The 71,518-nt window shown below is 48.4% G+C and overlaps 1 protein-coding gene across 5 annotated transcripts; it reads left to right on the top strand.

Moving 5' to 3' along the window:
* The first annotated feature begins 38,528 nt into the window (after positions 1–38,528).
* Positions 38,529–71,250, top strand: capt (adenylyl cyclase-associated protein 1). Of its 5 annotated transcripts, none has more exons than XM_077661886.1 (12): positions 38,529–38,596; positions 55,251–55,507; positions 57,828–57,905; positions 57,994–58,047; positions 58,837–58,926; positions 59,033–59,118; positions 60,211–60,316; positions 61,501–61,675; positions 65,193–65,368; positions 65,823–65,946; positions 69,918–70,144; positions 70,673–71,250. In XM_077661886.1, exons 2-12 carry the CDS (start codon positions 55,265–55,267, stop codon positions 70,751–70,753), a joined length of 1,440 nt encoding a protein of 479 aa, XP_077518012.1. In that variant the 5' UTR covers positions 38,529–38,596; positions 55,251–55,264; the 3' UTR covers positions 70,754–71,250. The 5 variants fall into 5 exon arrangements, with proteins under 5 accessions (XP_077518012.1, XP_077518011.1, XP_077518013.1 ...); XM_077661885.1 differs by lacking the exon at positions 38,529–38,596 and adding an exon at positions 39,660–39,684; XM_077661887.1 differs by lacking the exon at positions 38,529–38,596 and adding an exon at positions 44,203–44,341.
* Positions 71,251–71,518: the final 268 nt, after the last annotated feature.

Below are 71,518 nucleotides of genomic sequence, written 5' to 3'. Positions count from 1 at the left end.
CCTGTTAGTATTGCCTTATGGCTGACGTTGTCGAACGCCCCTTTAATGTCTAGCGCCATGATTACGTGCTCTCCTCGTCTCGGGACGTCGGTTAAAACATCGTCTCTAATTTGGAGTAGTACGTCTTGCGTTGATAACTTTGGCAATGTGCCTGCGTTTACGTACGTAAGTATGCATACAGTTATGGTTTACAGACAGCATCGATTTGTGCTCTTTCCTGACCATATCTGTGTACGCCGCGAGCGGTCACGTGGTGGCCGGGAAGTGTGTGGAAAAGCGAGAAACAGCAGAGGCGCGGCGGTTCCGCCTCGCCCGGGCGTCAGCAAATGTGAACGGGCCCTAGTTTTTCCGGTGAGCGAATCCGCTTCGCTCGCCGGATTTTTGGACAAGTGTGAACGCGCCCCCTCCGTCCCGTGGCACTGCCCGCTAATCGTCGTTTTCTACGTAGCATCAATCCGTGCTTCCGCAGTAATTCGAATGTAGCATTCTCTGCGGTTCTGAAGCGACAAGCTTCACTACGCTAGGTAAAGCAGTCGTTGCGTAGGCCGGAGAATGACCTTGAACGACGTTCAGCCTAACCAAGGATAGCCGTGTATGACCATATGGGGCACAGGTATTGCGTCGAAACTTTGACTCCTGACCTTGACCCATGACCTTTAGTTGACCTCTGACCTCCGACATTGAGTGTCCTTTGGGTTGACCTTTGACCTTAAAAACATCCGATGGGGTTACTTGAAGCCACGTGATGGCATTCAATGGGGGTGTCGTAAGACCATGTCATGCCACGTCATAGCCACGTGGTCGTGTGGGTATATATAGAACGGCTGTCGCGAGCGTGTGGAGGAGCTGCCATGGACGAGCCTCAGACGATTAGCAAGCACCATTGGTTTTCGCTGAATTCCAGGGTTAGCCAAGTTAAGCCACTGCCAATTTTTTTTTTTGCTTTCCGTTTGGTTACCTCGATTCAGACGATCCATAAGGGTAAAGCTACACTTGCGACGCAAAAAACTGTACATACCAGCTGACACTTGGCGCGCGGTTGCTGAATGAAAAAAGATCTTCGGATATAGTTTGGTTATTTCACTCATAATATGAAACGAGTTAGCGCTTGGTGTCTCCAGTTCAGCCAATCAATGCGCGAACTACAATTTGGCCTGTATTGCTTTATACGCAATTTGTGGGCAACATCATGGCGTGAAACTCAGTAAAGATTCCGTTTATGCTTTTCTGTGTTTTAATTTCTTCCCGAGAAAGGATATAAACAGAAACTGAGAGGGCAAGACGTCAGAAACAAATATGGATAGCCCTCTAAATATATGGACTCGCCTCAAGAGCCGTTGCGCAAGTCCATCAACCTGGCATCACTTTAATCCAGCAATGGCGCGGCCGCAGCACGATCGCCACTGGCGGCGGGAGTGATGGGGCGACATGTGGAATAGGTTTGCTTACGAAGGGAAAAAAAGCTATCCGGACAGCTTGTCTTATTAAAAAAAAAAACTATGCAGGGAGTGTTATGCGGCCGGCCTCCGCAAGTAAAAATGCTCGTGATGCCGTTGCCTCCCCTCTTTCTCTCTAATTACACACGAAAGTTGGAGCCATGTGAGGACGGACGTATGTCCCTGGCCAATCGAACGTGCTACAGGCTGCCACACTGGAGCCGACTTCATCCCGTTTTATTATGGCCAGGCTTCGGCCTCCAAGTTTTCAGTGCGAATTACTTCACGGGAGGTCAAACCGGCTCACCGAGCTCGTGTAAAGCTTGACATTGAGGGTGACCTTGGCCAAACCATAAACTAAATACTGCCGCGACTGGGATTCGAACCCGCGGCGGCGTGAACAGATCAGCTTCGCTGGCTACTGCACGAGAGCACAATGATATGGGCTCAGCCGATCACGCCTTGTGTTAAACTGCAACACACTCTCGCGCAGTGCATTGCGCGTCTCTATCAGCTAATGCTACTGGAATGAAGATGGTGATCATGCGCAGACGCCAACGACGACGAAGCTCCTGAGGCGGCGGCTGACGCTCGTGCTGGAGAACTGCTCCTTGTGACCCTGCCTCTTCGTCGAGACTTCGTCGCCGGAACTTCCCATGTCCTTCACCTCCACTCTGTTTAACTACGTTAAAACCCTACCACATTTTTTTCCTTCGGCCGTAGGCTTGTCTCACGTCATGCTCGCGAAGTCCACACGCGCAGTCGTCCGGAGCGGTCCGTTCAATACGCTAGCTGGACGCAGCGCCGAGGGAACGCATTTCGCGAACAGATATCTCCCGTCTTCGTTGGGGCTTCACGCCATCGCTAAGGCTAATACTCAGTGGTAACCGTTCTGGTCGCTAGGATGCCATCGATTTCTTAGCGGATTCAACTTCCAACGAAGTACAAAGTCGCGAAAGGGCAAAAGAAATGATGGCACCGTAAATGGTAACTTCTTAAAAAAAATTCCAGGTGGCGCTTGATTTGCATTAGCGATGATAGTGAAGGATAGTGAAGGGAAAGTAGATTTTAAGCGGGTACAAAGTCGCGAAAGGGCAAAAGAAATGATGACACCGTAAATGTTACATTAGTACTTCGTCTCGTACTTCTTAAAAAAATTCCAGGTGGCGCTTGATTTGCATTAGCGATGATAGTGAAGAATAGTGAAGGGAAAGTAGATTTTAAGCAGGTACAAAGTCGCGAAAGGGCAAAAGAAATGATGGCACCGTAAATGTTACATTAGTACTTCGTCTCGTCCTTCTTAAAAATATTCCAGGTGGCGCTTGATTTGCATTAGCGTTGATAGTGAAGGGAAAGTAGATTTTAAGCGGGTACAAAGTCGCGAAAGGGCAAAAGAAATTATGGCACCGTAAATGTTACATTAGTACTTCGTCTCGTACTTCTTAAAAAAATTCCAGGTGGCGCTTGATTTGCATTAGCGATGATAGTGAAGGATAGTCAAGGGAAAGTAGATTTTAAGCGGGTAGAAGTAACCAAGCGAAGGTTATACGATTGGTGGCTAAAAGCAAGACAGGAGTAAAATTTCATAAGACATGGCTAGGTGGCTTGAGTCACCGTCCGATTTAAAGGGTTCAGCCGTATTCATCCATCCACATTCATCCGATTTCACTACCCAACAATATACAATTTGCTAGAATGGTATATTTCGCCCAACTGTATCGTGACACCTCGCTTAGCGTATATTCTGGAAATATTTATCTAAATTATGACTTTCTTCCCTTTGATTTAGATTTGCATCTCACAGACAAGACAGCACTCAAGCGCGCCCATATCCGCGATATTTTTGTTTGTGCATAACATATTTGCAGGGATTCATCTGGGAACGCTGCAAAACATTCTTCATTGAGCATCTACGGCAATTTCTGAAATTTCTTCATCACTACGCTGCGCCCCTTGCACGAAGGATTGCTTGGATCACCAGCAACCCAAAGCATCATCATTTTTTCACTGGATGTCACAGCGTTGGAATATACCTGACCGCTGTCAAGTTTGTCAAAGCCGAATGCAGATATTCTGAAAAGCACATAGACCGCCATGACATGCAGCAGGCATGTAGCCAGAATTTATTTTTTTTCGGGAGGGGCCCAAAGTACATTCTTGTACTCTGGGTGGGGAGGAGGGACCTCGTCCCCCCCCCCCCCCCCCCTTCTCTTGGATACGTGCCTGACGTGCAGCAAGACTTGTTCGCTCAGGTGCTGAGGTTCCATGATTACGACAGAACTTACCTGCCATGCACAAGCCTGCTGAAAACAAACCGGCGCCACTTCGATAGGAATGCGGTGCTTAGTAAATCCCTAAGCGCTTGTTGCGTACTCACCGGTGGGCTCGCGGGACTCGATGGCGTCAGCATTGAGCTTACTACGGAGGTCCATCGGCGGGGCGCCTGGACCGAAGTGCGCCGGCTCATCGGGCTGTGCCGGCAGATGAAGGTTAAACTTGGCAATGCGATGCTAAGTCGTTCTCTTTCAGTTTTATCCGAGCCCTGAAAAAAAATAGTAGCGTGCAATTTTCTTCTTTTGTTGCACGGGATGAGATTAATTTATTCTTCATCTCTGTGACAGCACCAATTCAAAGTTTTCAGTTGTATGCAACCATTGAAAGGAAATAACTGCTCTAAGGCGCACACTTGGCGAGTCCGCGGCTCAGTGGTTAGGGCGCTCGACTACTGATCCGGAGTTCCCGGGTTCTAACCCGACCGCGGCGGCTGCGTTATTATGGAGGAAAAACGCTAAGGCGCCCGTGTGCTGTGCGATGTCAGTGCACGTTAAAGATCCCCAGGTGGTCGAAATTATTCCGGAGCCCTCCACTACGGCACCTCTCTCTTCCTTTCTTCTTTCACTCTCTCCTTTACCCTCCCTTTCGGCGCGGTTCAGGTGTCCAACGATATATGAGACAGATACTGCGCCATTTCCTTTCCCCAAAAAAACCAAATATTTAAATTTTAAAGCTTCAGGAGTCGACATTCCTCTCTAAGGTATTCGCTCATTGTAACAAAATACGGGGATGGATTCAACGTTACACACAAGGTTAGTAAGGTCTGTACTTTGCAGCTTCAGTTTCTGAAAATTAATGATTTATGGTTTAAGGGGAGTTTAACGTCCCAAAGCGACTCAGGCAATGAGGGACGCGTAGTGAAGAAGTCCGGAAATTTCGACCGCCTGGGGTTCTTTAATGTGCACTGCGCAGACATCGCACAGTACACGGGCCTCTAGAATTTCGCCTCGATCTAAGTTCGACCGCAGCGGCCAGGATCGAACCCGCATCTTTCGGGTCAGCAGCCGAGCGCCATAACCACTGAGCCACCGCGGCGGCAAAATTAATAGACAAGAAGTGTTGAACTTCGTTTTGAAAAAGAAAATTGAAAATTGGTTTTGAGTAAAGGAAATATGACGCAGTAACCGTCTCACATGTCTCGGTGGACATCCGAACCGCGCCGTAAGGAAGAGATAAAGGAGGGAGTGAATGAAGGAAGGAACAAAGAGGTGCCGTAGTGGAGGGCTCCGGAATAATTTCGACCACCCATAGGGATCTTTATCGTGCACTGACAACACGCAGCAGGTGGGCGCCTTTTGCATTTCGCCTCCATCGAAATTCGGTCGCCGTGGTTGGGTTCAAACCCGGGTACTCCGGCTCAGCAAACGAGCGCCTTAACCAGTGAGTCACCGCGGCGGGTCAACTTTGTTGTACACATTCCTTATATCGCCGCGGCGGTCGAATTTCGATGGAGGCGGAATGCTAGAGGCCCGTGTACAGTGCGATGTCAGTGCACGTTAAAGAACCCCAGGCGTGATTATTCCGGAGTCCTTCACTACGGCGTCCCTCATAGCCTGAGACGCTTTTGGACGTTAAACCCCATAAACCAAACCAAACATTCCTTATATCGCTCAGTATGTTTTAAATGTTAACGCTAAAATATCAAACCAATACTAGTGAAATTAGGCGCGCAATTGTATTGTGTTTTCATTAACTGGTTCCATGTTTCGTTCATTGTCATTTAGAGGCCACGAAAGCATTGTGGACTATGAGGCACCAGGTAGTGGAGAGCACCGCATCAATTATGGCCACCTGTGGCGCACTGACGAACATCATCTTACTCCACGTGTGGTCTTATACTTCGGATCGATGAAAATTCGGCGTTCAGGTATACCTGTTTAACCTTGCAGCTAGTATTTAGCAGCGGAACGCAATACTTGAGGAGCCACTGCGGCGTTTTTTTTAATCTAGTTTTTCGAAATTGTTCTGCAGCACTCAACACTGTTTCGGCTGTGAATCTATGCCGAGACAGCATGGCATTCTGAGCAGTGCGCCTTGCAAGTCTCGTTTTTGTGGTGTGTATTTCAGCTATTTGTAATTGCTTGAGTCGGTATCGCAAAGCATGGTACTTTACATGTATTTTCCACCAAGAAGTGGTGCGCAGCCGGAGACCGCTTATGATCGTGCTGTGCTCTTTCCAGTCGCTTCCCAAATGGCCATGGAAGTCTGAAAGTGTGGCGTGGTGTTCTCGGTGCATTTAGCTATACCGTCGCGCGGAATATCATTGGCATGTTTGGTGGGAGCACTTCAGCAGGCTAAAAACCCGCCTTTACGTTGGCGTATAACTATTTCCCTGCATTTTCTACATCAATGTCATTTTTTCATAGCTGTCTTTTTCTTGTGATATTAATTACCAGTGTACACAGTACCACCGGGTACCCACTGGTGATCAGAGGTGGGCAACCTCATAAGGTTTCGACCTCATGAGGTCGACATAAACCTCAAAATGACCTCAACCTCACGTCGTGAGGTGAGGCTGAGTGAGGTCGTCATTCAGTGAGGTCGAAATTTTGAGGTAGAGACTTTTTGCAGTTCCCATGTCTTACTCCGACGAGTGCCGCTTCCAGCGCATCACCGCAGTGTTCATGCAATGACGCTTGGTGTTCGGTTTCCCATGTTTGGACAACCGGATGCCACAGTTCCCTCTTAGCTTCCGGTGCGGCGCCGTAACGTCCGTTCAGTCCGAGCCTACAGAAAGACGCATCCCTCTGGTCTTCCCGGAAGGAGTGTTCCTGTCACAGCACGCCATTCTCCCTTATGTCCGTTCAGTCCGAGCCTACAGGAAGACGCACCCCTCTGGTCTTCCCGGAAGGAGTGTTCCTGTCACAGCACGCCATTCTCCCTTAATGTCCGTTCAGTCCGAGCCTACAGGAAGACGCACCCCTCTGGTCTTTCCGGAAGGAGTGTTCCTGTCACAGCACGCCATTCTCCCTTAATGTCCGTTCAGTCCGAGCCTACAGGAAGACGCACCCCTCTGGTCTTCCCGGAAGGAGTGTTCCTGTCACAGCACGCCATTCTCCCTTAATGTCCGTTCAGTCCGAGCCTACAGGAAGACGCACCCCTCTGGTCTTTCCGGAAGGAGTGTTCCTGTCACAGCACGCCATTCTCCCTTAATGTCCGTTCAGTCCGAGCCTACAGGAAGACGCACCCCTCTGGTCTTCCCGGAAGGAGTGTTCCTGTCACAGCACGCCATTCTCCCTTAATGTCCGTTCAGTCCGAGCCTACAGGAAGACGCACCCCTCTGGTCTTTCCGGAAGGAGTGTTCCTGTCACAGCACGCCATTCTCCCTTAATGTCCGTTCAGTCCGAGCCTACAGGAAGGCGCACCCCTCTGGTCTTCCCGGAAGGAGTGTTCCTGTCACAGCACGCCACTCTCCCTCCCCCTTGCCCCGCTGGCGTGCCACCCGGCTGCCTACCGGTCGGCTCAAACTCCCGGGAGCGCGCAAAGCTCGTAACTCACGTTGAACCGCGGTAGCTTTGTTTGATGGCGCAAACAAATAAGTTCGGTCCAACAAGCACACAATAAGTTCGTCGCAGCGCGTATGGCCCAAAGCAGGACTGCTTCGCGTTCATGCTTGTGTCCGGCACTGACGTCATGACTCTTGCCTTGCAGTCGAATAAAGGGGATCCTGTTGTACATTACCAGCTGACTTAACAGAAACTGGAATAGTCGACACAGGCGAGAGAATGTGATTCAGGTGGTTCCTAACAAGGACACCTGCTGATTTGATTGAAAAAGCACGAAGCCAGAAAAACCTGTATAACACCGTCGAAGCTTTTTATCGGTGACTTCCCCTTTCGAATCTCACACTAATTCTGTATATTCTCGTACCGTAATGCAAGCAGATGCAGATATAATTTCGCTTTTTTATGATTCCGGATAAGCTCTCTTTGGTCTCCCGTTGCTTAATTGTTCCTTCTCGGAAATTCGCTTATTGTGCCGAAACCCCGCACAGCATAGCGGTGTCGCAGCGGCGAAAAAAATCAAAGCTATAATGAATGAATGGTGATGTGGCAGCTGATTGCATTTCCTCTTTTTTAATGAAGATGTGTGAACTGAACTGATTACATGCTCGCGCTGTGCTTCTGAGTCGCTGTTTCAAACCTTCTAATACGACGTTTAATGGGGCACGCTGTTGTTAGCTTCTGTTTTCAGTGTGCGTTTTTGTTTGTATGTTTCTAATCATTCTCTTTTTTTTCTTTTCTCATTTGGCATCGGTTAGGTTGGCGGCCTGCCTTGCAGACGACCAGGAACTACACGTTATCTTTCCTTTAACTATTTTGCAGAGACCCATCATTCACCTTAAACGGCTTCGCAGAATGCTCGCGCGCTGCTCGTGGGTAAAAAGCGTCGAGGGTGCTGACGTACCATTGATTAGTTCAGTGTTGAAGGAAAACAAGTGATTGACTTAAAGCAGCTTGTCTCAGACTGGTTGACGAAGTGGTACCCAGTATTCTGTTGAGGCGTATGAGTACTTAAGCGGTTTTTTTTCTCCCCCGCCCCCCCCCCCCCCCCCCGACGTACTGGCGGTAACCGCGTATGGGACACCCCTGCCCGCAGGCCATATACTCTCTGAGGGTTCATCCGAGATTATAAGCTTCTCCTATTGCGTGCACATCAATAGTGTCTGTACACACCTTATTAAATAATAGCAACATCATTTTGGCTTTCCTGTCTCACAGGATTCTCAGAATTGTTTTTAACCAAAAAACTTCTTAATCGCTTTTTGTTTTGTTTTTCGTTTGTTTTCTGAGGTCGAGCAGCCGACCTCGACCTCACTATTTGAGGTTGAGGTGAGGTTGAGTGAGGTCAGCAGTGGCCCCAGGAAAAGTGAGATGAGGGCGTCTAAGGAGACCTCAACCTCAACTGATGAGGTTGAGGTTGAGTGAGGTCGGCAAATTCTTTTTGAGGTTGAGGTGAGGTACAGATTTTTTAGGTCAAATGCCCACCTCTGCTGGTGGTGATACAGTAGGTACATGCTTTCCCCTGGTTGCGTGCTTGGCTTATTAAGGGCGAAGTGCTTCGGAAATGCGTCTTTGACTCCACCTTGAGTAGAAGAAAAATACCTTGTGCCATGGCACTTTTTGGCCACACATGCCCTTGTACCATAAAAATTATTCATCACCATTATCAATTAGTAGTATACACCATCTTGTCTTGATGTGTTACTTTTACAGTGGGGTTATTGTTGAAAAGATGTGAAAAGCGGTGACTAATATATCAGTGTGCGCTGCTGTTGACTGGTGTGTGTGTGTGCGGGGGGGGGGGGGGGGGCTGACGCTGAGTCAGGCATTTATTGCCTGTATGTCTGCCTCCATGGCAACCGTTGTAACATGAATAAAATACCTTTATTGAACAAAACGCGCGCCGAGCGGAAAGTCCGGTTTCCGCCGACCAAGACTTATTAGGCTAATAATATTACACCCGTTGTCTCAACAGCATAGTTACTGGAAAAAACGCAAACTAGGCGCATCAAAAGATACCCCAGGAACTAATGTATGCTTTAGTGGTGTATACGTTTAACTTGAAGCCTCCACGCAGTGGGTCAGGGGTCATGGCGCTCAGCTGTTCACCCGAAAGGCGTGGGTTCGATCCCGGCTGCGGAGGCTGCAGTTCTATGGACGAAAAAATTATAGAGGCCCGTGTGCTGTGCGACGTCAGTGAACGGCCAAGAACCCCAGGTGGCCGAAATCATCCGGAGCCCTTCCCTACAGCGTCCCTCAAACGCCTCAGTAGCTTTGGGACGTTAAAGCCCACACAGCATAGATTGTCTAGCTTGCGCAGTTGCCATTACTCCCGCAGTAATGTTAACGACACTGCCATCGTGAGGGCCTTGTTGGCCACTGCTCACACACCGCAAGCATCGCTCGTCCATACGATAATCTTAACTTCGTCAGAAATGCCAAAAAGCTTAGGTTCCATGCCCTTAAGTTCGGTTGGGCTGATGGCGCCGAGGTCGTCTGCAAGGTGTTGTGCAATCCACGTTGTTGTAGCCATGGCAGTAATGCCGTCAAAAGGCACAGCTGTTCGGTGCACGTATTGTACTGAGTCCTACACATACCCAAGAATTCAGGACAAAAGAGTTTTTGAACGGGATAACGTTTATCAACGCAATTTCTTTTTATATTAATGTAAGGATTTCACTATAAAAAAATCAATATATCCGCAGATCACCCAACAACATCTTGCATTTTTTTCTGTATTAAAGTTTTTGCTATCGTCGAAAGCGTTCCACATTATTTATCTATGGCAGTCTTAACTGGTCGATGCGATCTCTGAAAACACTTTAAAAGAAAAATTTTGCTAAATATTAAAAAAATGGACCATAACCTTCAATACTGCCATAACAGTATCTTACAATTTTTCAATTTTCAAATTTTTTGTCCAAGAAAGTTGGACACGAATGCAAGCAACCACTACGTGAACGGTATAGGCGCTACACTGGTTGTAGGTGATCGGTTTTATCAACTAAGCGAATAAAAAGGCCAATTGCCCTGCCAAGTTCTACATATATTCCCCACTCCTTTCGAATGCATGTGCCCAAAGCCGTTTGGACTGTACGTCTGTTGTGGCCCACAAGATCGACAGGCATCCACATGGCGATGCCCCAGTGCCCATACCGCGTAGTGGCAGCTATATATGTGACCTTATTTACGACCAGGTGGAGGACAACCCCAAAGATGAAGAAGAATGGCGACTAACAACGGTAGACTGGGCCAGTTGCTTACGACTAGTGCAATGTAACGGCAACGCGCATGCGTGCATGTTCGGGGATTGACTATATAGTTGATGCACATTTTTCCAATAAACGCTGTTCTAACTTCAGCACCATGTGTGCCTTCTCTTCCTTGTTTTTTTGTTCGGTAGCGCTGTTTTTAAATAACTCTACATATGCGACGCTTTTCAGCTCACTGGCACTATATATGCATGTCACGCGTTCATTCTTTAGTTGTTACGCTGATATATTTCCCTCGAGTATTGATAGGTTGAGGTTGAGGTGTTGAATGCTACAGGTGGGGTTAGCCTTGCTTTATCTGCCGGCAATTGCTCCACCGCAGCGTCCCTTCTATATTAACAATGCCGCATCTACCCCGCTAAGCGCACAGTCTCTTTTAATAGCACACATTCTCTCCCGCAGTCACCATCTATGCACACAATCAATCCACACAGTTCACATCACAGTCCACTCCAGAAGTCACCATCTATGCACATATTCAGTCACAGTAGAACATAGGCCATTGTAGTGCCACACTCCATACACACATTCACTCACAGTATAAAGTAGTCCACTCCGGAAGACACCATCTACGCACACATTCAATCACAGTAAGCCATAGCCCGTTCCTTCTGTCACCATTTAAAAACAAGATCCGTGTTCTGCAGAAATGTTGAGTATTGATACTCAGTCCTAAGCATGTACAGTCTGCGTCACCATTGTGTACAGCGTTCGAGTGCTGCCCTCCCCTGCATAAAAGCCGATACCTGGTCGTAGCGTACAACTTTTAAAGGCTACGTTTGCACGAAAGTAGAGCCACATGAACCTGCAAGCAAGGTGGGTGCAAGCAATTTGCCAGCAAACCAAGTACTGCTTTCTAATTTCAATTTTGAATGCGTGGTGCAGACTGCTCGAGTGCTCTACACAAGCGTGACGCAGACTGTACATGTACATAAAGTCGTCGTAAAATGTAACGCACCTCGGGAAGCAGCAGTGGAAGTCGCCCCGCTTTCGCTCGCTGACGACGAAAGGCTCTAAAATAGCGCTCAAAAATCCAGTTCTTGGCTCCACAGCTTCACGAATTGCCAGCACTTGTAGTGCTACGTCGAATGGTCCCTGCCCGTAGGTTGTGAATTTTGGCCGCAGTAATGTCGCACCTACGCGTCACAGCTCATCGCAACTGCTCCGCTGTATGCGGCGTCGGTATTCTACGTCGTAACCCAACACTCCAGAATCACCTCACACACTCACCTTGAATGTAAACCTTGACGCCGTGCAGTTAAACGTCCCGGCTGTGCAAGGAGACCATGAAACGAGCGGCTAGGCGGCCTAGAACTCTTCTTCTTCTTCTTCTTCTTCTTCTTCTTCTTCTTCTTCTTCTTCTTCTTCTTCTTCTTCTTCTTCTTCTTCTTCTTCTTCTTCTTCTTCTTCTTCTTCTTCTTCTTCTTCTTCTTCTTCTTCTTCTTCTTCTTTCTCTTCTTTTTCTTCTTCTTATCCTTGAAATTCTTCGTCTTCATTATCGTCTTTATTATCTATTAGCGGCATTAAACGAACACAAAGCTGGACAGACTGCATTATACAGAGTGGCCGAATCTGTCAGACAAAAACAGGGCAAAACGAGCACGCCAAAGTACTGCTAGGTATAAACCATATACTCATCACAATGGAAGAATATTGCAAATCTGCGGAAAACATGAAGGCTGTTGTAAATAATGCTCGAGCGCAAACAAAAACGAAAGCGTGTGAAATAGAGTGTTAAAGTGATTGCTCAGAAGCCGCCAAAAATAGGGCGCGGCGAATTAACCTGATGTTTTTCGAGCTGGATGATTCGACGTGAAACTAAGGCCTATTCAGAAGGAAAAGTGATACCCTTGCCGCACGGGCATTTGCAAAGGCTATACAGTCGAGTGCCACGAGATTCTCAATAGATATCGAACTCGAATGAGTTGCGCCACTGCTACACGGCAAACTCGGTCGCCGTCGAGAGATGCCACCATCTCACACCAAGGTGGTGTGGCGCCACTATCACTATGTCCAGCATTCTTGGACAAAAATTTTGACTGTTGGAATATTGTAAGCTACTGCTATGCATACGGGATACGGACCCCGCACACCGTCACCTATATGGGCCCCTGCTCATCAGGGATTAACAGGAAGCGAGGCAGCAGACGCAGCCGCCCTCGCGCTCTCTCACCGGGCTGTTTTCTCCTCCCCACCTGATCAGGAACCCGATGTTAATCCGGTCTATACGTTCAAAAATATCGCAACCTACTATCAAGACAGCCATCGCCTTTACCCTAGCCCATGTAAAGACCTCAAGAAGGCGGATGAGCGGCTCCTTCTCCGCCTCTTCACCAATACATTGCTGTGCCCGCCAGCCCTAAAACATTTCGACCCCTCCTTTAGCGGCAACTGCCCGCACTGTAGCGCGGTGTCTTCGGACACCTATCACATGGTGTGGGCCTGCCCCTCCAACCCGGCCATTCCCCCCATCCCCAACCCAACCCGGGAGGACTGGGAGGCGACCCTGCTCGGCTGCCACGACTTACAGGCCCAACAAGCCTTAGTCGGGCGCGCCCGGGCGGCGGCTACCGCCACTGGGGTCCCAAACTAGGGACCTCCACCTAGTGTTTGTAAGGATCGGTCCCTTACGGGCTGATCAAACACCTCCTGCCCGTTCTGAATAAATGTTTTCACCACCACCACCACCATGCAAATATCGAAAGTAATAGTCCATTCTTCCAGTTGGTTGGTTGGTTGGTTGGTAACAACTTTATTAAAAAGTCCTGCAGAGCTTTCGCCGACGGGGCCTTACGTCTCCCACGTGGGGACGTCGAGGTGTTGCCTCGCCGTCGCCTCGCGGGCCTGCTGGACGGCCCAGAGTTGGTCGCCGAGGCTGGGGCTGCGCAAGGCAGCGGCCCACCGCGGCGGGAGGGTTCCGGAGTTAGCACCGTTAACCTGAAACAACTAAAGTAAAGTTTTTATTTCTTTCAGCAGTATTAATCACCTTTGAATTCAACTTTGTCGACTTGGACAAGATGTAGTATGCACTTTTGAGGAAGCTGGTGTTGGTTCTTTTTTTATCGTTGGCAACAATGATATAACGCTCGTCGCAGTGTTTTCTCGCCCGGGCTGTCTTTTTCTTTTTTTCGGCAAAATAAGCTGTGCATTTTGAAGTTCCAGATTTTAAAAAAATGAAAATGTCTGACGTTATTCACCAGCGAGTTTCTGGTAGAGGGCACGCAGCCGTCGCTCAAAGGTCCTCAAAATTTCAGTATACAGTTGAACCTCGTTATAACGAATATAAAGGGGCCCGGCGATTACTTCGTTATAGCCGCAGCTTCGTTATAGCCCGTGTTGACCTAGCTTCTAAAAGGAATCGTCATTCCTTCATTATATCTATTATATATTTATAAATTGCTTCGTTATAACGAGGTTCAACTGTAGCTCCGAGCTGCTCCGTTGACAAGAGAGACCACTGACTGGATGGTCACAGGAGCCGCCTTGTGCAGCGCTCAATTGGCCTTTGAGTCGATATATACTATTGGCTCGATGGCCTTCGAAACATCCTTGTGTCAGGGGTATAACCAATTTTTGCTAGGCGCATTTAAATCACCCAAAGAAGCGCACCCGGTTATGGTTGGCTCTTTTCGTAGCATACGAGGAACTTTTAGCTATTCTCTGCTCCACAGCATATGAACGGACTAAGTTTTAGGAGTCTTTCTGCCATTGGTAGCTAAGAGAGTTCTAGTACAGCTTCCACTTTGCATGCTCTGCGTGCTGGTGCAAGTTGTATACGTCCGCCGGTGTATAAGATGTATATATATGATATATAAGATGTATATAGATGTATACTACTGGCGAGTACTCTCAAGTTTACGCCACACATAGCACACACTGGAAAGCAGGAGGTGCGACAGTAGCATTGGTCATGCGGGGACCCGACCTGCAGGATGTGGCTCTTTTCCGTCCACTTGGTATGAGTTTGCCTCTTATCTAAAATAACTACACAGATCATTTTCTCATATATTCTGTCCCATGTTTCTATGACTTTTGACTTCGTTCGCTTGCATATTTCACTGAGACCCTCATCTTCGAATTTTTGTTGTTCCATCGAAAATAAGGATGTTCACTCATTCAACAAAAGAAATGTTTTTGTTCTTCCGCAATAAACACCTCTGCTCGGCTAGATTCAACGCTTGACGACGCAGTACTAGCTCTTTTGAAGCGAAAAGCTTCCCTACGCTAGGTAAAGCAGTCTTAGGGTAGGCAGCACAACGAGCTTGAACGACCTTAAGCCCAACAAAACCCAACACTCCTCGTGTGCCACCTGTGAATGACCATATGTGGTAGTTACGGCGTCAAATCCTTGACCCCTGACCTTGACTCATGACCTTTAGTTGACCTTTAACCTTTCACCTTTGACAATGGGTGAACTTTGGGTTTACCTTTAACCTTAAGAACATCCGATGGTGTGTTGTGAAGCCACATGATATCCGATGGGGGTGTCGTAAGACCATGTGATACCACGTCATAGCCACGTGGTCGTGTGGGGTATATAGAGAACTGCTGCAGCGAGCGTGTATCGGAGCTGCCATGGACGAGCCTCAGACGCTTAGCAAGCGTGCTTGCTTTTCACTGAATTCCAGGGTTAGCAAAGTTAAGCCACTGCCAATTTCTTTATTGCTTTCAAGTTGTGTGGAGTTCATTTTCCAAGAAGATATCAACGGCACGCCCTAAAACAAAATGACCGGGTGACATCAAAGTACCGGCTGGGTGGCCATATTAACGTCCCTCATCCGTTGCTTTCCGCAGCGAAGTGTGAATAAAATGCTTGCAGATAGGGCTTAAATATGTAAACAAGGCTTATACACAATCCAAGATAAATACAGAAGCACAATGCGCACATCCAGCTGTGTTCCTTTCTTGCTCTGCAGCACACGTCGAAAGTTCGCGCAACGGAGTGAGGTATTTTGGGCAAACAAATCCGAGATCATAATTAAAGAAGGGTCCGTACTTCCTTTAAACAGCAGTACCCTGTGCATAACAAAGCGCGAACAAAAACATTTGGCGGGGTATTTAGCGAACAAAGGAACAAATGCGGTTTTCGTCCTGACAACGATCGAGTCATTTCCTCCTCGGGTTAGCGAATGTAGAGGATATAACCGCAGAAAAGAACGGTTTATCTTTAAAATTCCTGAAAAGAACCTGCAAAAATTGCTCGCTTCACGCTTTGTATAGTTGTAGGAGTTTCGCTCAACAGTATTGGGGTTATAAGAACAATGACTGGACCCTACACAGTATCAACGTCATGAACCCTAATTCTAAAAAACCGCCCGCCACTCTCCCCAACCTCTCTCTTCAAGCATACTAAGAAGATGTTTTCCGTTGATAATCTCACTCAAGGGCGCACACTGTATCCGGCTTAACTTCTGCTGGACAGTCGAAAGCCTCGGCGAACTCCGGCATGTTCGCCAAGGACAACAAACACAGAAACTTAGGTGGCACCGTTTCGCTCTCCGCCACAGCACCGAGCTCAGCGCCGCACGTAAGAAGGCAGAAGCGCCTGAAAAACGTTCTCTGCGCTAGCTTCCAGTAACGGGCCGAATTGGATGCATTCCGGAAACCCTGCAACGCCAAACGGAGCCCTTCGTGCGCTGTTCTGGCAGCCATAATCCAGGTAAGAGGGACGTCTTTCTCGTTCGATAGCCCATGTTCGTCGCTTACGCCCGTAGCTATTGACACATTGAAGACTGTCAGGGCAAGTTTACGGATGCAGCCCTGAAATCTTGCTAAAGCACTTTCCTCACGTGTGGTCCACAAGCCGGAGGTGTTACTGAGCAAAATCGCTCGATACAGCTCCCTGGCCATTAGAACGCCTAAGGTCCCTGCAGCGAACTCAAATGGCACGTCATTAGAGTACAGTAATGGCTCTACGCGCAAGGACCCAGGCACAATCAACGTATTCGATGTGGCGTCATACGTGGGAGCTTCATCAAAGAAGTGAAGCCTGTGGATGTCACCTTTAGAGGCGGCATTGCTAAGGTACGACTGCTGCTGCTCAGCGCGCAGCCTTAAGTACATGGCAGGAAACTCTTCTGGTCTCTTCACGGCCAACAGGTACTCTGCAGCGGGACTGGTGTCCAGGTATGTGGTGCTACAATCGTTTTTGTCGTGAAGGTGAAGCGACAGCGTGGAAAGCGTTCGGTTGGCGTAGCGCCGCATGGCACCTCCCATCCAGCGAAGAGACCAATGACCATGAGAAATGGACAGGAGTATCCAGCGAAGGACATCCCCCGTGACTCCTCTGCCCGCCTCGCTGGTTCGATTGCCAAAGATTACATCGGCCACAACACTCCTCGTGTGCCACATAGCTTCAGCACTTGCTTGAAGGCATTCCAGTACAATGTCCTCGTCATTCTTGTCGGTCACAGTTCGTAAGTAGTCAAACCGGAAAGCGTCAAGCAGCGCATTAAGGTACAAGTAGGCTACTCCGTGGTTAGGCAGGCTCTCGAAGAGTTGTAGGACGCTCTTGACGGAATCCAGTCCGTCGACCGAAATGCTGGAATCATAGCTCAGTTTCTGACTAGCGGGAAGGTGAGCGTTCAGTGCTGCTAGCCATCCGTTTGCGTCAAGTGCCGCGGTTAGGGACCCTAAATTTTTTGCCTTAAGCTCTTGCTGTCCAGTGCCACCATCCTCGCTGACCGTGAGGATTCGCTTCACCTGTTCCTCAATGTGCAGCACTACGTTCACGTCAAGGCTGGCGCCAATGCTCTTCGCTGCGGCAACAAGTATAGGCAGGTATTGATCGAATGGCGCAGTCGAAGACGGGCGAACTTTCTGCCCCAAGGCCTTGCCCGGAAATAAGCTCAGGTAAGAGGCTGCGCCGGGGCGTAGCAACCTGGAACCGAATACAGTGTGCACCCCTTGAGCTAAAGACAAGTTCACCAAGCGCACAAGGATATCCGAATAAGAGTGAAGCGTCAGCAGGTCCCCGAAGAAACCGACGGAAGACCGCAGCATCTCCGCGCGCGGCGCTTGTGCGTCAGGCTCGAGCATGAACGAGTAGCACAACCGGTGGAACGCTGCTACGAGACGCGTGTTTCGGGGAAAGAAGCTGACCGCGTTCGCGTTGATAAGGCTGCGACTGACGCGCCTCGCCAGCTGCTGCCTGCTCTCGTCCACGTAGCTGAGGCGGACGAGCGCCTCCCAGCGGCGGCACACGTGAGTGTGGAAGTCGCGGCACGGATCCACCGTGTGGTCCATCAGGGAATGCAGCGAGGCGATGGCTCTGGCGCACTCGGCACTGGGGCAGCCCTCCACGGGCGTGGGTATGTTCAGTCGCGAGAGCAGGACCACAAACATGGCGACTAGCGTGGCGGAAAACAGCGTCAGTCCACACACCAGGCTGCACTGGAGAGGGTGGGCGTCGACATACGAGAGGGTCCCCTGTGTAAACTCGCGAATGGTGGTGGTCCCAACTGCATGCGAAAAGAAAGACAAACTTTGAAATGATATTAGAGAAACCTGTTGTACAATTAACATTCTAATAATAATCTACTAATATTCCAATTTCGTAAATGCTCATGCGAATGAGTACCAGCTATACTCGCGGACAGCTTTTTGTGGCTATGCTGCGGAAGCTACGGACGCACGCCGCCAGCTTAAACGCCTCTCTCTCTCCCTCGTGAGAGCGTGATAAGAGCACACTTGTGAAATGAAAGCCTTGCGCCTCGCCCTCGTAGCCTCCACTGCATAGCCACAAAAAGTCGTCCGCGAGTATAGTTGGTTCAAATCGCTCTCAGGACCTGCCCTCCCTCTTTTTGGCGTATGCAGGTTGTTTCACCTAAGACTTTACACAAATTTTAAAAATAGCTTGAGTTACAAGAGCGCTTTTTTTTGGTATAACATTGTCAGCGGCACGTAATACATCACAATACAGCTAAGATGTGCTAACTAGCGGGCTGGTTTACTAATATTGAATAGTTAGCTTTTTAACTATTACAGTTAGGCTCCCTAATTACTGAAAGGCGTGTAGACCAACGTAAGTAATATTCGTATCAGTTTTTAGAATTTCTAAATTGCGGTTACCCTCGGCACTGCGGCCCCCAAAAATTTGGCCATTTCGCCGAGTTACGCGCACTGGAGAGGTTGCTTTGCTTGCAAATGTCTCGAAAGCGGAAGTATTTTTGCGAGATGTAGCCGAAATTTGTTGGGCCCAGAGCCGAGGGTAACCGCGTTTTCGAAGATCTAAAAATGATATGGATGTTACTTACGGTGGGCTACGCGCCTTCCAATAATTAAGCAACCTAACAGTAATAGCTATAAAGTTAATTAGTAAACCAGCCTGCTAGCTAGCACTACTGACTGCATTCTGATGCGCTGGACCAATTGCACTGTCATGCCGAGAAAAGCGCTCTTCTAACTCAAAAAGCCAATCTTTAAAGTCTTAGGTGAAACAGCCTGTATGATAACATGCACCAAGAGAAAGACCATGTAAGCATTAAAAGGATTACACTTGCAAAGCAAATAATTTTTCCTGAACTGATATACGAGGACCGCTTGGTAATTCGAAAGATATACAAAACACGGATCAATAGCATAAAAGTAATTTTCATGTGGTACTTCTTGTACATTTTTGATTAATTAGCGGAAGGGAGGCTGACACCTAGAATTTATACAAATGCCGAGACATGCGGTAAAAGATTTAAACGCTTGCGCTGTTTTTCTTGAACACCCTTTGTTTGAGTGTTCCTGAAATTTCACATTGTATACCTCGTTCTAGAAGCACCTTCACCCAATTTTGTGGCACTAAATGAGGAGAAATTTGCAAATGTGACAGTGTAATCTCCGGAGAGGATATCAAATGCTTTGATTTTGGGAATTCGCAACAGAAGCACTGCATGTGAGCCGTTTTAAAAACGTATCTCATGGACAAACGTGAAAGATGTCTTCGTCTGAAAAAAAAAAGTAGGCGGGGTTTAACCATGGTTATACCAGAAAGTCAAGCGATAGCATTTTGGAAATGACCCGGGCCAAATTTGGAGGTCGCCATCGCGTCGGGCACGCTCAGCTGTGATTGGACATCGGTTTTGGTACAAATCGGCTAATGTCAAATTTCGGGGATGGCCCGAGACAAATTTTGGAAATGACCCGGGTAAAATTTGGAGGTTGCCATTGTGTCGGGCGCGCTCAATTATGGTTGGACATTTATTTTGGTCCAAATCTGCAAAGGTGAAATTTCGGGGGCTGCATGCTCGGCCAAATTTCGCGATATACCTGGCCCAAATTTGGAGTCGACAGATTGCCACAGCGCTATGGATCACGGACATAAGAAGAAGACACGCAAAACGGTACGGGCGCTGACTACCAGCTATATATTGCATCGAAAGAACAAGCACGTTTTATACTATTTCCATTGGACCACATGATAATGTCAGCCGCTAATTTGCGATTGTCATCTTTTCGTTTTATCTTTTAGGCTTCCGGTCGTTAATGCTGTGGTCATAGATACGTTAATAGTATGAACGCATACACGCTTCCTTCGGGCCTTCTCGCCCTCCCAAATGATTTTATGCACCTTAAAGATTACATTTGGTTGCTGTACTTTTTCAAGCTTTTACAGTTGCCATGGCTGCGGCTGGTCTTCTGCTTCTTGCTGTTTCGTGCTTACGTGCTTATGCGCTTCTCGAGCTTTTGTTTCCTTTTTTGCCTTATTTAGAATACTGAACTCTCATTGATTGATCTCTATTTCTCTACTTTTCTGACGTTGATTTTATTTCAACCAGTTTTGCTAGCACGCTTCATAATAAGCTTTTTCGCGTTGCAACCATTCCAACAGTTTTTTTGAGGCGTTCCCTCCCAACGATAAAAAAAAAAACGCTGTGGTAATCTGTCGACGAAAAACAATGAACCAACTAGCCCAATCCAAGATCCTCATTCGAATTTTCAGGTTGCCATCGCGTCGGGCACGGTCAATTATGGTTGGGCACTGGTTGGTTTTTGTTTTGTTGTTGGGGAAAGGAAATGGCGCAGTAACTGTTTCACATCTCGGTGGACACCCGAACCGCACCGTATAAAGGAAGGGATAAAGAAGGGAGTAAAAGAAGAAAAGAAGAAAGTGGTGCCGTAGTGGAATGCTCCGGAATAACTTCGACCACCTGGGGATCTTTAGCGCGCACTGACATAACACAGCACACGGGCGCCTTTTGCGTTTCGCCTCCATCGAAACGCAGCCGCCGCGGTCGGGTTCGAACCCGCGGCTACTCCGTATCAGTAGCCGAGCGCCCTAAACACTGAGCCACCGCGGCGGGTTGGCCACCCCTTTTGGTCCAAATCGGCCAAAGTAAAATTTGCTTATTTGCTTCCCCTTGGCAAGGACCACTGACAAAGTTTCCATAAGCTCAATTGTAGGAGAGGAGCCGCTCGGTTATGGCGCTCGGCTGCTGGCCCGAAAGACGTGGGTTCGATCCCGGCCGCGGTGGTCGAATTTCGATGGAGGCGAAATTCTAGAGGCCCGTGTACTGTGCGATGTCAGTGCACGTTAAAAAACCCCAGGTGGTCGAAATTTCCGCAGCCCTTCACTACGGCGTCTCTCATAGTCTGAGCGCTTTGGGACGTTAAACCCCCATAAACCATAAACCAATTGTAGGAGAGGCCAAGCTCAAATTTAGGAACCACCGAAATGAAACTTTTTAAAAGCATCAGTTTCATCTTCTGCAGATTAAACCGAAGCACGAAGGCCTCCAGGGCACCAACGTCACGTTAAATACGTTTTAAACGCGAATATTTCTAAAGGGAAAATTTTAACCAGCCGCGTGCCTCACGGCGACTCACATCGCACTGTCATCCTGCGCCTGGACCACGCAGTGTCGGAGGCGGAAAAGAACTTCCCATGATGGCTGTGCTTGCCGTTGGGCCCCTGCAAAAAACAGAGCGTCATCAAACAGGACAGTTGGTTGGTTGGCTTTGGGAGAAAGGAAATGGCGCAGTATCTGTCTCACATCTCGGAGGACACCTGAAACGCGCCGTAAGGGAAGGGATAAAGGAGGGAGTGAAAGAAGAAAGGAAGAAAGAGGTGCCGTAGTGGAGGGCTCCGGAATAATTTCGACCACATGGGGATCTTTAACGTGAACTGACATCGCACATTAAAGATCTCCAGGTGGTTGAAATTATTCGGGAGCCCTCCATCATCAAACAGGATAGTAAATAGGTTCTCCCACTCGCGGTTGCTGTCAACAACTCTCGGTTCACCGTTAAGTACACTGCGCGCGTAGGAAATCATTATCCGATGTGACGAAGAAAACATGACTGATTCTTACATATGGACTGGTTCCTCACTCTGCTTGGTCACATAAGTTCTATGATCTGTGAGCGCAGCTTGACACGTGATTCCAAAAAAAAAATCGTGTTTAAATATCATCGAAGATTTCTGTGTGTTAAAGCGTTTAGCATTGATGATACCAAATTTATTAAAGATATTCAAGCTGCGGCTTTTTTTTTCGTACAGAGGCAATGCATCATTTGAGTACCAAACTGAGACCAGTTTGAAGTGAAAGTACACTCATGTTCAGAATGGTGTTTCTCTGCACATGGAACAGTTCTCTAGCATGCGCGATCGAAATACTGCCTTGCACATGTTGCGTATAGTTGGACCACATGTCATAAACCAAAAATTTTAATGCAAAAATGAACTCAAATGCTTTAGTGCCATAAACGATTATAGACTAGGTCTCATAGATTTGGGCTGGTAAGGGTAGCTGGGCAACGACATTGGACGGAGTAAAAGACTGCTATGGACGCTCATATAGAAACTGGAATGTGACAAAAACTTCTCGAATTATGTGGACTGCGAGAGCAAGATATATACTAGGAGCTTCGTAATTTTTAGACAGTGTTACAGGAAAGAACCAACCTAATAATTTGTAGTTTTCAACTTTTGTTTTCGAACAAGATGGAAACACGTCCGTTCAGGCAGAGCGCACCAATGCAATAAGTGCTTCGAAGACTCCATCCATAAACTGAAATGGCACCACCACTCACGTATGGCTTCTCTACAGTCCTCCAATACACGTCCGCGCATATGGGCGCCTCCGGCGTATTTTTTGAACCCATGCCCCAAAATTGTCGAGTAGCTCGAAATAGCCAGTCAGGGCTCGAACCTCAAAACTCTAGGGCAGACTGGGATACCCGGAAGTTGAGCTAGGCAGTTTAGGGGGAAGACTACAACGCATTTTGTATCACAGAAAGAATTTCCCGGCATCACCGTACGCCGAAAGGACGCGTTTATTTTTTGTTCATTTGGCCACGAGAGCATCAAACACAAACTGGTTTATGGTTTATGGGGGTTTAACGTCCCAAAGCGACTCAGGCTATGAGGGATGCCGTATTGGAGGGCTCCGGAAATTTCAACCACCTGGGGTTCTTTAACATGCACTGACATCGCACAGTTCACGAGCCTCTAGTATTTCGCTTCTATCGAAATTCGACCGCCGCGGCCGGGATCGAACCCGCGCCGTTCGGGTCAGCAGCCGAGCGCCATAACCACTGAGCCACAGCGGCGGCCGCCAAACACAAACTGCCTGGCATAAAAGCCTTAAATGAAATAGTAAGTTAGAGGTTTTTTGTTCATATATCGTAAGCTTCTCAATTGCGTAAAACAATATAAAACCAAAAAATGTCACCACCATAAAAGGAAGCTCTGAAAATGGGTAGCAAGCTTAATCGCAATAAGGACTCCCAGCCGAATAGGCCAGCTCTGCTACGAGCTTAACAGAGAGGCTTTTTCGTAATTGGAACGAGTCAAGCAGACTGTGTGAGAAGGCAGAAAACTTGGGTCGAGAAGAACCTGTTCAGAGAGCTTCTCTGCATCTGCTTGTCATATTTCTTTGTAGGTGGCTTAAAGAACCGTTAGAATGCGTACGGCGTAAAAAACCGCCGATTGCCTGTTGACAGCCCTGTTTTATATGTTTTATATGCATTATGCCCAGAAACTTCATTGCAAATAGCAAGCGCGTCCCTCCGAGCTGCACTATACTACTAAATGTTCGAAAAAAAAAAAGTTTGAAAGAACAAATTGTCACGCGTTGCCAAACTGAAATGCCAATGTTACAGCCAATCACTTGTTTTTAACCCTCAAGTGCCTCCACTAGTGGGGTCTTCATTCTCAAAGATTTTCAAATAGAATTTTTGGATTTCGCGAACTTGAGAACCATCTTGTTCGAGGGACAATCTGACATGAGTACTGAAGATCCACCAGTTAAATTTGAGAGCAGACTCTAACGTCACATGTGGCGTAATGCCACCATGAATTTATTTGCCAAAAACGGCTAAGAATGCATTATCGTTTACATTACTAACATTCGCTGCCGACATATCCATTTTGCCTGGAACCACCGGTGATGCCATTTCTGCGAGAGCCCCATCCATCGGAGTCGCCGCCGTGGTACCGCTGGCAAGGTACCAGTCTCTGGAGAAGGGAGCCTGAGTTGGTATCGGGTCCATCGAATGTGACTCGGAGTGGACGAATGCCGAGGGACTGCGATACCCGGATGTCAGAAGCGCAGAGGCGGGGAACGTGGTCAGCGTCGGCGGGAACAGCGAAGGGTGCGACGTGTGTGGAGGCCCGTCCAGGGGTGTCGACGTGAAGGGCAAAGGCAGATACGGAGGGGACTCAGCTGCCACAGCCTTACTCCTTTCGTCGGCATCACACTGTTGGTGAGGAGTGCATGTTGGTGACTTCATCGTCGATGGTGCGGCAAGCTTCATGGCGTGCTGCTCCGACGGTGCGAACGCGCCCGTGGTGTGCGACCGTGATTCGGCCGCGCTACCACTCGTTTCGTCCCTGAGGAGGTGGATGTCGGTGCCGGGATCTGGAGACACAAACGTCTCTGCGACGTCGGAAGCGGGTAGCGTGGACTTCACTTCCTCACCAGGAGTGGAGCTAAGCCCCTTCTCTCTTCTTGAGTCCTGGTGCAGAGGAGGACTCTCCGTCTGTCCCCCGGGATGAAGGTCCTTGCTGCCTGCTTGATGCAGCGTAGTCTGTCCCATGGTCCCGGCAGAAGGCGCAGCTGCGAAGTTATATAAAAAATTGACGAGGTTCTCAGTAACAGTGTATTCATAGGAGCGTTGCATATGCACTCAGCCATTGTACTTCAATACAGGAAGTAATGACAGAAACGAACGCAGCGCATGCAGCCAGTCCCCATCCTTGTTCTCTATCCGCGTTCTCTATCGGTTCTCTACCTTGTTCTCTATCTATCTGGGAGACTGCGGTGCCTTAATCGGGAGAGATCTCATGTAACAGCCATGGAAGCTATCGTAGCAAGTAATTAGTCTGTATGGATACTGTCAGACCCGCATCGCATCGCTGCTGCTGCTAAGAATCTAGAATCGTACCATTCAGAATACAAGGTCAGAAGAAAATCTTTGCATTCTGTGGCCTTTAAGTTTTTTAATCCCAGAGTTAACCGAACACATAACACTCCGCTGCTATTTAATACTCCGCCTTACATTTTCCCACCACGTGCTAATTTGGCGGTTTATCGACTACGTTTTGAGAGTTGGACCCAAAAATTCTAATAATGTTACCTTCTAAATACTTCCGCGCTTCCTCCATGGAACCTCACGGCACAGCGCTTGATTTGAGATGCTGTATATACTCTTGGTAACTTTCTTAATTTCGCGATATATTCCAACTTTGGTATCCTCCCCAATCAGATGCTTTGTAATGTGACGGATGTGTAAAACAGACGAGTAAACTTGAAGAGCCTTCTATTATCTCAGTTCCTGCCCCAAAAAGAAAGGCAATGCATTCACAGTGCACTACTTTACTGTTTTTCGGTCACTCCATTTGCCAGCTCGAAAATATATTCTGTCGCGCCGTGAGCACTGCATAGCTTCGACTGTTTCCTTACGAATTATCTGAACATGGAACCCGGTTGACCTTAAGCCTTTTTAACACTTCAAACTGCTGTGGTAACGCGGTTTCTGGTGTAGCTGCAGCCAAATATTGCATCCAGAGCGCCCTTATACATTAGCATACTTTTGTGTATTCTCTATACAACATATGAACTGCTGATTTTAGCGTAGATAAAAATAATTTATTCTCTTCATGTTTGCTTTTATAAGATGGTCTTAGGAGCGTCAAGATACATTAGAAGGAAAAGGTGCCGGCTAACGTGTATACACTCTGGTCACGGTCTATCAGCGCTGTCCGAGTGCACAAGGTTCCAACGTCATAACTCTTGAATTTACTTCACAAATAATCGCTCGTGTTATCTGTGCCAGCAACATCAATGTTAAAATACAAATCCTCTGTGACAAAAAAATAACGTTAGTTTACATAAATGCGGCAAGCATTTACCGCGTTATCATATCGCGAAATCATCTCTATGATGGTTCACATTCCTATGAATTCGGGTAATGCGTAATGCGGTGCGCTTCCTCGGTCCCTCTTAATCACCGCCGACACGCGCCACGGAATCACGAAGAGCCGCTACTTTCAAACGAGAGGTGATGGACTGTACATGTAAACGCTGCCGTATGGAGCGGTAGAAAATTCGATGGGCTAGGGCGCTCGACTACTGATCCGGAGTTCCCGGGTTCGAACCCGACCGCGGCGGCTGCGTTTCGATGGAGGCGAAACGCAAAGGCGCCCGTGTGCTGTGATAGGTCAGTGCACGTTAAAGATCCCAAGGTGGTCGAAATTATTCCGGAGCCCTCCACTACGGCACCTCTTTCTTCCTTTCTTCTTTCACTCCCTCCTTTATCCCTTCCCTTACGGCGCGGTTCAGGTGTCAGCCGATAGGTGAGACAGATACTGCGTCATTTCCTTTCCCCAAAAACCAATTTCTGACGTTATGGGAAATCTACGTCTCTACGTCAACGCGCTCAGAGTTTTAAAAAGTGGTTCGAGTAGCTCTGCGAAAGAATGTGTTCATTCTTCGCCGCTTCTTTCTGGCATTTTCAAGTGCATGCATCCACGTTTCTCGCTCATCTTCACACCCTCTCTCTCCACTCGGCGGCAGCTGGAGCGAAGCCCTCCTCCCATTGGCTGCAGCTGGCGCTACGCTCCTCCGAACTGACCCGAGCTTACCCGAGTTACTCCGAGCTTCACACAATATTCTCGGTTGGAACCGTGTTAAGTAGTGCTTCCACAGTAATAGATGATTTTTGTTTATCCCGTACGTCGACTTGGTGACCATACCCCATCATTGCGAGATTAATCATGTGAATGAAACTTACAGACGACAACCGGTACTTCCCAACTCTGTGATTCGCACAGTCTGTGTATTGAGTAGGACAGAAGGTAGTTCTGGGGCCCGGGCATGTCAAAAAATATAATTGTTTGCACTTGCCTTGTTCAATAAAATAAATGGCTGTCCTGTGCGAACACGTAACGCAGTATAATACGTAGACGCACAGAGGCCTAAATTACGAATACTCAGAACACTGTCTAGACATCTTGCTCCAAGGAAAGTGAAACGCACCGTCTGTTACTAATTATCTGATATATACGTATATATGGTCTGAGACACAGATTATTTCTTTTACGCCGCCTTTGTAGTAGCCGTCAGAAAGCCACTTTGCAGAATGCAATGCTTCACTCAAATTTCGTGAAAGGACATAAACAGATCCAACATACTTTATTACCTTAATGACTCCACGCGGCTCGGAGAACTGCTGTAGAGCGGATGTAAAGGTGAACTCAAGAATGGAGGAGAGTTTCGTACTTACGGCGAGTAGAGGCTTCTGCTGAGCGCTGGCATTGGATTATGCCGTCGTTGAGCGAGCCCTGCCGGCCGGACGTCGCCTCCGTACATTGCCCGCGATGGAGCTCACCTTCCGGTGGCTGCTTGAGAAGGCGACTCCCCTCACCGTCCCGACAAGTTGGCAGTGCGGACTCTTTTCGGGGTGTGGACATGGGGGAAGTTTCGTTTACTCCGGGGACGCCGTCCACTGAACCACAGGCTGGAATTCACAACTTCTTCTTCGTTATGCATGATCTGGTCATTGAACGTGTAGAGCCGGGCGGTGGCAAGCGCAGCTTACATTTCGAGATTAATTGTCGACGCAGTTAAGCGCCGAACACGGAAAATTAAAATAATTTGCATAGCATGAAGCTCCGAGAAAACAGTAGCTGTTTATTATTTTTTTAGTCGAGCTTCAAGAGAGAGATAAGTTTAATGAAAGGAAGGCAAAGAGGTCGGCCGGAAAGATTGATATCTTACCTGTTACTCTGCACTGGGAAAGAGGAAGAGAAGAAAGAGGGTCGTTACGATGGGTGATGTGGTGATAATAATAATAACTGGTTTTTGGGGAAAGGAAATAGCGCAGTATCTGTCTCATATATCGTTGGACACCTGAACCGCGCCGTAAGGGAAGGGATAAAAGAGGGAGTGAAAGAAGAAAGGAAGAAAGAGGTGCCGTAGTGGAGGACTGTGGAATAATTTCGACCACCTGGGGATCTTTAACGTGCACTGACATCGCACAGCACACGTGCGCCTTACTGTTTTGCCTCCATAAAAACGCAGCCGCCGCGGTCGGGTTCGAACCCGGGAACTCCGGATCAGTAGCCGAGTGCCCTAACAGCTGAGCCACCGCGGCGGGGCGCGGACGTGGTGAAAAATAACAAAATAGATTGGTTTTTTGAGGAAAGTAAATGGTGCAGTAACTGTCTCACATATCTCGGTGGACACCTGAGCGGCACCGTACAAGGGAAGGGATAAAGTAGGGAGTGAAAGAGGAAACGAAGAATGAGGTGCCGTAGCGTAGGCCTCCGGAAAATATTCGACCACCTGGGGATCGTGATGTCATCAAATGTGCGTGCACATATTCTCATCTCTCTTTTTTGTGGTGAAAAGAGAGATGAGAATATGAGCACGTACATTTGATGACATCACAACCGCGAGTCGCCCGTGTCGCTACGTGAAAGCGCCCGCACTGCCTGGACTGCTTCAATATTGTCACGTAGCAGTTTGGGCTGGGAACTTGAGACCTAGATGGTAGAGGAACGCGAACGCCAAGAAGCACTGAGAAAAGGTAAAAGCGCAAAGAAGCGGCGGGAGCGGAACTCCAGTTTTTTCACCAAACCCGCCAGCGTGGCGCACGCGAGCTTCGTGCCCAGCAGCCGGTGAGCAGCTATTGTTGCCGACGCGGAAATATTTAAAAATGCAAAGCGGAATTCTGAAGCTTTGGGTTTTAATTCACTGCTCACTTCTTTCATTCTGTCTCCCTGAGGCAATTTGGCCTTGTGTTTAATGATCGTTGTATAGTGTCTAGTAGACACTATACAACGATCATTATATCAACGATCCTCCTTTCCAAGGGAAGCTCTCTCGAGAGTAGCTGTAAATCACCCTCCCTTCCGTTCTTCCCGCTTCGACCTGGCGTCCCCACTGGGTCACTCCCAGTGACTGACGGGGGGCGTTGTTTCGGCGAGAGGCCGCGAGCGGGAAATGAACGTGGAGATCGCCATCGACTCGGGCAGCAGAAATGTGCGTAGATTTCGCCTCCCGGGGGCCCCGGCCTTTGCCGGAGGACCAAGAGCGCGGGTGGCGTAACCTTGCGCACCTAGCATGCACGCTTGAGTCCAGGCCCGAGCCTCCGGAGTCCCGTCGCCCGCCTGTGCGGCGCTCCGGATTCGGGAGGGCCTAATTTGGCTGGTTCTCCACTGCCGGTGACGAAGCGCGATGGACCGTCGACGTGCGACCTGCGTCGTCAAGATGTGCTCCGCGCATTCCCCACCCTCCCTCGTGTTGTGTCGCGCGCGATTTACCCCTTTGGTTGGCCGTGAGGAATGCTATCGCCCTTGGCTGTGCCGTCACGCGCGTATGTAGCCGTTGCTTTGCGCGCGTGGCTCTGTGGGCCTGCTTTCGGGTGCTGCGGCTGGGCTATGGGTCGAACTGTGGTCTGGTGATCAATGCAGTGTTATGTAATGCAGCTTCCTATGTAATAAACACTTGTGTTCTCAAATAACTGCGCCTTCCTTCCTTCGGAGCGAGAGCGCTGGCGCGCGGTGAACGCTGGCTATGCCCTCAGCTTGCTCTGGCCCGAACCCGGGATATGTGGGCGAAGTGCAACTCTAACACTTCGGCACGGGTGTTAACACCACAGCTTGTTTTCGTAAAGTGTGGGGTGGATACTCAGTGTCTCTGAAAAAAATTTCGACCCCTGGGGATCTTTAACGTGCACTGATATCGCACAGCACACGGGTGCCTTTTGCGTTCCGCCTGCATCGAAACGCGACTGCCGGGGTAGGGTTCGAACCCGGGTACTCCGGCTCAGTATAGACAAGCGCCTTAAATACTAAGCCACCAATACGGGTATCTTCAGTCTTGGCTTTATGCACTGCACGAGTGCACTCAACTCTCTGTGTAGCAGCAAAAAGCCTGTACGCGACACCATCATTAAATCGATAATCGCCTTTCTCTGCTAAGGCTTTCCTTTCTCATTTGCCGTGTGGTCAAGCTGGTCAAGCCAGCTGAACCGAAGATTATCCGCTCAAAGTCTAAAGCCTGGCGATTCCATAGTGAAAGTCAAACGCTTCCTCGCAGAGGAAACACGGTTTCGCACGGTCCATCCCTCTACAGGTCCACAGGTCCCACTGATTTGCTGAAGGAGTAGCGAGAGCCGGAGGGTAATGAAACTATTTTATACCTTGTTATTATTTGCAGTAGTTGGAATAAGTTTCTGACAACATGCCATAAAGCTGGTTTTATAACGCTTCCCTATAGGTGGGGAATATAGTTCAATTAAGAATGGTCCAATCGGCCCAGCGCTCATGGTGTCTTCGGGAGGCACAGACGGAGGCATAATCGGGGTCCGCCCTCAGCTGTTCCTGTGGCACGACCTTGTGTCCACCGCTGCCGAATCTGCTGGTCAGTGCGCCTTTTCTCCCTCAAACAAAAGGATACGTGGAGGCATAGTAGAGATGCGTACTAGCATATATAGATGAATACCGATTTACTGGTTGCGCATGCGAAGTGGTACTGGCGCGGCCAGGCAGGGCCACTGTGCGCGCAGCTTGCCGCACGCCGCGAACTGGCAGTAGGCCTATACGTTTAGTCTATACTGCGCGTCCACTGTGCCAAAATTCTTTATCGTGAATGCGCTCACAAGCTGCCGACTCCTCCACCCTCACCTCCACCCGCTTCCCTACCTCTAACTGGACTCGAGTCCTTCAATGTTGGACTGACATCTCGTGCAATGAAATATATGTAAATTGGCAGTTTAGTCTGGCGTTCGGCCACTCGGCAATGACAGCGTGGTTCGGGCTCCCGGCCGCCTCAGATATGACTCTACTGTCGTCATCGGGGACGTCATGAGAGAGAAAAAGGTTTAATGATGGCACGGGTGTAGCAGTCAGCCGGAGGCGCCTCCGGTCTGCTACTGCACTCTGGGAAAGGGAAGGGGAAAACATAATAGAGAAGAGTGAGTGAAAGGGAGAATCAACAATCACGTTCAAAGATCTGCGCGCTCGGTTTCCAATGCTCAATTCACGCAGACGCACGCACATATTACGCATGCAGTGTTAACAAATGCTACGAATAAAGATGGTCTTCCAGGAAAGTCTCACACGCAGGGTAAAAGCCGCAGTGAAAACGTACGTGCCCACTTCTTACACACAGAGGTCCCCCAGTGACGTGAACTTTCGACCGTCTTTTCTTGTCGCAGAATATCTGGGACTTGTCGAGCCTTTCTCCTCCGCGGTCGTCTTTAACAGTTACGACAGCGACTATACTGCAACCTCCGAATGGCTTCACTTACTCTTTACCCTCATTCTGCTGATCCAGCCTCCGTCGATGTTTTCGCAAGCTGTATCGACCCTGATCTCGCGCCGACAACAAACCGAGCTTCTTAATTAACCCTGCTAAACGAGTTTCGTTCCTCATTTTGCCAAAACAGTTTAGGCCACTGAAGTGCTTGCTCTTCCTCCGTGGACTGCGCTCCATTGTCTTTGAACAATATGGCCACCGAGTAGCTGAAGGATCCCTGGATCGCTTCTCTTCTCGCCTTTCTCTCGCACCCTTCTGGCGTTTCGGTGCCTCAAGCAGTACGCCGTCAGGCTGGCCACTTCACCTTTCGTGATGGGCTCTTGTACCGCCGAAATTGCCACTCTGACGGTCGCAAATGGTTACTTCTGATCCCGGAAATATGCGCTTCCTTTCGCAATGGCCCGCAAGCCTCTAACGCCGGTGCCTTAAAGACTTACACACAGGCATCGCCTCCGCTATTACTGGCGCGGCATCCACTTATGTGCGAAAGTTAGTCTATATACCTGTTTCGACTGTCAACTTCGCAAGCCCGGTCTTCACCATTCAATCGGCCCGATGCAGCCTCTCCTTTGCCCGTTTGGGCCTTTCGATCGGCCTGTACGGAGCGGTCCGCGGCCGGAAACCGCTGCTGTTGCAGAGCGCGATGTTGCATCATCTTGCACCACTTCCACGGATCGAGCACTGCGTGAACTGCGTGAACTGCTGAGCTGCCGCGTGGACGTATACTTTTGTCTGAGGTGGATTCATTCCTTCTGTGACAATGCAGCGTTACTTATTTCACCGCTACGATTCGCCGCAGAATAACGGCCTGACGGAACGCTTTATGTGGACATTAGGACACATGTTGTCAATGTATCTACGTGGGTTCCCGTTACCTATGGCACCGTTATAGCCCAGTTTGTAGCCTTTTCGCTATCCACCGTACTTGGGACCCAAATGTGATTAATGTTGAGGAACATGTCGACTGCATGTTGTCAATGTATCTACGTGGGTTCCCGTTACCTATGGCACCGTTATAGCCCAGTTTGTAGCCTTTTCGCTATCCGCCGTACTTGGGACCCAAATGTGATTAATGTTGAGGAACATATCGACTGCATGTTGTCAATGTATCTACGTGGCTTCCCATTGCCTATGGTGTCGTTACAGGCTAGTTTGTAGCATTTTCGCTATCCGCCGTGCTTTGGACCCAAATGTGATTAATGGTTAGAAACATATCGGCTGAATACTTTAGTTTTCGGGGATATGGATAAACCGCAGCTTACAATTTGGAAGTGACAAAGAGGTCCACAGCATGCCATTCTTAATATCATGCTAACGTCTCTAGAATCGTCTGTATTATTTGGCCTAGGTGCGTTCTCTTACTGTTTCTATTACCTTGTTACCAGCAGTAAACTCTGGATAGTTCGCCGATGGGTCGGCAGTGCTTTTGCTTCTATATCATTTTTGCACCTGTCCTCAATTACTCCCTGTTAACTATTCCTGTGGCTAAGAAGTACCGCGAATAACAGTCAGAAGATGCGTTGGCGAATCGGAAGTTGCGGAAGCTTTCCTTGTCTGCCCCTGTACATTTTTCTTCCCAAATTAAAGCTCTTGATACTTTTTGTGGACATGCACTAAACATCAACGGATAGCATAGGGTTGTGCGAATAGTACTTTTTATAAAACCCAATCGAATACGAACAGTGCGGCTTTAAAACCGACTCGAATGAGAAAAGTGTAGCATAAACCGAATCGAATTCGAATCGGATACGAATCGAATATTTTTAGGAATATCCGCAACTTGTGCGAATGTTCCCACGAAGCGAGTAATAATGCAAAACAGCTAAGCGCTAGTGGCTGTGCTGCGCAAGAGCGCTATAAATTATGTAGCTAACACTGATAGTTAAACTTCGAAGTCGCTGCCTGGCTCTCAACCGCCATGATCGTGAGAGGAACCGGCGGTCTTTCGGAACGTGTCCGCTGGCACCTTGGAGAAAGTTTGCGGACCTCGGGAGCATGAGATTCAACCTCTTTTGATAAGTCCACACCCTCGGGCGGAGCCATAGAGAAAGATTCTGGACAAAAGCATTTTTGAAGGAGGAAGAGTTTATGAACGCGGTTTTTTTTATATATTGTAAGAATTCACTATAACAGTCAATATATCCGCAGATCTCCTGTCGGCAGGCTTGCATTTTTTTTTGCTATAAACGTTTTTGCTACAGTCAAAAGCGTCCCTTATTAGTTTTCTATTGCAGAATTAGCTGCTCGATGCGGGCGATGGAAAACTTTAAACGAAAGACTTTGCTACTCATCTAAGGAACGGGCCATTATCTTCAATATTTACATAACAGTGCCCTCCAATTTTCCGAAATTCATAATATTTGTCCAAGAATGTTGGACATGGTAATGTCCCCCCTCAATGTTGCATCTCACCCCTAGACGGGGCCACCAATCACTCTACACCCCGCGCTCTCTCGACGGTCAACCCCTTTCCGCAAAGTTGCTGAGTCACGTGGTCGGCTGCACGTGCATCGGCGAGCGCCTCCAGGTTACTCCTGATGAATCGAATAAGCTACAGCGCCACGTCTCGGTACATCGGAAAAGCAAGAGCTACGTACGTATGAGTCATGGACGCTGAGATCGGGTAACAGGGCAGGGCATGCTAAAGCTGCCTGAGCCGTGCCGCGTGGCCCATTCTTGGAGGCCATGCATGAGCATGATGAACGCCACGACTCGAATAGACCACGCAGGAGAGCGAGACCCTCCACCCCGTGCACACCGATCGCGGCACCATTCTGTGAGGCGTCGGAGTGGGCCCTACTTTTTAAACCTTTGTATAAAAAAGTACAGCGTGCTTTACTACAACTTCGTGTAATTTATCCGCAAACTAGTCAAAACTTGAGTGCGAATTCGACTCGTTTAAAAAATAATTTCGAAGATGCTCTATTTGATTCGTTTACTGAATGAAATAGGCGGATATTCGGTTCTCTATTTTGAATGTCCGCAAACCCTTCGTGGAGAGGCCATGCATCTGCCTGATATCATTTCCAATTGCTCTTTAGTTCTCACTCCTCCTAAAGGAGGAGTTGGCTCATTGACTTGACAGTACATTACCCAGTGCCTGCATGGCCGCTTATGTCTACAGCGAATTTTTTTTCTTAATATATATGAAGCCGCTGTCCAGCGCGGATTATATTCTATGTATCCCTCTTGTTCCTTGGCCTGGTTCAAGTCTAGCGTTGTTCTGATTTATCAGATATTCCATCATGTACGATAGGCAATGAGTTAATGTCTCCAAACACCCAATGCGCTCACTACATCTAGAAGACGTTCATAAAGACACGTCTACCAATTTGATTTCAAGTTGACAATGTGAAACCTTGCTCCAGATGTCTGCTCGAACAAGGTTATATTACTGTGATAACGAGTATTAGTGTCACTTCGCAAAAGTGCTGGCGTGGGTCGGGTCACCTTACATCCGCCCCAATCCCACCCGCATTCACCTTCCAGAAGCACCATCCACCACTCGCCCAACTCTATATACCGTCCAGAAACGCCACTGCCTCCACCCTAGCAGCAGCGGAACGGAAAAGCGACGGCAAAATCGATATCAAAGACGCTGAGGGAAAGCCGCCCGCTGTCCCAACTCAACCCTCCAGAAGGTTTTTTTTTTTTTGTTCTTTTGAAGGGCAGCAGTTGCCTTCTATAAGCAACAGCCACCACCTCAAACGCCACCTCCGACCCCCATCTCCACCCCACATCACGCACTAAATAAAAGCATTCATTAGAGTAAAAGCATCAAAGTAATCCTCGAAGGTAATTCCAACTACTCTCGCAGCTTTCTTGCATCAAGTTTAAGACCATCCGGACAATTTTTATGCGACAGCATTAAAAGCCTGTTCGAAGGCAAAAGCCTGCGGCGTCCAACGTAGTCTTCCATAAAATTCACTGATTGGCTCACGGGAAGTGACGTCACGAGACCGGAGAATGCCCGATGGCTGAATGGAAGTGATGTCACCAGACCGGAACTGACGTCAGCAGACCAGGTTCGTTGAAGCATCCACCTTCCAACCGTGGCAGGTTTTGTTGACTAATCACTAAAAAGAAAATTAGACAGCAGCAGGCTTACGCGAAAAATAGACAGCCTGCAGAAGAACTATCTGGGCAAAAAGGTGGTTGCGGCACCTGTTTCTTCGCCGCATTGCTTGGAAAGAGCAATCTAGCTGGGTCTCACCAGCCCCGCCTGTCACTTCCGGTAAAGGCATCAACAGCTTCTAATGACATCGCATTAGCCAACATATAACGTCCCTGTGTTTTGATTTGGTGGTTAGGCAGGAATCGCGTTCTGCAACCAATGGAATATCGCATGCAAACCTGGCTAATTGTGCTGCTCAAAGAACAAATAAATAACTACATGAATATTAATTAGTTCACACAATTTTGCTCATCGGCAGTTCTCCACCTGCACACGTGCGGACACTTTTGCGGAGTGGATTATGAGGATTAGGTCAATTTTTTGGTTGAGCGAAATGAGTGCATTCATGGTTGTTTTTATACCTTCTTAAGGACAACGCAGTGAGCAATGGAAAGAAAAATGATAGGTGTAACGTTAAGAGACCGGAAGCGGGCAGAGTGGGTGAGGGAACAAACGCGGGTTAATGACATCCTAGTCGAAATCAAGAGGAAGAAATGGGCTTGGTCAGGGCATGTAATGTGGAGGCAAGATAATCGCTGGTCCTTAAGGGTAACGGAGTGGATTCCAAGAGAAGGCAAGCGTAGCAGGGGGCGGCAGAAAGTTAGGTGGGCGGATGAGATTAAGAAGTTTGCAGGCAAAGGGTGGGTGACGCTGGCAAGAGACAGGGTTAATTGGAGAGACATGTGAGAGGCCTTTGCCCTGCAGTGGGTGTAATAAGGCTGACGATGATGATGATGATGAGGATGATGATGTATACCTTGTAATTTTTTCAGAATAAAACTTTTACGTTGAAAATTTTCAGCTTAAAAGTTTCTCTTTGAGAAATGCACATTTAAACTTTTTTTAAAAAGTAACTTGAGCGTTGATCCCTTTCTCGATCTTAAAATAAATCCCACAGGATTCAAAAATTGTCTCGTAACTGCGCACTTCCCCGTCGCGACGTTTTTGTCATCAAGAGAACCTCGATTAAAAAAAAAATCAATTGCATAACCCCACAATGTACAAATTTAACATGCCACCAGTTGCATGTGGCATGCAACTGGCAGATACAACTATTCCAGCCACCAGTTACATGCCACCAGTTGCATGTGGCATACAACTGGTGGCAAAAGTTGGTATAACTTTTTTATGAACTAACATTTAGGCTAGCATCAAGTTCGGCGATTCTTGTCAGTGGTTGCAGTTGATGTTCGCCCATGCATTACATCTTTTGTCTTCAAAGATAGTATTGTTTAAACTCTCCTGCTCTCGCAAGTGGCACCTCCGTAAACATTCAGTAGCTTTCTGTCGACGTGGGGCAGCCTGCATCCTTCCTTGGCCAAAAACTACACGGCAGCCTGTTCTTCTTGTAATGCATTAGCGACACGCAATGAAAAAGATCCATTACTTACCTGCAAACACTCTACAAGTTACCTAAAAAAGAAAAAGCCGAATGATTATTATAGAAGGAGAGTTACTCTACAAACACCTTGATTTTGAAAGATTTGTATCACGTAATAAAGACGTTATGTCAACTTTTGCATTATTTTTGAAACAATTCCTCGCATATTTTAGATGTGACAGACAGCCGATGTTCAGTGGGATACAGTTTTTCAGGTTTTGGATAACGCCTTTGTTATAGATTAGAATACGTCAGCGATCTCTCGCGTCTTTTGTTTTCGGTAGCTAGGTATTGTTTCTAAAGGGTCATAACCCCCTCTTACTCTTCTTTATTTCACTCTTACCTATCCATCCTCATTGTTGCTATTATTTTCTACCACCACTGATCTTTTTTTTGTTTTTTACTGTGAAAGCAGTGGTACTGCCCCCCCCCCCCCCCCCAATCACCATTTCCCCGGAAATTAGTCTGTTGAAGTGGAGCCTCTAGCCCAAGCGAGAAGCTTCCGCCCTCCACCTTTACCCGCCGGAAGCACCACTCACCAGCCACCTCCCCACCGCACCCCATAGCTATGAGCTCACCCACTCATCGCCACACCACTCCGCCCACCTTCACCATCCAGATCCAGAAACGCCATCCATCACCCACCCACCCAATTCTACCCTCCAGAAGCGCTACCCATCACTAATCTACCTAACGCCACCCTTCACAAGGCCTACGCCCCCCGGAGGTCCATGCAGCAGCGGAACGAAGAAGCGACGGCGAAATCGTATTCATAGACTCAGTGGTATAGACAGCTGCCCTCCACAGGAACCACCCATCAGCCACGAGCTACCTCCTGACTGCATACTTCACCCACTAGCTACGCGGCTGCCCACCCACTAACAGCCACCCTCGACCCACCTGCGCCCACCTTCACCCTTCATCAAAATTCTGTCGCGTGTGTGAAGCATTCCTTAGAGCAAAAACATCAAAGTATAATCATCGAGGGTAAATCCAACTGCTTTCTTGTCGCATCATATATGTCTGATCGCCCTGTATTTCTTTTTTCTTTTTTTTTTTTTTACAATGAAACCACTGCCACTACAACCATCTTTATTACGCCATTTGGTGTCCTTCCTTCCTTCCTTCCTTCCTTCCTTCCTTCCTTCCTTCCTTCCTTCCTTCCTTCCTTCCTTCCTTCCTTCCTTCCTTCCTTCCTTCCTCATTAGTCTGAACCGTCATTCCTGTAGCTCACCTAAAATGCTAAAGAAAAAGTTTGTAACCTAGCCGGTTATAGCCTGGCAGCCTGCAGATTAGTTTGGTCACAATTATCTAGTCGCCGCACACAAAAATTAAACGAAGAGAGGTAGTAGGTACTGGACCATTGCCTGAACTAATATGTTTTGCGAATATCCTGTGGAGAAAGTAAACGGCGGCCCTGCGGTGAGAGTAGCAGACGACGAAGCTTGGCGGGCGTCACGCAAGTGGCGCTCGCAACGCCACTACACTAAAAAGGAAACACATAAAACTGTTTTCAGTTTCGATTTCGGAACTAGATATAAACTTGTGCATTTTGTGTTAAATAAAAAATGATTTATTTGCCTTTGTATGCTTTGTTATTTTATAGGTCAGTTTTTTTTAATAGTTTGTTCAGGGCTTGAAAAATGGATATTTGAAAGTAAACAGCTGCAGGCGTTGATCGCCAGAGGACGCCACCAATTAAAGGAGGAGTTGCCGTGACTCACTTGGCTTGGGATTCGTGTGAGTATTTTGACGTTCCTACTTGCGTTTTAAATCTTGTTTGTGGTTCCATCGGTGACCTTAAACCCACAGCAAGTAATTTTAGAATAATTACGCCTGAGCAGAAGCCCAGTAGCAACATGGGAACAGTTCGCCGGCTTCCGTGGCGGGGCACAGCGCTTGCGCCGCGGTAGCGCGCTTTGATCACCTAATCTAGTATTTGCACCGGTGACTGCATTGTTCCTGTACGGTCTCACGTTAACGAAGTCTGAATGAAACTTATCGTCGGCACGCGCAACTCGGCACTTTTATTCTCATAATCACTCAGCATCACGTCGTGGTGGTCAAAGTGGGAGCGGAGCGTGCCTGTGTTCGGTTGTACCTTTTTATTTCTCGGCCAAATGTCACCGACCTTATCGGGACTGCGGAGGTGTAAAAGGAAGATATTGCCGGCCCTTTGTACTACGCCCGTGTGCTGACGGTCACGCATAGCGCGGCGCGCTGAAAGTCACCGGCGCGACTTCCCTTGAGGCACTGCCCAAAGGAAATCCAAACCCACCTTGCGCGGCGACTCCTTGTCACACACACGTAATACTCTCGCGATGCAAGGGCGGAAGTCCGTGAGCGGCGCAGCCCCCTTTGGGTAGCGCTGTTCGTGCTTTCTACGTGTTGAGTTTCGCCTACCGTCTTCATCGCGGCCGGCGTTAAATAGTACGGCTGACTAGCGCGAGTTGCTGCTCGACCTGTTTCGCATCTTTTGAATGGAAGGACGCCTCCTTTCGCCTGTGCTTGAATTGTATTCGTTGCGTGCGGCGGCCGCCCGGAACGTTTCGTCGCTTGATTAGCCACCACGCCACGCTTGGGTGTCTGTTTTTGCATCCAGGTAACGATGCGGCTGCGCCAAGTAGGGATGACACGGCGTGATTGTGATAAACGTGGAGGAGGCAGCATTGCAGCGTACGCCACTAGCCGCGTGGGCAGGTTTCTGGCTGGGGTATACATTCGGTCGCAAGCGTAGGGGCGTGTGAGGGCGCAGTTTATAAATAGTTTCAACTAGTATTGCTTTAGTTTTGAACACGTGTATTTCATTCTGCTGACCATGACAGAAGGTAAGTATTGCTGATCATTCGTATCGGTGCTCGACGTTATGCCAGGTTATTGTGGCTTAATGATACGCAAGAAAGCATCGAGCGACCCTGCCGTGATTATCAGATTGCGAGATGTAAGTTGATGTTACGGAGTTTGGCGCTGTCTCTTTTCGCAACGACAAAGTGCTTATTTACTCAAGTGAGGTTGATGTTAAAGGAGTGCTGTTACCGTGTGGAAATAAGGAGAGTGACGTCACTGCGTGAGTTCCTTCGTAATCATGTCGCGCGTAAAGGAAAGTTTCCTCATTGAAAAAGGATTTTGTTATGCCGACGGCACGTTCTTGTAGCGGAGCTTGAAACTCGCGCACTAATGTTTTATAGCATTTCGGCTGCCGTTGCATTCTGCAGAGAACGCTGGAAAAACGCTAAAAAAAAACGAAAACAGAACCAAATAAAATATTGAAGCAACTTTATTCGAAATCCTGCTTTCGTGTAAATTGATCGCTGCTCCTTTCACTGCAGTTGTATAGCGCTTTCTCTTAATTGGAAATACCGCTCATATCGAAACTTCTGACTTCACCGCTTATTTTGCTCTACAGCTAGTAGCTGCCTGAACAAAATCGATTTAATGGTGTCCCTCGTTCGAAGGTGGAAACGGACTTGGGTGGGGAATTTAATGCGCAGCGCAGATACGCGGTGCTCTCTTAGATAACGGATTCAAAGGAAGCTGATGGCGGCCGAGGGTCCGCTGGGGTGGGGGATGAGATTAGAAATTTTCTAGGGTAGGTAGCCGCGGTTGGACAAGCCTAATTGGAGATTACTGGGAGAGGTCTTTGTGTTAACTATAAGTAGTCTGGTTCATGATAAGTGTTGTGTGTGTTTTTTCTCAACGTTGGTTTTCTGATTTTGCCTGCTTTGACGTGTTGCTATAGGTCGCCTTGTGAAGCCGTCTCTAGTTGCTATGGGGGCGCTAAAGTCCGAGCTTCTGTTTTCAACGTGTGTGCCGTTCTGAAATGCGTGGTATGATATAGCCTCGAAAATGCTGCGCAAGTTATGACAGTGTTTCCTGGGGGGTAAAAACAACAAAATACTCTTAGGCGGTCCTCGGTGGATCGTCTGAATGCGTTCGCATCTTTTGTTGCTGCCGATTTTGTTGTGTCTAATGCCCGTGTATGCGGAGTTCCTTCTCAACATTAAATTCATAGATTGCTGCGAGTCGTAGTACCATGATCCTGGCGCAGTGGTGCAGCGGTTAAGCGATTAGCCACTGCCCCGACAGGTGGCTGTTTCAACACACAGCCACAGGTGGGGCTTGTGAGACTCGGGTTCCTCTTCCCGAGCAGCCTCTCGCGACCAATAATTAATTTTAACTGCCACCTGCTGCGGTGGGCAGGTTGTGATGACGTCGCAAGGCTCGCATCGCGTGACGGCGGTCGCCATTTCTGCTTGTGCAGACCCTTCTAATGCTAACGCAAGAATAAATCGCTGAAAGCACTCAGTTTCTAATTAGAACCTCCAAACTATCTACAACCTGGACATGCCTGTCACTGTTGACCGAATTCTCCGAAGCCCTAGCTACTTCTCCTGTAGGCTTTTCTGTGCTTTGTTCCCTCGTGTCATAACCGAATGAAATTCGTTTTTTGTGCCCTCATTGTGCCAGGTCGCTGGCCTGCTGTATGTAACAAAAAGCGAAAACATTGGAAGCCGGCGACTTCAGTCAGCTAGTCGTTACTGAGACAAAAAAAAAAAAAAACAGAGGCGAAAGGGGCACTGAAATCGTGAGCGGAGGGCAGGACCCTTAACGAACCTTGCAGATGGGTGGGCTGTATACACACACACGCACAGGATCATTCCGCCGAACAGATGGTCGCACGCAGTCGTCTGCCGTATGTCCCCTGTGCCTGCTGTCGTGCGAATATGTAACACCGTCACTCGCGGTTAAAACAAGTGGCCGACTTTTGGGCATCACAGAACGGAGGCCAGGCTTGTACCCCACCCCCTTTACCACTCCACGCAGAAGTGTGAGACACGGCGGTACGACATATAAATAGGCGCTCAGTCGGCGACTTGTCTGCGCTTGGCAGCGTTCAGCCGACGAAAACATTGGCGCGGGCCAGTGCTGTGGTCACCGCGCCCCTGTGACGCTGCTTCGAAAGTGCCAAGGTTTGCGCGTCGAAAGCGGCAGAGGTGACGAAGAGCCCTACAGTGCTGCTATGTTTGCGTTTCGGTTTGTTGTGCTGGGACAGCTTGCGAGGCGCCTGTTGTGTCTGACTTGAGGCGGAGAGCGGATGTGTGGGCGTCGCTGTCCTTTCGATTGATCGCTTTGTCTCTCGCTTGGCTGTCGAAAACTAGCTTTACTTGTAGTACATCTTCCCTCATTGAAACGTCGCATGCATGGAGACTTGTCGCCGTCTTGTCCATTCACTTCATTTCAACAAATGCCTTCCACCGTGAAAGGGAATGTCTTTTTTTTTTTTCGTTACGGACCCATTGTTTCCCTCCGTTTGTGCGAAGCTTTGAGAGTGTGACGTCGTTGAATTGTTCGAGTAAAACGGCTTAGCAGGCTTCGACAAGAAAGACCATCATTTTTCTTCAAATAAAATTGTCCTACCCCACGTTTTATTTCTTCTCTTTTGCCGCGAGTCTCAAGCATATTTGAAGCACGAAATAAAGGCGCTTTATAGAAAATTTCTCATCTTTAACGATCTAGACGCGAACTTATGCTAGGAGAGGAATATTTTCGTCGGGACATGGCGGAAATCATATCGTCAGAGGAAACACAGCTTGGTCGTTGTGGCAGCGTATTGGATGTTAAGCATATGCGGACTATTGTCTTTTCGAGGATATCGAAGTGAATTCGGAGAACTCGGTTGAATTAATAGCTGGAAAGAAAGGGCATGTTACGTTATGTCTACGGAATAACGCCGTCATGATACCATCCCCAATGTTGTCTCTAAGGGCACCATTTTCTTTGAACTCATTCACCATCCCCGACGTATGATACTCGATCGAAATTGCATGGACACAATCGCGAGAGTTTTGTTATTTCAGCTGGTGAGAGTTGCAACAATGTCTCGCTTAGATTCGATGAGCTAGGGAGCTTTGGGGCACCTTAACATAAGCCATACATTGCTCAGCCCCCATCACCCTAGACGTTTTTGTGACGTGTTATGGTGTCGCGTTCCGGTTTATTACTTCCACGACTGTGCGCTCCAACAGGCATCGGATGATCATCTGATCAGCGCTGGTTAATGATATGAACGGATCCCCAGAGCATGGATGCATAAAAATCCGGCTCTCCGATTCATCGCAAGCTGTAAGGTTAGCTGACTATCACGCCACCGCCTGCTTATTAAACGCCGAACATGTAGTTTCGTTAATGCTTCTCTGGTACTTCGATCATTTCGATCCAATTCTGTTCGTGAAAGAAAAAGCAAAGCATTATCTCTTAAAGGCCTGCGCGTGATACAAGCGCACGAAATACTCCCCAATCCTGTCCCCCTACACTGGTGGGCAGACTTGCAATGTTTCTTTTGCAGCGAGTAAATGGTATGTGTCGGTGTATGTGGAGTGCCTTGACTATACATTCCCTCCGAGGCTTTCCACCGCTAGCCGGTAATTCCCCCTCAACTGTCCTCCACACGCGCTTTGTTTCTCGGGTTGCTGTGAGGACCTCTTAAGTCTTGAGACTGTTCCGTTACGCTGTCGCCTCCTTGAGGGTGTGATAGCGCCCTCCCGGATCCGTTTCTGTTTGACGGTCTTGATTCGCGGAAATACCAGACGCCAGCGGGGAATTCAGCAATCCTCGTTCGAACACTTGGACGGCCGCTGTGTTTTCAGGCCAGAATAGGAGAGGACAGTTGAGGGGGAATTACCGGCTAGCGGTGGAAAGCCTCGGAGGGAATGTATAGTCAAGGCACCCCACATACACCGACACATAGCATTTACTCGCTGCAAAAGAAACATTGGAAGTCTGCCCACTAGTGTAGGGGGACAGCATTGGGGAGTATTTCGTGCGCTTGTATCACGCGCAGGCCTTTAAGAGATAATGCTTTGCTTTTTCTTTCACGAACAGAATTGGATCGAAATGATCGAAGTACCAGAGAAGCGTTGACGAAACTAGCTACATGTTCGGCGTTTTATTTGATGGAAAAGGAGAAACCCACAATGGACTGTCCTTAAACTGTCATTGTGTTCTCGACGTGTCGTGTACTCCATGGAACGTTATTTAGTTCTTCGTCGGCTGGCGAAGATGGGGTCTGAAAACAAGGACCAAAATAGAAGATCGCCTTTTGAATGAGCGGCGCTCCTTTGTGAGGCGTTGCTGGACTGTGCGGCTACGTACTACGTGACACTTTGTGCCCTCATGGGACGGGCTTCGCGAGATAATTGAGTGTCTGTAGAGGGGCCGCGCTTGTAGAGTATTCAGAAGCCGCCGTGGCCACTCCCCAGGCGCTTGTGTCATGCGGCGATAACGGAGACGTAGCTGCAGCTGCACGGGTGTCTCTTGCGACACGCAGCCGATGCAGCTCGCTGAAGCTCTTTTTTGAGAGCACGGCGGGAGCCGGAGGACACGCCCGCGTCGTCAGCATTTCGGAAGGGCTTCAGTGCAGAGCGCGGCCGTGTCCAGAGTTTTGTTCTGCAGTTTTATATTCCGGGCGGTGAAAAGGCTGACGAGGTACGTACGGCTCTTGGGGAATTGTGGCTTTGGGCGTTGAGGAGGCTGTGTAAGCCGGGTGTCAACGCCGTCACCACTGTGGAGGTGCTGTGCGGAACTTCCGCAGTGATGACGAAAGGAGTCATAGAGCGAGGTTTGATCTCTGCCCTATGTAAATTTATACCTGCATTCGTTCAGATGAGCAGTATTCGAAGACCTGCGTTCGCAAGCCTGGTGAGAGTGCAGGATGTCCGTGTTGCAGAAAGGATACCGTTGGCTTCGAATGTTTACGGGATGCGCTCTGTGTCCTGAAAAAAAAAAATACGATTCAGTCACTCAACGTAATCGCCACAAATGCCTGCAAATGAAGGAACATGCGTGATCCACCCACTGATAACAGTACCAGTCGACTGGGTCCCGAAACAGAGTTCCGTATTTTTTTTTTCCCAAGCACAGGTGTCCAGTAAACTTTTGGCATACACTCTAAACAGAAAGAAGCAAGAAAGGGAGTAAGCTCTCCTCTCGCGCACTCCCATTTATAACCGCTGTGTGCATGTGCCTCTAAATGAATTTGCGTAGACAGCTGACGGCTGCTTAATAACTTGGGATAATGAAGCCAGTTTTGTGCATGTTCCACATTTCGGCGAGTAGCTTGGCAGACGTCTGCAAGCAGATGAATAACGGCGTTGCGAGTTCAGTGTCTGGGAGAAAATGCTTTATGCGTAACAGTAAGTATAAGGTTCAGGCACAAGTACGCTGCTGCTAACGAAACTGCTGCAAGCCGGCACGTGAATCATCGAGTAGCGTAAACGCAGAACTTCCTCGTTGTGGACGAAACTGGAGTCGACATCCGACTCTATCGTAGGCGCGTATGGCGAAGGGAGCGAAGGGCAAGGGTATGTGGATGAGCACTTTTGCTACTTACACCCAGCTGCCACGCGCTTTGCCCTCGAAACGTTTTGCACGGTGGGGAGGGCCGTAGCCTTGACTCTGGACTGCAGTACACGCACGCAAGAGTCGATACCTGCATACGAGTAGTTACGGCTCTTACAGCTTGGTCTGTTGGCTCCCCGTGTCCGTAACCTAACCCGGTTGCGATGTCTCGGGGACCGCGGCGTTCCTGCCATACGTCGTCGAGGAAGCGAGTCGTCTCGTGCTTAGCGTAATCCACTTTGCGGCCACACACGGCTGCGTCTCGCAGTTGTTGCGTCCACGGCGCCTATAGATTTCTGTACAGTCGCGACGGTTCATGGCACACGAGCCTGCGTTTTAAAGGCGTGCCAAGTGTTGAGGAGAAATGCTCGCCCGGGGAATGCGCGCACTGTTGCAGGTCGAGCACGAAGAATGCGCCGTGTTCCACTCAAAACGCGCGCCGCGGCAAGCCCATAGGGAGCGCGCTCGGAGAGAGACTTCCCGTCGAGGGGGCCGGACGCGCGGTTTACCGGCGGAAACCGCTGAGACCGCAGCCTCGGCGCTCTTGGCGCAGCAACGGCTTTGAGTCATGCACCGAACCGAGGCTGCGCAGTGTGTTGAAGAAGAGCCGTCGCGGTCTGCGTTCTTCGTGGGAGGCATATTTCGTCGCCGCCGCCTCCGGCCTGCATGCGCGACGTTCAAGGTGCGACGACCTCTCTCTCTCTCTATCAGTTATGAGCGCGGAAAGGTCGCTTTATTGCGGTTATGCCACCGTTTCCGCCCTGTACTGGCGCGCCGATGTTGCAGTTATCCGAACTGCCGCACTGCTAGCGGTACTGCACCGTTGGCAAGGCCGCCACAGGTGTGGAACGATTGGCCGCAATCCAAGTGCCTCGATCTCCTCCATCTGGTTGCGTGCACGCGCTGGGTGCCGGCGCTGACGGGCTTCTGACGACGTGTGACGGTGTCAGATGTGTCAGGTGTAACGTTTATTGAGAGACGGTCAGCTGTTTGCGCTGATCACCTCCGCCCCCCCCCCCCTCCCCCCTTATCTTTCTTTTTATGTGGACATCAGAATCAGATCAACGTTGAAGGAAACGCGAACGAGGCAACTGAGACGGAAACAGCGAAGCAAGAATTTCTTAGCTGGGGAGACACGTACAGTAGCCAGGCTAGACGGTTTGCTTCTCAGTCGTATATTGAAGCCGTTATGCCAAGCCCTCAAGCTCTAAATCTCTGTATGGTAAGAACCCTTGTCCTCACCTTCCAACAAGTTTTTGATCTTTAGGAAAGCCGTAAGGGCTCTCCTGTTCGAATGAGAAGCAAACCATGCAGCCTGGTTACCTTTGGCAAAGGCTGTATGTATTAGAATAATTGGTTCGAAGGCCACATCGTAGAAGTGTGAATAAACCCGGCTTCTGTTTTCTTTCCAGGAGTTGATATTTCGGTGCTTGTATGTTCGCCTTTCAGTTGTCGTGCTTAGTTGTTTCATTTGACGTGGATGGCCGGTACGTGCCCCCTTTGTAAGGACGAACGTGCGTGTGCGGGGAAGAGATTCCGAGGTGCTCTGTGTATGTAGCCTGTCTGCCCGAAGGTGACGCGACAGTCTGTATGTCCGCAGTTTAACGAGTTTCTGTCCAGCGACTCCAGTCAGATGTGCTGTGTTTACTTTTTTTCTTTATAGGACCTTATAGTGTATTTTGCGACTTGCATTTCTTAACAGCCGTGGAGCCTACCTCTCAGCTGCGGCTGGCGAGCATCACGGCGGTGCATGTCGCGTAGAACCTCAATCAATTGCATGGACAGTGTACTGACCAGGGCGAAATTTCCGTTGAAGGAGGATCCGTCGTCTGTGTTGCGTCGTCCCCCTATGATAGATACTTATAGCTACGCCTCTGTATGCACAGATAATTATCCGCATCGTTAATTGGCACGACGGCCGTGTTTGTTTTCAGCTACTTCTTAACTCAATTAGCGCACGTTTCACGGTGAGTAAGGGGATGGCTCGATAGGCGCACTGCTCCACTTGCCTCGTCTAATGTTTCTCATGCGCCGTCTTTTTACACGCCTCGTCTGCCGCCTTAGACCGTTAGTTACTCCCGCCGTCACTGTGGATAATTTTAGTTTCGCTCGATACCGGCGTCTTGGGCTTTTGAGAAGAACCGAGGAAGAAGAAAGAGGACGCTCAGTGCGTCCTGTTGCGACCACGAAGCCGAGACGCTGATTTGTGTGCCTATAGCTGTTTCCGGGTTGCCATGCTGAACCTTTGTCGTACACAGTACCGAATGCGGTCCGTTGGGAGATTTGTTGACTATCGCCTCAACTGTGGCATAGTTGCAGGTCGCCGCCATTAGCTAACCAACTGTGCAGCTTCCCTCCGCTTGTGAAAATCAACCGCAGACGGATCCCCGATTTTGAACCGGAGTTTTCCAACTAGAGTCGACTCTCGATCGGTATCTCGAACTCGAAGGGGGAAACGGAGCATTTGTTTGAATTATGCGAAGTTTAAATTCAGCGGAGCGCGGTACCAAAGGTTGAGTTCGATTAAAGCGGAAGTTTGAATTAAGCGGGTTCGAATTAACGAGAGATTATTGTAGCTTAGTGCGCGCGTATGTTCCGTCTAGAGTCGCCCCTGTGATCACCCAGCGACGCGTGGTCGGCTTCGGAGCGGCTGCATGGAAGCTGGAGGGGGAGAGAAAGAGACAAAGGGGCCGCAGCTGTCTCCGTGCTTCCGCTCTCCACTGGGTGAACCAAGGCGAATGTGCGGGGACGAGGAAAGGCGGCTTCTTTCGTGGCTCGGGGTCAGGTCGTCTGCTCCACGTTGTCCGCCGCCATTGCGGCTCCTCTGCTTCTGTTTTGCGTCTTGCGGTCGGCGAAGGGCTTCTCGGCTTGCGCGATTCAGGGCTTCTTTGCGTTCGCCTGTCTCCATGTCAGTGCCCATGGAGGGCACATCTTCTGCTCCCAGCGGGACGACGTCCTCGGGATAACCAGAATAGAAGAAAGAAGGCCTGGGCCACCAAAGGGTGGTTTGGATTTTCGGTGTCCTCCATATCGGAGGAGGAAGAAAATCAGTACGAGTTCGCTTCAACGGCGTCGTGGACAAAAGTGGCTGAGGTCGAGCCGCAGGTGCTGTATGTCTTGCAGCTTAGGGCCCGCCTGTGATCCGTCGCTTTGCCTGCGAGTCTGTTCTCTAAGGGTTGTTGTTGCAATCTGAATGGACAAGTTCTAGTTCCTACCTTTCCTTTAGCCCTCGGTTCGTAACAGCGGGGCACTTGATAGCGTCTTCCTGCTTTGGAGGTTTCGACCTTCTTTTGGGAAGGTGTTTGCGTTGGAAGCTTGGTGCGCAAATTTTCATCTCGTGCCTAGTTTAGAATGTCTTCCCATGTACTGCTCGTGTCCACCGTCTTATCAGCTCGCTGCCCACTCGACACTATACTCGGCTTTGTATAGACAGTGTTTATTTGCTGTAAGTATGTGCAGTGGTCTCTCGCGCGTGGTTTTTTTTTTAAAGCGAAATTTATTGCCCCAGGGCATCAATGATGCGTGAAGGTGTGATGAATGATGTAGTAGAGATTAAATGAATGGAAAAAGGTTAGCTGATTTGATGAAGTCCAGCAGAGAACGATGGTACGGTCCGTGCGTCCAGGCAATGTATGAAGAAGGGTTGCTTGGTGGAAGACCTGCTACCATCAGGTGCCGGATCCTTGTATGCTTGAGAGCTGGGCAGTCCCACAGTAAGTGATGAATGTCGGCCTCAATGTCCTCGTGTTTACATACCGGACACCCTGGCCGAGGAAACAAATCTCGGTACTGAGGCCACTTCCGAGTGACGGCTGCATGGTGTGAGGGCAACCCCGACCCGGATCCTCCTAAGCGCAACCTCCTCTGCACGGGTAAGACCGCGGGGGAGAGTTACCGCACACGGAGGGATGAGAGCACGTGTGCGGCGCCGGAGGAGTTCCTTTCTTGATGAAAGGAGGGTAAAATTGTCCAAATGAAGGAGCCGAGGCGTTGTTGAGTTTGTATTCGCAAGGCGGGTCGCTAAATCTGCCCGGCTTTGATAGGTCAGTTGATCCCGTGGGACCCACTCAATACGTACTGGCTGCGGGATGCGTGCCGCGAGCCGGTGGATGTCCTGACAAATCGTTGGACAGCGGCTAACACCTCGTAGCAACCGGACAACTTAAAGGGCGCGTGGTTGTAATTCGGACAGTGCCTGGACACTCGCGTTTGAGCGGCGCAAACTTTACCACCTGTTTATATTTTTCCAAATATTGTGTATGTTGTATAAACCACTCCCTGCTATCCTCTCCCTGTCCCTTTATTTCTGCCGGCTGCAGCTCTGGTGTTTAAGATATTAGATAGCAGTTACCGCGGCTGGCAGCATCTTTTCCTTCCTTTTTGTATTTTGTGTTAATAAACCACCGCTACTACTACTACTACTACTACTACTACTTATTAGTTTGAGGTGGCAACGGCATTAGCCTGTCCGAGGTTCCGGTTTTAATTATAGTTTTAATTATTCACTCGCCTGTCGCGCCCATAGCTCATGTGTGCAGGGTGGGCCGCTTTACTGGTTAGGATAAGTTAAAGGGCAACCAATGTTTGCTGGATATTTGCGGCGCTGGCCGGCCCTGCAATAGCCGTTATCTTGTACTTTTCAAATCAAGGCGCCTTCGACGGCAGCGTTTATCTGTTTCGCTGCTTCCGATTAGCACCGCGCGGGGGCGCCTCTGTCCTGTTGTTTTATGATAACTCAAGGGGCATTGGCCTACTGTTTGAATCTAGGGCAGGGTGTCTTAGAACGCGCAGCTACAAAAAGAAATTTAACGAAGATAATGACACATAGACTATGTGTGGTAAATCTGTAGAAACAACAGAACACCTCATACTCAAATGTGATGGTATCCATCTTGATGTGGATGGAGGCACAGTCACTCTCCCTGATGCCCTAGGGTTTAGAGACGGTGGAAATTAGCAAAAAGCGATTGGAATATTGGTTGCTCAAAAGCAGAGAGGTGACAGGAAGTTTGAAGTGCAGGAAGACGTATTTAAAGAAAATGGCGAGTTTTAATAACTTACAACACAGATAAACAAAAATAAAGGACAAAAAAGCTGAGCATTGTGACAACTGTCATCACCCTGTTTCAAAGGGGACGCTCCTACCTTCCATCCATCCATCCATTTGCAGCAGATATTCCCTCTCGGCCTTGTAGAGGGACGTCTTGCTGGTTCGATGCTGCTCAATCACATTGCTCGAGGACAACTTCCGGAAATGTTAACTGCTTATTTAAGTTAATAAAGCAGAAAGAAAGATACATGCATGGAGAAAACTTTACATTTTACTGTCTCGTTGAGTGGCCTGACGTGACCAGTCAGGTAAATTCACAACACTCACCCAATCAAAGATAGAGGGAAGAAGACAAGCCCTCTCAGTCAATACTGCACGAGTATTCTCACTCCCTATTATCGGGACCCGCGAGCTTGGCGAACACTTCCCACGGGTGCGGCATATGCTGACAGCCTCAAATTCGACGAAAGGATAACTCCGAGGCCGAGGCGCCGTCACTCACAAACCCTCGAGGACTGTCTCTCCCGCGCAGTGCACGGACTCTCGTGCAGTGCAGTGTGCACGCATCTCGTGTCTACATTGAAAATTGGTTTTTGAGGCAAGGAAATGGCTGCGTTTTTATGGAGGCAAAACGCTAAGGCGCCCGTGTGCGGTGCGATGTCAGTGCACGTTAAAGGTACCCAGGTGGTCTAAATTATTCCGGGGCCCTCCACCCTACGGCACCTCTTTCTTCCTTTCTTCTTTCACTCCCTCCTTTATCCCTTCCCTTACGGCGCGGTTCAGGTTTCCGCCGATATACGAGACAGACACTGTGCCATTTCCATTACCCAAAAACCAATTATAAGGCAAGGAAATGGCGCGGTATCTGTGTCACATCTCGGCGGACACCTGGACCGCGCCGTAAGGGAAGGGATAAAGGAGGGACTGAGAGAAGGAAGGAAGAAAGAGGTGCCGTAGTGGAGTGCCCCGGAATAATTTCGATCACCTGGGGATCTTTTCGTGCACTGACATCGCACAGCACACGGGCGCCTTTTGCGTTTCGCCTCCATCGAAACGCGGCCGCCGCGCTCGGGTTCGAACCCGGGTACTCCGGATCAGTAGTCGAGCGCCCTAACCACTGAGCCACCGCGGCGGGTCATTCTTCATTGTACGGATGTGCACTTCGCGACAGCGCAAGAGACAACTAATTCTTCGGAATCCACCGCTTTCCGGCTTCCTCGACCCCTCTACGGATGTTCTCGGTTGCGACCGCCTTCCTGTGAAGAGAGCAGAGAAAAGAACTCAACGTGCACCTTGTATCGCGAATACAGACGCACAGTTTGGACATGTAAAAAAAAAAACGATACCGAAAATACAAACTCGACACATGAGCAGTGGGAGGAGGTGCTGTCCAGCTCGGACCCCGACGACCAGAGGAACCTGCAGCAGGAACGGGGCCCGAGCGGCATTAGCCTCCAGTGGAGTCTTGGGAAGGAGGACAACATTCGCGCTCCGTCATCTGAAACATTCGTACAAATCGCACCACCACTACCGCAGACGCGGGCGTTGGGTAAACACGCTCAGCGTCAGAAACTCCACTGTTGTGGTCTGGTAGAGCGCGCGGCCGGCCAAGGCCAAACGTACTATTCGCGGAGTTGACGCGTGCATCCTGCCAGTAACCTGACGCGCATGTGTGTCCGTTTTGCCGTCCCGGCGATGTGAATGCGTGCACTCTCTCCACACTATGTATGTTATGTAATTCCAGCTGTGTCACCTTGACAAATTGAAAAACCGCCTAGAGGGCGCACCTCCTCCACTATAATGAAGATCTTTAACCTTTGGAGTCAATAAACGCAAATTTTTTTTGCTACACCGTCGTCGATGGTATGCCGTTGCGCTGCGCCGGTTGGAAATTCGTCATGCAGGGGGGCTCGTTGACGGCCCAAAATAGCGCTTACAGAGGTTGCGGTAGGGCGGGGCGTCGTGTCGCGGGGCAAAGCTCCTCTGTTCAAAGTCGGGGTCGTGCGCGTTCCTGAAAACCCTGCTCTGGAACTTGGCCGACTATTGGAAGCCGTTAGCAAAACAAACACGTGCCGAGAAAACCGGGTTCTGACTCGAAGTAAATAAAAGTAATGACAGATGAAAGCGTCGGGGTGAGCAACTCCGATGAGCGCGCGCCGGGAAAAGCAAGAACTCGCGCGACACGCCTCCTCCCCCCATCCCCTTCCCCCACAAGCACCCGTGTTTTGTTTTTTCATATACCGGTTTCGTCGTCGTCTCTCGCGGCGCGAGTGCAGCAGCAGCGCCAACAGCGTCGCGCGCGCTTTCTCTCTTTCGACGGCGGAAGAAGCTCCGAGCGTGTGTATTTTGGGAAGGACCTCTCCCTCTCACTGCCTCTCGCGCTCTCGGAGGTGGCTCGCCGCTGGCTGCTTCGGCGACCCGACGTTCGGTCAACAGCGAAGCTGCTTCGCGGCCGTGGTTTCTGCGAGGTTTTCTGGACTTGGAAGGCAGCGCGAGCAGAAGACTCGGTGCAACGTCAACGCCGCTTGCTGCACGTATCGCGCCCTTGACGTCTGGAGCCGGTCTGCCGCTGCCGGTCGGTTGTTGCTCGGCGTGCCTCGTTCGAACGTTCCACTGCCGGCGCTGTTGGCCCGCCGCTAGCGTCCCGCCCTGCCGTCGCCGTCGCAACTTTTGTTTGGGTAGATGTTTGAAGAGAAAATCAACGCTGTGCTCACCCGGCTGGCGGGACTTCGAGTGGCTCGCGATCACCTCGGTAAGCGGTTATCTGTCTTTCAACCGCGCGCGAGATCGCGGCGCGCAGCCGCGACGAACTGCTTTTCTTGAGAAATCTCGATACGCCGGATGCGTCGTCTGCTGCTTGCCCCGGCGGCGCGCAGTCGTTCGGCCGGTCCATGGAAGGCGCGTTTTATTGCGAAGCCGGTTGACTCACGCACTGAGGTGTGGTTACGTCTCGCCCGCTTATACTTGTAGCCGGGACTTTTGCGTGCATTTTTCGCATTTGCAGCTCGTGATAATCAGTTGTTGCAAGCTCTTTGATCAGGCCTGAGCCGCACCGGTCTTCTCGTCTGGGTGTGTGGCGCGCATCGTGAAAACCGGCATTCTCTCCTTCCTTTTTGTTGCGAGGACTGGCTGCCTGTTACGTGTCGCGGTTTATTTTGGACTCGCACTTGCCTGCCCGTTGCACCTGAACTTGGACACTGTTCGTGCGGGGGTGTCACGAAGAAAGAGGCACTGTCACCTTTATTTTTTCTCTCGGTCGCATTTTGCGCGCCGCCAGGCTGGGGAGCTGAGTAGCAGGCGAGCGCGCTTTTACTGCAGACGCGTGCTTGTTTTCTCCATCGCACCCTTGGAACGGCGCCTGTGCATTGTGGAGGGCACAGCCGAGCGGCAGGTGGCGATGACAGAATTTTCTCTTGGGTTTTGTTGAAAGCTTACCCGTGTTTCGGTGCAGACACCGGCGGCTTGTGGCCGGATACAGCTGGCTGTGCATAAAACCGCACAGCATCTTTCGCTTTCCAGGTTCGCCAGTGTCTGTGCATTTTTATTTCATCGTGCAAGTACGGCTCGGGTTTCTGCATTAGCGGTACTTCGCCGTGATCGTGAAAATTAGCTAGATTGGCCTGCTTGTGACGGATATGTGTCATATTTTTTTAGGTGTCTCACCCGTACTTCATGATTATCTTCATAGCTGCGCTCTTAATTTCGTGGGCGTATGGCTGAGTCTGTATTCGTGTTCTAGAAATAATGCATGGTGAGTGATATTAGCTACTATACCCGACCAATCAAAGTTGGCGCCGAAAGTGCAGACACCAGTTTTCACTGAGAGCATGTAGAAACTGCTAAAGAAATGATACTATAACATGAAAATTACACTGGTGCAGATTTTTTTAAAGGCGTGATTACTCATTCTACACGGCATGTTAATGGTCAGTTATGCCCCCTTTTGCTGGAAGTGGTCTTTGCCTACTTGCTGAAGGTATTTTTTTTATAAAAAAAAAGTTTAAAACACGATACCATCTGATGCTGCACAGAGACTAAATGTTGCCTGCTGCAGATTCTTGTGCTTTGATAGTTGGGTTATACTTAATTATGGGTTATACTTTTCGGTTTTAACCATAAAAGGCCGTATTCTTGGCATGAAAGGCATAGCTAGCTGGCTGTTGAGTTTGAGCTACAGTCAAAGTTGAAAGTTAACCAAGTAGGAAAACCAGGGGCATGCTGAGCTGGTGGTATTGTTGGATGAGGCGTTTTCACACTTATTTACACACCTCTGCAGATTGTGAAGCATCCTCATTGCCACCTACTAGCTAAGCATTGTTTGTTCACTATCGTCACGCGCTTAGAGCAGTTAATTGGTTAAGTAGTTTTATCAACTTAATCTAAGACACTGACATGAAGCCTTACAAGGTTGTCATGAAAAGTACTATGTGCAGGCAACCGCATCAATTGAGCCACAGTTCCATCACTGCCTTCAGAAATGCAGACCACGTGAACCTAGCACGACAACCGAAAGAAAACTTGTCAACCTTGTTCTTAGAAGTAAACTGCCCCTTGCGTTCTTGTCTGCCAGATGTCTCATTAAACTCTCCTTACTTTTTTATAACAAGAACAGTTCCTTCTACAAGTGCACATTCAAGTGCAAAATTACTGGTAAATTATGTTAATTACTGGCAAACGAACTGTTCATGCCAAAAAAAATGCCAAGATTGGCTCGAAGTGACTTTTGACCACGCAGACTTGGCATATTAAATCACCAAATAAAGTCAGTATAATTTGTAAAAAATAACATTCAGTGATAAGAACAAACATCCATTCTGAAATAAAAACTGCAAAAAAGTCCACCAAATTTTCCAAAAATAAAAACCGAAAAGTCCTTCCCCTGGTTATATTAGCTATGTTGTTGAGGCCTGAAACCACTCCTGCAAGCTGTGCCTTTGCACCATGCAGGAAGTGTGACAACCATGTCTGTGCAAGAGTTGGCTGCACTCGTGGACCGCCTGGAGCAGGTTGCCTTCCGGCTGGAGCGCTGTGAAGGCGATGCCTATGGAGGGGGCGGCGGTTCACCTGCGGCACGCATGCTGCAGCGTGGCACCTCAGTGGAACTGGTGTCAGCCTCACTGCAGGGTTTTGAGGCACTGCTCAAGGGGCCCGTGCAGGCCTACCTGGCCCTCAGTCGCACCATTGGAGGAGATGTCCAAACACACGTGGGTACCTGTCAGAGCACCAAGTTCTATTCAACTGTTAGCCTGAGGGCACAGACTAGAGGGGGGTATGGTATTGCTATCCAGGCAGTCAGTGTGGAAATGTGTGGATGATGGAAGGCACGCGCACAACCTAGGGCTGCATCTCAGAGTTAATATAGCAGTGCAACAGATGCAGAAATACACAAGGAGCACAAACCAGTGCTGACCAGAGTTGACAGTGCCTGGTTGGTGTTCATTGTGTGTCCGCATTTGTTACACTGCTATATTTATTACGTGGTTGTGCCACTTTGCCTAACATATTACATTAATTCAGTTGCATGTCACATTGTCTTTCTTTTGTCCATATCTTTTCATGCTGGTTGCCTGAACAGTCCGTTCAGTTGCTTGCTTGATAATCTGCAAATAGCGTAGAAACATACTTTCACATGTGAATTCCTTGCAGGGTCACCTATCCGAAATGCTATCAGCAGGGCTCTCCATATGCTGTCGTTGTCATGACATGCCATTGTAGGCATCTTGTCTTTTGTGTCTTTGCCTTTGGCCCCAATGCTCGTTCTTAAAACTGCCATAGTGTGTGGTATGGTATCCAGCACAGTTAACATTTCACCTCAAGCACATTATTTTTTTCCTTGCTGGGAGAGCTTGACTTTCGTGGTAAGTGTACTGCACACATGTTAGCTAGGTTCAACTTCCTTCGGCCATCAGTTTTTACTGCATGCAAGCTGTGTCTGTTGCGTGGGGCCCTGCATGTTCTGGTTGAGCCTTTGCAGAGCCTAACCTTGTTAGCCCTTTGTGGCACAGCGCCTACAATTCTGCATGCGACTTTTCAAAATCTTATTTGAAGCGTCTAGAGCTGTTCTCGCAAATTCAATGATGCCGTATACATTTGAAATCCTTGCTACATAGAATGGTTGGGCCATTTCATGCTAATAAAGGTAGTTATCTTTTTAAAAAACAAGAAATAAAGATAGATGTTGCAGAGTTTTATGGTGCGCCTTGGAAGTGCTGTCTGGGGCTGAAGCTTTTTAATGCGACAGCATTAGAGTTCACATCAGGAGCAAAACCCTCCGTTCGATGTCACGAAATTTGCTGATTGGTCGAGAGGGTTCATGTGATCTTTTGGAATCGTCACAACCTGCCCACCGAGTTGTGAGCAACCTAGTTCTTAAATTGGAACCTAGATAGCATTAGAGTTCATGTCAGGAGCAAGCCAGAGCCATCCGGTGTCATGAAATTTGCTGATTGGTTGAGAGAGGTATGGTGTCGCAAGGTCATGTGACCGCAAAGGAACCAGTGAAAGAGTAGACTGATCAAGTTCTTGAGTTCAACAAAGAATTAAAAAAAAGCTATAAATAAAAAATTGGAAAATATTGTGATATATATGCAAATGTCGGCACTGTCACAGCATAGCGGGTGCCTGCTACTGCAGCTATCAGTCCGAATATGGTGTTTCATAGACTGGCAATTTCAGAGAAACTGATGCAAACACACACAGAAGTTGCGACAGAAGCTGCAGCAAATGTGGAATATTTTATTGAATGATGCTGTATCTGAGCTTTCGTTGCAGCAACAGCTTCAGATTATAGAGAAAACAATTGGACATAACTGTATTCTTTTGAATAATAGAGCTTAAATTCCATGAGCGTGAATGTGTGACTTGAGTGAAACCCTGAAGTTTTTGAGCCATTCATGTTATTTTTGTGAAATAGGTTCAGAATGTATACGCACAAATTCAGACATTTCTTGACAGTAGAACATAATGTGTCGTGGGGCGGAGGGGCTGCAGAGCGCTAAAAAAAATTGTTTTCCGAAAAAACGAAAGGGAATAGCAAAATGTTGTGCACTGTAAACTTTTGCATTCTAATTTGTCTGTTGTACCAATTTTTTTTGTGTGATTTTGTGGTTATTCCCAGTATGGTCCAATACTTTAGTAGTCAGATCTTGATGTCTGATTATTGCATGGTCTGGTCATTCTGGCCTCATTTGAGTCAGACTGGCTTAGTTCGTAGTCTTCTATTTCTTATGCTTTATTTTTACCACCCCTTTGCTGTAGGCAATTTCTTTCTGGTTAACACTCCGCTATGTGGCATTCCCTACAAATTACACGGTGCTCTAGCTTGGCAAAAACCAAACTCCAGTTTCTGCACGCAAACTGAGGTCAAGCAGCAATATCCTTAAACTAGCACTGTCAGCTACTTTACTGCATCGTCCTGCTGCAGCTAGTGGTAAACAGCCAGGAATGAACTAAGCCCCACTGCAAGCTTTAAATAGCTCTTGAGAATTTGCCGTGTATGAGAAAGCATTCTTCTCAAACTTGTAGGCAAGCATGGTGGAGAAAGCCCTGCTGACACAGCGACAGTTCCTGGACCTTGCCGCCAAGTCTCGTCAGCCCGACAAGGTGTGCAACTGTTGCATCATTTGTGTTTGCATCTTATGCTGGAAGCTCATAAACGGTGTCCTCTCTCTCTCTCCTTTGCTGCCTTCAGCATGGCCTTGTTACCCTCTTGAAGCCGACTTCCGAGCAGATCCAGGCAATCCAGGTACCTTTTTCCTTTTATAGCATGCGTTGCAGGTTTTGTCTGCTGTGGTTGGCTATTCTTGGTAACCTGAAGGACGCTGAGGACTGATCTTGGCAAATTTTGGGGACTATTTGTTAGGGCAGCTTAATCATTACTATCTCTGATACACAATGACGGTTAGGGAACTAAAGTACACAAATTCAGCTAGATTAAATGCAAAGAAGGCATGGTACTGGTGGTACATTAGTGTATTGACAAAACTTGTATGTTTGCAACATTAGCCTGTTTGTTTGACCTTGCTAAAACTTTGAAACTTAGCTGACAGTATAATTTTTTTTACTGCCTTTTTTCTGTGTTGTTATTATATGTCTCAGTGGCTCATCATTGTTCATAGCTATTGAGAAGAAATCAGTTCTGTGGTTTCTCACAGTATACCTTATGAACTCCTGTAAAGGCCCCACTTATTCTTTTTTTAATTTGGGTGTGAATTTTGAAGGTGTGGCCCAAACACTAATAAAGAAAAACATCTGACTATTTTTTTTTTTTTTCCAATTATCTAGTCCAAAACGGGGTGCTGCCCACAGGTGCGGCCCTTACATGATACAAACTGAAGACACAGCGCACGAAAGACGGGACTAAGAAAAAGACAAACACAGCGCTGTGTTTGTCTTTTTCTTAGTCCCGTCTTTCGTGCACTCTGCCTTCAGTTTGAACCGTGTACCGACTAGCCCTTATCCCGTGCATGAGATTATACGGTGATGCCTTTAGCATTTATCTTTTACTGTCTTTTTTTCTTTTCGCACTCTATAGGACTTCAGGGAGAAGAACCGCACCAGCAAGCTTTTCAACCATTTGTCGGCGATCAGCGAATCCATTCCAGCCCTTGGATGGGTGACAGTTGTGAGTTTTCTTCTTGCCTCATGTGGACCGTTACTTACTGAGGAGTAATTGGGAATTTGCTGGTTGGTTTGTGGGATCTGATCTTTCACTTCTTTGACACCAACAGGCACCGGCGCCAGCTCCTTACATTAAGGAGATGAGTGATGCTTGCCAGTTCTACACAAACAGGGTTCTAGTGGATTACAAGGAAAAGTGAGTTATCTGCTATACGGAATTATCCTACTTTTCTTTCACTCTGTGAGACAAACTTTCAAGGTCTTTGCATGTTGTTTTTGTAGTACAATGGCATTTTCTAAGCTCACATTTAATTAGGTACTGTATTCCAATTCCTCATGTCATGGCAAGACTGCAAAGTTTTTCTTGCCATGGTAAATTTGTTTTCGTTTTTGAGAAAAGGAATTGCCCTAAGGGAAGGGAGGAAGGTGGGAGTGAAAGAAGAGAGAAAGAGGTGCTGTAGTGGAGGGCTCCGGAATAATTTCAACCACCTGGGATCTTTAACATGCACTGACATCGCACAGTACATGAGCGCCTTTGCATTAGCCTCCTTCAAAATGCGGTCACTGTGGCCAGGTTCGTACCCAGGAACTCCAGCTCAGTAGCTGAGCGTCATAACCACTGAGCCATTACAGTGGGTTGCCATGGTGCAGCAAAGTTCCGTTTTGGTAGAAGTAGTTCTTTTTAGTTTTGCCTATTTGCGAGATGTATTGGCATTTAATGCTAAAAATGTCCATCATATCTGTAGTATCAGTGCAAAGCACTGCTCAAGGCATGAGTTTTACTTTGTAATATAGCCAGATAACCGTGATAATTTTTCTTTAGCCGTGCAACTGTCTTACCATTGCCACAAAGGTGACTCTCGATGTGCGTGAAGTGTTTGCCTCCTGAGGATGAGGTATCCCGGTTGCATCATTTTGATGCAGAACTGCGCAGTGATAGTACACATTAAAGAACCCCAGATTGTTCAAAACTAATTTAGAGCCCTCCACTATGGCATGACTCGCTGACAAATTGTGAACATGAGAATTGGTTAACCCAGCCACAAAGATGAACAGACGGTTTCTTACAATTGGTAGGCCTCTTTTGTAGTGAGCGAGGTGTAGCTAGCTAAGGCTGTTGCTGCCTTGAATTGCCATAGGTGTGGCTTGTCAGAAATACCTAGAATAGGAAGATGGTGTCCGAGGTAAAGAACCACTAACTCCGATGAAATAAGCTGCTGACCTCCTTAGCTGGAGGAGTGCAAGTGGATTGAAGGCGGGTTTGTGCCCCCTCCCCCTCTTTGTGCAGGGACAAGACCCACGTGGACTGGGCTCGTTCGTGGCTCACTGTGCTGTCCGAGCTTCAGGCTTTTGTCAAGGAGCATCACCTGACTGGACTGGTGTGGAACCCCAGGGTAAAGGACGCTCAGTCCTGTTGTGTGCTTTGTTTATGGTCATGTTATGGAAGACTCACAGGGTGTATGCATGTGTCCCTTCCACGCAGCAACCAGGGTTAATGGATTTTGATGAGGTGTGATGCGGTTCAATGGGTTCTGACTTGGTGACACTTAATTGGCAGGCAGTGGAGCAGAAGCTACCCATGCTAGATAATTGACTGGCTAAGTTTCTCCTTTCAGCTCTAGATGGCAGTATGTTGCAAATATTTGATGCTTACAGCTGCACTCAGGGAATGAGTACACCAGCAGTATTTTTTAGTGCGAAAGCACTACCTCACTAGCAAACTAGCAATCCTGAAAACGTTTGTCTGAATCTGCTCAGATACTCGCAGAAATAATTATTGCAGCGACTGGGTTTCGATCCCGCATTGGCGTGAACAGATCAGCTTCGCTGGCCATTGCATGAGAGCATTATGCTATCACCACAACCGACCACGCCTTGTGTTGAACTGCCACGCTTTCGTGCTGTGCATTGCATGTCATTGTCTTTATCAGGGTTTTTAGGGGCAACGTAAATAAGTAAAAAGCACTATTAGCCTCCTACCTCACAAAACCCGCAGGTGGACATGAAGCTTCTGAGACAGTCACGGAAGGAAACGAAATGTGCATAACTGCCTCCCCGTGTCAGTGGACACGTCATTCACACTTAGAGCTACGTGGCGGTAGTGACAGAGAGATGTGCGCTGCATGCGTTGGCAGAAACCCAATGGGCTCTGGAACTCCATGGATGTGCTGCAGATGTCCTCAACTTCTACAGGACGTCTCTGGGAGTTTTAATGTCCATTGGGATATGCGGCACTGGAGCAAAACGCGCTGGCGTTTACAACTTTGTTGCAGAAACGCAGCACTTTAGCAATAGTGCGCTGGCGTTGTTTGGGTAAATTGGCAATGACGATGAAAAAGTTACTCAGCAGAGGAGATCAGTAACATGCCTGAGATTTCAAAACGAGAGTGACAAGACTGGGGCGACTCGGTCTGCTCTGAAATGGATAGTGCGCCTGGGCCTTCACAGCAACAGATGGCGGTGGTGTCTATCTGAAAAAACTTGCTTTCGAACAATATTTCGTGCTTAGCAATGCTGAACTGCCAGCAATTTTTTCTATGTATACTGGTCGTGTGTTGCTACATGTGTGTGTTTGCAGGGTGGCGATGCCGCTGCGGCCTTTGCTGGCACTCGTGGAGCAGCACCAGCTGCAGGGGGTCCCCCGCCGCCACCACCACCACCACCAGCTGACTTCATGAACAACCAGGTTCCTGCCGAGGACCCCAGGGCTGCCCTGTTCCGGGACCTCAACAAAGGAGAGGATATCAGCAAAGGTCAGCTGATTGCATACATGCTGTTTTATTTTCTAATGGGTTACACACACATGAGTATGCCACAAAAGTGACTATTGCAGAGCAGAAGTCTATTCAGCAGATAGTACATGAGAATCTTCTTGGTACATATCTCAGGGGGTAATGAAAAAGATTCGTATCACCTGAAATTTGTGTTCAAAAACAATGTGCATGCAATACACAAGAAATGTACTCACAGGATTAATTAAGGGCTGCTCACCACCATTCACTGTTGCACCGCCAGTTGCACAACGGTGCAACAGGCAATAGCAGCATCAGCAATGTGCACACTGCACGATGCTGGCTACTGCTCTGGTGAGCTCCTGCACATTGTACGCTTCAGTTGTAGAATTTTATGAATTTCAGTTAGCTGCAATTGTATCATTGAGACTCTACTGCATGTTCCGGAGATCTGTAGTCAAATGGTGTGTCGCCAGGGGTGGATTTATGGGGGACTCTTGGAGGGGGCCTTATTTGTGCAATGCAATTCTTGGTTTTTTGACAGTGAAAAAAATTAATCCGATCGCATAGGGGTGCAGAAACGCAAAAATAGACCGTCACCGCCCTGCTTGAACGATTTGAGTTTTTCATGATTTTTCCTCAGAAAATTTCCTGCTGAAAGGTGACTGAGGGGCAAGACACAAACATAGCAGTGTCGGTGTCCACTGACTATCGCATAGCAGCACCCATGTCTTCTTTTTTTTTTGTCCCGAACAGAAGCATGTGCTGTGGGGTTTAAATAGGGGGTAAATACGTTTTCCCCGCTTAACCTCTGCTCACATAGTTGCGTAAGGCCTCTGCCTCTGGCACTCCGTCTCCTGTGTGTGCGCGCGCTACCAAGTGCACACCGACCATGGCGGGCCTTGCTCTAAGGGAAACAAAGAAATGGACACGATCTCGCACAGAAAGGCACTTATTTCTGCAACACCCAGCTAGCAACAGAATACAGTAAGGAGTCTGGGTCGTCCGATCCACCAGGTTACTAGCAAATGTTCTCCCTCACTAGGGCAAAGGAGAAGCTGCGATGCTGGACGGGATGAGCTCACGAGAAAATGTTCCCACGAGGCCTCCCCTTGCCTCGAGAGCGGAGCGCCGCGCCGAAATTTCTGCATGCTGCAGGTTCCCGAGCGGCTGATTGAAATAGAGAAGGTTGTCTCCTGCGCCTGCAGCAATCACGATGTCTGGTGCTACCGTCACTGCGACGCAGGCGCCCTCCATTATTAGTTAAAGGCACTAAATTTTTGGTCGGCATGTTCTTGGTTTCAAACTTTGCGCATTGGCCAGGACTCGTGATACGTGGTCCGCGATTCATGTATGCACGCTAAATAATTTATTATTGCATTATTTACACTGAGCGATTTCGGTTTCTGAGCGTCGGGGTGTGCTATGACGTCATGATAAGGGAATAGCAGCAACTCTGGTCACATGGGCACCAAAAGCTGTGACGTATGGATTGCTGTGTTGTCTGCTCTCGTACTCATGCTATGCATACCAGCGCCTTTCGGTATGCCTGCAGACTTTGCCGGTACTGCGATGTGCTGAGAAAAGCCAAGCGAGCGAGAGACGACGCGAGTTCTGAAACCAAGTGGCACGCTTCGGCCGATCTCAGTCGGCGTATCGCGTATGCCAACGCGGTTTCTGTGTTGTATTTTGCTGTGCCACACTCCGCCGATGCCGATGCTCGGCGGATGTGTCTATGGCCCGTAGCTTAGAGCGCGAGTCGACCAATTCCCCTGTCACACTACAGCGACACGATGCCTCACTGTTCGTACCGACCAATACCCGCTGCTGTCTTCACTTAGCTCCGCCTGCGCAGTGAGGGTGCTCAGGGTCCTGTGGCTGCTGATTACAATATCTGCTGCTTGTTTAGCAAACAGTACATGCATTCACCAAATGAATGCAGATAACCCAGTAAAAAAAAATAATGGGTCCAATTGGGCATACCATTTGGTTCCAGTTGAAACCAGTTGGACCCACTTGTTCAGGCAATTGGGCTCATGAATCCAACTGATCAGTCCATTTGGTTTCCCTAGTTCCAGCTGGGCATTCCAGTTGGTTCTGCATTTTCAATTGGATTACCCAAATGGTTTGTGATGTTCCAATTGGTTTTGGCACTCCCAGTCGGATCACCCAACTGGAACCATTTGAAACCAATTGGAGTTGGAAATCGGAAAACCATGTGGAAGCTGATCTCCCAACTGGAAGCTCCAGCTGGCTCCAATCCAATTGGAAAATCTGAGTGGAAGTTATTGATGTCTTTCACTGAGGTCTGTATATATATTTAGCAGGCTATAAAACAGAACATTAGATTAAGTAGGCTCTTGTAAAAGATATACTATCTCTTGAATTGTTTTCATCATCTCCACCATCACCGTGGGCATTCTTAAACTAGGTAACTTCGCTTAATGGTCAACCGCTGCTGGCTCCAGCTAGAGGGTCTCATGAGTGGAGTATATAAGTGATGCAAAAGTGTTTGTGGATGGATACATGTTGAGAACTTGTGTAAGTGTACACAGTGTCTATGTTTTCCTGTGTGAAATGCATGCTTGTTGGCCTCGCTTGATTTTCATAACAGCGTGAAATTACAATATAAATTCCCATGTAGCAATGTGGCAGAAGTCTTGCAGCAGTCATAGAAGAAAGGCCAGTTGGTTCCAAATGAATTTTTTTTTTTTGCTGGCCAGTTCAAACCATTTGATCGAGTCGAATACATATGCCGTTTGAGTTCAGTTGGTGGTCCATTTGGTCTGGTTGGGTGACTAATTATTTCTAATTGGAAGTACCAGATGGGCTCAATTGGTCGGGCCCGATGGGTGACGAAAACAGAATTTGTTTTTCACTAGTTGGTTTCAACTGGAAATTTTCCATATGGACCCATCGACAGTGAGATGCCTCCGCACGCCAGCTCGCTGCTGCGTCGCAGGGATTTCTCTTTCTTACGTGATGCTTTCTTGCTTTGCGTGCGTTCTTAAAATTAAAGTATATTTTAAACATTGGTTGCATCCAATACTTGGCCATAGGTGACATTACACACAGAGGAAGCCCATAACAAGCTTTTATAGATTAAAAATTTGATGTCTCAACCTTTTTAAGGTAACTGTAGGGAGGACGCATTGCGGTCACATAAGTGATAGAATAACAAATCCTATGGTACTGTAAAAAAAATCCACCTCCAAAAGGCCTTCAACCATCTTAGGCTCCTGAGGGAGCCGGACAAGAACACCAAGCCATGCTTGTGGACTGGGCGGGAGAGGTCGCCCTCCGTTAAGGGGCTACTAATCCCATCCTTTTGATCGTTTAGATCAATAAAGTTTCTCCAAACCATTGCGGGGAAGCAAACTGAAGGGGCCAAAGCAGGGTAGAAACATTTGAACGCAATGGAGCCCAAGTTTCAGACACCTGTGAATGTTGTCAAAGGTGCCCTGAGGTTCATGTAGGCAGATATTACCAGTGAGTGCACAGCAGGACGCTCGTGCAAAAGTTCGTGATGACTGTGCAGGGCTGAAGAAGGTGAGCAGTGAGCAAATGACACACAAGAACCCAGCCCTCAGGGCGCAGGCACCTGCGGCTCCCAAGGGAGCGGCGCCACAGCCGCCCACGCGGTTTGGCTCTCGGCCTTCCCAGGAGGTCACCAAGCCCCCCAGGCTGGAGCTGGAAGGAAAGAAGTGGTGTGTGGTGAGTACTGTTGCTGTTCCTTTAGAGGAATTCTAAAGGCTTTTTCTTTTTTTTTAATGAAAGCACACCACAGCTTGGTAAATACTCAGTCTGAAGGCCATGAGCTTATCTTTTATGTTGCTTAAGTTTGTGTGGAGAGTGAGTCATCTACTGAAGAGCAGGAGGAGACCTCTTGTTTGGCACCTTGATTGGAAGGTGAAATAGCAAAGCCAGTGTTTCTCATCAGGCAGCGTTGTTTTCAGCACTGGACTATAGAACATTGCAAGGAGCTGGAAGCTTGTGTTTGTTTAGTTGCTCAATTGCTTCTGTTGGCATTTGTGTTTCAACTTGGCAAGCCTTTGATAAACACAGTGAGTGTCAAAACACAGTAGCCCAGCCATTGCTAGTGCATTAGTTTTTATTTTAAGTTTGCACATCTTTACATGTATGCATCTGTCTGCCTCTTTGTATGCAGGAGTACCAGGTGAACAACCAGAACATTGTGTTGGACCAGACACAGATGAACCAGTCTGTGTGCGTCTACAAGTGTGTCAACTCCATCATCCAGGTCAAGGGGAAGGTCAACTCCATCATTATTGGTGAGGCTGGGATTACCGTCAATAATTGGTTGGAACATAGCCTCACTGGCTGCCTGTGAGTCAACTCGTGTGCGCTTTGCACTAGGCTATCTTAATTGTTGAAACTACAGCATTCTCTTGCAGTTTTACAAGCTAAGCGAGAACCCAGCCTTCAGTGTGTTTTGAGGTGTCGCTGTGCTAACTTCTCCACAGCGGATAAAAGGCATTGATTTGTGTCTTTTTCAACTATGAAACAACTACCACTGTCGGATTACAGTCGAGCCCACGTATAACCACCCCACTTAAGCCGAACTTTTGCTTATAACGAATGAGATCTGTGCGACTGTCAAAATATACATTGTTTCAATGGCACAAAATCACACGTATAAAGAACGTCATTAAGCCCTGCTGATCAGTTACAGCGAACGGACGGCATAAACCCGGCGCCACGATGCAAGATAACCTGCCTCCGATCCCTTTGTGCGCCCGGCGCGCGGTATGTTTTCCCGAGCATCATCGCAGGCAAACTGCCCTCCCCGTTTCGTGCCGCTCTCAAGTGAGCTACCCTTTCCCCGCCGACGTGCCTCCCAAGATCGCCCTTCAGCCCCTCCTCGCAACTCCGCTCCCCTCTCCTCACTCTCTTGCAAATCTGCGCACGGCCTTCGCGATCAACCGCGCCGCCGTCAGTGCCAATCATGGAGGCTACGCTCCGTGAAGCAGGCCCTCCGTGGGAGCCAAGAGGTGGCTGCACTGACGCTCACAGACGTCCCTCATTGGTCTCTCCGCTGGCGCTATGCGTCTGTATCTTTAGCTTGATTGGCTTGATTGCCTCCTGTGCTCTTTGTGCATCTACCCCATCGCGCGCTTTTGTCGCTCATGTTGCGGTGTGGACGTTTCGTTGGCTTCGTTCAAATCTTGGGCCCTGGGATGGCGAACGGGAACACCGTGCCCATTTCCATTCTATTCAGCGGTAGAGATGATGAAAGCAGCCTGGGCAGAGGTGACGGCCCCTGGCGAGCGGAACTGCTTCCGCAAGGCCGGCTTCCTCAACACAGTGTCTGATGCAGAGCCTGATGCTTCCGGAAGATGACTAGCCCGGCGGCGATTTGTGGCAGTGCGTCGTCGATTCCGACATGGGGGGTCATGACATTAGTTGGGGTAATTTTATTTCTCTCGATGACGACGCCGACACCGCGGAACCGTGCACGGATGAGGGCATCGTTTCTGATGTGTGGGACGAGAGTGGCGCGGAGGAATCAGATGAGGATGAAACTTCGGAGCCAGCACCTATAAGCGCGCCTGTAGCAATGGGCTACATAGAGATGGTTTATGGTGTTTAACTTCCCAAAGCGACTCAGGCTATGAGGGACGCCGTAGTGAACGGCTCCGGAAATTTGCTTTAGGGGTTTGCTTTGCAAGCTGCTTTAGGGATGCGGTTTAACTAATAGCAGCGGAAGCTTCCACGGCAGCTGTGGTAGGTTGACCTCCTCGTCATAGTCAGATTCCTGGCAATGCGAGATTGTTCATAGTTCATGTACTCCAAAGTCGGCGTCATCATTCTCACAAACTAAGTCATCCCAGGTGACATCACGTCGGGCTAGCTGCGCATCGACAACATGTTGCCACAAATCCGAATGCGTCTGATAATGTGGGTGTTCTATGGAAGCATCCTTCCTGGGATCAAAAACTCTGCCTTATGGAAGCAATTTTTGTTGCGCCCCATAGTGAGTTCCATTCATGTGAACTTATCCATGGCGGGGAAGAGAGTTACTCGAACTGGGACGTCTGCATTTGGTCACTCAATTGCTGTCAGTATGCACTTTTAACGCGGCGGCACCGATAGGACACCTCAAGCACATGAATTATGCCAGTGTCAAGTGGTAGGTCTGGCTCAACGTGTTCGGTGGCAGAAAAACATGGTCACCGCAGTCAGAGGAGGAGTGGTGCGAAGTCGCTTGGCAACCAAGTCACCTTTCATCCCCACACCTCTAAATTTATGCCTGGTTGAACAGTCATCAAAAAAAATGTCACACATCGTCCAGACCTTTGCGTTGTGCCCGTAGCTCATTAGATTGTAGCTTCAAAAGCACTGCGCTTTGCGAGTCTTCCCGGTGACACATGGTGGCCACCGGTCGCTGCCATCCCTGGTCATGCATAGAAGGACAGTAACTCGAAGCTTACTGCACATTTCACCAGCGCTATAGGCGCCGCCTTTCAAGGAATGCGTTTTTGATGGCTGCATCTGGCAAAACGTTTCGTCAGTGTTCCATGCATTGCGTATTATTTTTTTGCTTGTGGGTAGTCTCATTCCTTCCTTAAAAGGGGGGGGGGGGGGGGGGGGGGTAAGGAACTGTCATGGAGGCTTGGAGGCGCTCGTTACTCTCCGCTCCTGCAAGAAACAGAGGTTTTCGACGTCAGGGTCGAGTTCACAGCGTCTCCTGGTTGTCTGTAACAGAGTTGTGTGGCCACACTTGTTTGTTGTATCTGAGATGCAGTGTCATTGCCCCAATACATAATTTGATGGTAGTATCGCCCTTGTTTATAATAAGCGAGCATTCTGTGGGTGTTATAAGTGGGCTCATTGTGTAAACAAACAAGTCACTGTTTAAACAAATTAGCACATTTTATGCATTTTATAGCACACGCTTGCAAAATAAACAAATAACTCGAGAACTGCCATTAAACCATTAAGATATCTAACATTTTAACGTCTTTCTGTGTTCACTTTACTCGCCTGGCTTGAGATGGTTCTATAGATTTTTTTAGACTTTGGCACATCCTTATTGCGTCCACGAGAATTTGATGTTCAGGTTGTACCCACAATTATGAATGCAGTACCTGAAGGAGTTATTCCAAGTTGGCTTTTGCTGTTAGTTTTAAAACTTCTTAATTTTTTTAGCAGTGAAATGCAAAGACAACTGTTGTAAAAATCGCAAAGTGCCCGGATTTTTTTTCGTTATTAAACTGTCAACGTGATCACTATATACCGCCAAAACATGATACTTTCCTATCTGTTTTCTCGTAGTCTGTGAAAGCTCAGTGTTTTGCGAACTACCGTAAAAACGGACTATAGGTCGGACCGGAATATAGGTCGACCCCCTAACTAACCAATTCTAAAAATGAAAAAGATCTTTTTTCAATGGGAAAAGTACCGAAAGACATCCTTACTTTGAAACAAATGCGACTCGAGAGGTTGCACAATGGTGACAGTATTTAATTTCATTTAAATGCTGCTTGTATGTACACCCGGCAAATTTTTTAACAATATCGTGCACCAATCGGCCCGCGTGTTTGTTTCTGGCACAGGCAAGTACGGCGCCGTAGAGCAAAGCCCTCCTCTTCATGAATCGCCGCAACCAGGATGGCGAGCCTTTGAATTGCGCCCTCGTGAGTCTAGAGGCACGCGCGATCTCTGCCGCTTTCACGCGGATGCATTCGGCAGTCACAGGCAGCGATCTTGCTCGCAGCGCAACGTTTCCTTCCTATTCTCGATACATTACGCAGGTTCTGCCTCCGCCAGTACTGAATGCTCTTTTCGGATACTCCAAAATCGCGCTGTGCCGCCAGGCTCCCGTGAGCTTCCTCGTACTCAATCGTGTTTTTCTTGAAGGCGACGGTAAATTGCCGTTAGCTTCCGCTTTGCATCTACTGAAACGCAAAATGGCGGCACTGCTGCTGATGGCGATGGTGATGGAGGCTGTTGACTTCAGCCACCCATTGTTGCAAGACTTCCGTATTTTTTCCGCCAATGACCGGTATATAAGACGGGGGTCGACTTTTCACCATGGTTTTTTGAAAAAAAGTTCGACCTATATTCCGGTTTTTACGGTAGCCCATAGTCTTCCACACTTTGTTAAATATATCAAAATCTGCTGTTGTGTGGCCAGTTTTTTTGTTACGCCCTCTGAGGCAAAAGCCTTGTGGTAGTCTTGCACCTCTCACTCTGGCGCTAAGTAAGTGGGTGGTGGTTTTTTGCGCTGTTGCAATTGCAGACTCCTGCAAGAAGACTGCGGTAGTGTTTGAGGACATTGTGTCAGTGGTGGAGTTCATCAACTGTCAGAGCGTCAAGGCGCAGTCGATGGGCCGGGTGCCTACCATTGCCGTGGACAAGACAGATGGTGCTCACATCTACCTGTCGGACAAGTCCCTCGATGTCGAGGTGGTCACCTCGAAGTCATCCGAAGTGAATGTTTCTGTGCCCACTCCCAGCGGCGACTACGTAAGCTTCAGCCACGTGTCGGCTTTTTTTACTCCACAGCTTGCATGTTGGGTTGGAAGAACGAGACAAAAATCGTCCCTTCCGAATCTGGTATCTCAGTGCACTGCAGCTGCTTTTCTGGTATGCAGCCATAGTTTTGTCAGTGTTTCATTATCGAATGTAGAGTTTCCTTAACAGGTAAGAGCCAGAGAAATGTGGTGCTGGGGAAGTTGGTGTGGATTTGATAGCTAGGTGTTTGCTTCACTGGCCGTAGATTCTTTCATGTGCAGAACTTTCATGACCTGCAGAGGCAACTCCAAAACAGATTTCGCACTTGCATTGGGAAAATCTCTTCACAGATGACATGGCCATCTCGTTTATATACTTCGGTTCAAAGACTGAGGTATATTAATGCATTTGTCATTATCATCTGCTAGACATGAATTTGTGACGTGGACCTGGGAGTCAGATGCAACGACATCAACTTCTGTCAAATTCTAGTGTAGTGTCAGAGGGTGTGGTTTCTAACCAAGGCTGTGGCTGTCGCAGATGGAGATACCTGTGCCGGAGCAGTACAAGTCCACCTGGAACGGAAAGAGCCTGACGACGGCAGTCATTGAAAAGGCATAGTTCCAGCAGAGGTGTCGCATGTCTTCCAACACCTCATCGTCGTTATCCACGGCAGAAGAGGAACTAGCACCGCTCCCTTAGTCCGTACTGATGTGGAGCAGGGTTCCTTCAGAAACTTTCCTCCGCTGCCGCTGGCACACGCCTGCTGCCTGGGCCAGGCGGCATGCAGCATACGAGCAAAGTTGCAGTGGCCCAAGTTTTTTTTTTTCTCCCTATTTATAAGCTTGTGAGCTGCCCTCATCAGCCAAGCTGCTCCGATTTTCTTTTTCTGACATAACCTTTTGCACTTTTACACTTAACCTTTGTCTTTCTCTCTGCTGTAATTTTTTTTTTAACTAGTCAGAAATGGGGAAATAAGGAAACAAAAACATTCTCATCAAGAATGTGTGGAATGATGTGATTCTGAAAGGCCTTTTTTTTTTTTAATCTGTGGGGTGCGCGTGGAGCTTGTGCGAGATTTGCAATTGATTGCTCAATAAAGATTTGTGGGGCGGGCATCTAATTTTTTTGTTTTCTATTAAGACAAAGTATAGGTTTTTGCAGCTTTAGCAAGTAGCGCTTGTTTATGCTGAAGTATAGTTGCTTGTGCAAGCAACTATCGAAAGAAAGGGTGAAAGGAAGCACCCCTGCAAGTGCTGCTGCCAAAGACATTTCTGCGATTTTTTTTTTGATGCAGCGCCACATTGGTTGTAAGACTGGTGGAGATTTGCATGTGGAGTATGGCTGAGGTTGGCCTTTGGTCTCCAATAGTCTCTTTTCTGAGTG

Source organism: Amblyomma americanum, chromosome 4 (assembly GCF_052857255.1).
Source record: "Amblyomma americanum isolate KBUSLIRL-KWMA chromosome 4, ASM5285725v1, whole genome shotgun sequence".
In the NCBI taxonomy this organism is placed as follows: domain Eukaryota; kingdom Metazoa; phylum Arthropoda; class Arachnida; order Ixodida; family Ixodidae; genus Amblyomma; species Amblyomma americanum.
This window is presented reverse-complemented; position numbering and strand designations above follow the sequence as displayed.

Bases quoted from the DNA above. Each gene is read 5' to 3' on its own strand.
- capt (XM_077661883.1), top strand. From the start codon at position 52,986: ATGTTTGAAGAGAAAATCAACGCTGTGCTCACCCGGCTGGCGGGACTT. The intron at 58,927-59,032 runs GTGAGTTTTCTT...TGACACCAACAG, and splicing joins CCCTTGGATGGGTGACAGTT to GCACCGGCGCCAGCTCCTTA. The intron at 65,947-69,917 runs GTGAGGCTGGGA...TTGCAATTGCAG, and splicing joins GGTCAACTCCATCATTATTG to ACTCCTGCAAGAAGACTGCG.